At 39.9% G+C, this 72,089-nt stretch overlaps 1 protein-coding gene across 27 annotated transcripts; it reads right to left on the bottom strand.

The window, feature by feature from the left end:
* Positions 1–13,193: 13,193 nt before the first annotated feature.
* On the bottom strand, positions 13,194–64,163 carry STK33 (serine/threonine kinase 33). 27 transcript variants are annotated; one of them, XM_053391877.1, is made up of 18 exons: positions 63,563–63,767; positions 49,868–49,931; positions 46,884–46,971; positions 46,702–46,789; positions 44,340–44,390; positions 43,556–43,870; positions 39,541–39,663; positions 38,024–38,137; positions 36,692–36,796; positions 35,769–35,907; positions 34,487–34,575; positions 30,987–31,071; positions 29,173–29,248; positions 23,310–23,422; positions 22,945–23,030; positions 17,195–17,458; positions 16,521–16,604; positions 13,194–13,988 (listed from the first exon to the last, which is right to left on the bottom strand). In XM_053391877.1, exons 5-18 carry the CDS (start codon positions 44,379–44,381, stop codon positions 13,806–13,808), a joined length of 1,818 nt encoding a protein of 605 aa, XP_053247852.1. In that variant the 5' UTR covers positions 44,382–44,390; positions 46,702–46,789; positions 46,884–46,971; positions 49,868–49,931; positions 63,563–63,767; the 3' UTR covers positions 13,194–13,805. The 27 variants fall into 27 exon arrangements, with proteins under 27 accessions (XP_053247852.1, XP_053247844.1, XP_053247869.1 ...); XM_053391869.1 differs by lacking the exons at positions 46,884–46,971; positions 63,563–63,767 and adding an exon at positions 64,038–64,162; XM_053391894.1 differs by lacking the exons at positions 46,884–46,971; positions 63,563–63,767 and adding an exon at positions 64,038–64,162 and having other exon boundaries at positions 49,881–49,931.
* Between the last annotated feature and the right edge of the window lie 7,926 nt (positions 64,164–72,089).

Genomic DNA, 72,089 nt, shown 5'->3' with positions numbered 1-72,089 from the left:
ATTGGAAGATGATTATTCTAGCTCATGGCAAAATACACCTCAGCTCCATTTAGGACTCAACTGGCAGAACCATTAATCTTTTATCCCTCTGACCATCCTTAAATACCTACAGTGGCTTCCTAATTCACTCCTGGATCCAACGCAAGCACCTCATCCTTACTTTTAAAACCTCCACAGACTGACTCCCCCTTCTTTCTCCATTCCATTATCCTAAAACATCCCTGCCTATAAAATGTGCTGTCACTACATTTTGTTGTATGGCTAGGAGGCCACTTAAGCTAAGGGGAGGCGCAAATTCCCACTTGTCTGTCAGAGCTGTCTAGAAGGTTCCATACTGGGGTTTGTATATCACTACAGGCCATGAAGAACAGTGAAAATTGGTCTTTCACATGTGACTTAGGGTGAAGAAGAATAGAAATCTGGCAAACTGCTTGTACATTTATATATCATATGCTTGATCAAATGTGACCTCCAGCATATGGTGGCCAGTAGCTGTACTCTTCAGCTATATCTCTGTGCTCCACTGCTCGTAGGCTGATAGTGGGAGAGTAAAACTTTCTGAACCTGCTTTGTGTTTGTTCTTCAAAAATATCTTGAAGGGTTGCAGGCTAGAGTTTAGCCATGGGCAGCAATTTCCTGGTCAGTCATATGGATGGTTAAAGTATTTTTTTGTATGTTGGCCATTCCATCCTATTACATACTATGGGTCAGAAAGTCTATGTGGTATAAGCACATGTGATCATTATGTGAACACTCCACAGATGCTGAAAAATGAATTTCCTGTTGATTTATTTGATGTGGAGACATACTGTTGGAGATGGTGGAGAGCAAATAACTTTTCCTCAGCTAAGCCAGAAAAGTGGTCGTCTTTTGCATTACTGCATTCAGCCAGCCCAAGCTTAGAACTACAATTGCTTCAACCGTTAACCAAAACCTTTGAATAATAATTGTAAAGAGTATGAGAAATATGGGTATTTGTAGAAATTAATGTGATGCAGTTTCTCACACATACACACCCAATCCAGTAATTCAAAATAAGCTTCAGAAATCATTGTGCAGGAGCCTCTCTAATGAAACCTTGAGAGAACACAGATAATCTTTAGTTCAACAATTCAACTTTAGAGGTTTCTTTCCCTGCTCCTTTCAGATGTTTTCCCCAAGGTGTCTTTGCTAGAGAATAACTTTATGGTTAGACAAGTTCAAACACAACTTAAAGAAAATGTGTTTCATGTAATTTTTACAAGCTGAGGTTGGCACCTTACTGTTCTACAATGTCCCTAGCAGGTGAGGAAAAAAGTGAAAGGCAGAAGCGAAGAGAAATATTTAAGCTAAGCACTGAAGCAGTAATTCACAGAAAAGTTTAATTAATCTGCTAGTCTTTTTCCTGACACCTTCATCTTTTGACCTAGCCACACTTGCTTTTTAAGCTCTTGGTCATTTTCTGGTTTCTTAAATGATTCCCATCTCCTGTTATGTTCGGTAGTATTTTTCCAACCATATTCTTTGAAAGACCTACTTCTGCTTTCCTTTTCCCCCATGTAACACTTGTATTACTGCCAAGCAAGCTCCTGTATTAATTATAAACCAGATGTGCCCCACTGGATCATCACATGGCTCAAAATCAGAAGAGACCTTCCTTAGCCTTTGGCCTGGTTTGCACTTCATGGTAGACTAAACAAACTATGGCTTACTGGGCATACAGGCTCTTGGAGAAGCTCACAGATGCTTTGTCCCTCTTCGGTCATTTTTCCTTGTGTGCTACGCTGAGCTTAGAGTGCCATCTGAACCCAGGCTCCTGGTTAAGCTCTCTGCTCATGAAACATTAGCTGTAGCCAAAAGCATCAAATGAGCTAGAAAGTAGGCAAAAGAAGCAGGAAAGTTAACGCAGCGGTGGATGGGGCCACATGCCAGTGGGCATGGCAGGTAGCTGGATGGGATTTCACACATGCACACTTATAGGGAAGACATATGTGGTGAGCAAAGAGACAACCCTCCCGCTTCCATGCACTGCCCATCACAATCACGCTATCCTTAATTTGGTGGCTGGGGAGAGCACAATTCACATGGAGAGGCATCAGCACTGAGACAGAGGGAAATTTGGCAACAGGCGATGGCTTGGGCACTCACACAGTGACACTGAAGATCTTGAGGGGCTGCCCCCACGTGACTTATATGCTTGTGGTTTGAGCCACCTCATCAGGAATGGCTTCCTTGCATTGTAGGTATATATAAACACATAACTCCCTTAGGGTCCTTTGGAAATCCTAGCCTTTCAGTCATATAACTCCCTCCGCCCCCTCGAAAAACTCACCAGTGAAGGCACTGCATTGAAGTGTAATAAGACAGATCCAGTCCTTCCATTACACAGAGTACTCATCTCTCCATTATCAGCTCTAACATCTTTTATTCTTTGAGATGAAGGATGCCCTGTGTATTGGTGCCTTTGAATTTGATGGGATCTCTGCTCATTAAGAGCAATAAAACAGCCACTTCTTATCCATGAAATTATATTAAGTGACAGAAATACCCTTTCTTACTGATGTAAGCATATGGACTGCTGCATTTCCTCCCCATACTGTTAGCATCACCCATTAAGTGCATTAATATTGAATTAGAGGCCGTAGATCACTTTTCCATTCTTAATTAGTACTTAGATTTTCCTCTAATGAAAATACTAATTGATGTGATATTAAAACGAACTTTTTTCAGCACAGTTACAAATATTCTGAATGCAAAATAACCTAAAAGAGCAAATAATTTTATAAATGAGTTGTTTCCCCAGACAGAAGGTCCACCTATTACATGGACATTCACAATATATATGTAGTTGTTGAAAACATATAATGCACTCAAACCTACCCAATTACATTTTAATACCCACTAATCAGTCGGGGTTTTAGGATGAGATAAGAGTTCAGAACAGCAGTTTTTAGGCTTAATCTTTTCAATATTTTCTTTAAAACAACACCAGAAAATGGCAATTGGACAGCATTTACAGAGTAAAAAGGCTATCGTTTAAGGGTTGGGGAGCATCAATGGATACATCAGTCAGCAATGGAGAGAACTTTAGTCAGACTTGAACTGAGGTAGGTTCAAACTGCTGTTCAGCATCTCTCACCCGAATCAAATTCTCAAAGTTGCATTTAGGGTTAGATCACCTCACCATGTTCACTGTCCTGAACACAACAGAGTGAAGTGTAGATAACAAATGGGGTTGATAGATAAATGTACAATTACATTTGTCCATACCATGCTTGTACACTACACTGGCATATACAACGTTGCCCTCTCTACTGAACTTTTACTGAGGCAGACAATTACTTCAAGTCTACTCCAACTTTGGTGGAGGTTTTTAACAGCTCTTGCCCATCCCCTGGCAATTCTTGATGGATGAGGAAGCAGAACTGGAACCCTAGCATGCCTCTTACTCCACATTATCCACACAGGAAAGGAAAACTCTTCTGGGAAGAGCAATCGGTATGGGCCTACAGTGTACTGTATCTTTAGACAAAAACAACTGTATTGACTTATACCATCCCATAAACTAGAGTTGGCAACGTAAGTTCTGAAGGGGAGAGGACTGGCAAACCACATTAAGAGTAGAGAAGAGGGTGACAAAATAGGACTTTCCCCATTCCATATTGTCCTTAAAGGTATCTGAATCTTAATATAGGGTGATGTGTGGCCACTCAGCCCACATGATTCATTTTTAAATATCACAGCAGGTTATTTAAATTTTGTTTCCTATTTAAATTTTGTTCCATTTTTAAAAACATTTAAAATCATCGCTCGAGGTATTGAGCATAGAAAAAGCCAATCAACAGTTGCTGGAAACAGAAAGTAAATTACACCATTTGCCTGGATGCGGCTAAATTTTGGGATTGGTCCACAATTTTGTATGTAAGATATAGTAGTATTCTAATTTAAATAAAATGTGAATTGGAGTGGTATCAGTAGAGCAGTGTTTTGTTTTGTTTTTCCCTTTTCTTCATTGGGAATGGCCTCAGCTCCTAAGCAGGACTGAATACAAGTTAATTAAGATTGCTGTGGAGCAGTTCCCATGAGAGATGCTCACATATGGTAAGATGCAATGTGCAATTTTCTGTTTTCTGTCTTTCAGTCCCAAAATGCTATTTTCTGTTCAGAATTTGGATGGGATGATATTCCCTGCTATGTTTCTAATGCAAGTCAAATTTGATATCTCTGTAATCCAAGGAACTTTGAATTCACAAATGCTAAACTGAAACAGACAAGAATAGGGCATAAAGCAATGTTAGCAATGGCATCTTTTATAAAGCACGATGAGGCAATGATAAAAAGCAAGCCTTTGCTCCAGTAATTGTTTGAAGTATGTACCCCCTTAATAGAATGGAATTTGGAGGATACAGGTGGTGTGACAATATATCAGTTAAGTGTTAATGGGAATTGCATCCATGATAAATGTCTGTAAGCACATGGAATAAATACAGAGATTAGAACATGCCTATAAAGGCTAGTCTATCCTCTAAGGAAGGCATGTACAACTTCCAAGAGACTGTGATCTACTCCCACTATAAAAACAAACTGGCAGTGATCTACCCATTGGATTGACCAAAGTTGTTGAGCTTTTTGGGGGGGATCAAACAGGATCACACGATCGACCAGGAATACCCCACGATCGACCAGTAGATCGCGATTGACCTGATGGACATGCCTACTATAAGGGAAGTGATCAGGTTTGAGAGGGGAATGGACTCTAAGGTTTCCTGCTCTGTGTTTTAATTACTCTGTGGGGATTTACAAGGCTTACATTGTTGAGATTCTATACATTTTTCTGGAAGAAGGGTACTGAGTTCTTCTCCGTCTTGGATTGAAATCCAAGTCAGAGAAAAACCCAAAGGGATGAACTCACAGAATGCTCATGTTGCAATTAATGTGAGCATTACGAGTCTGTGAGGTTCATATTCCAAGTCAAGATGTATAAAGCTCAACCGCATCTCCCCAGCTAAGGGAGCACTTACATCACAGATGGGGTGGGGTGGGGGGTATAGGCAAAAAAGGAGTTAGAGCAGTACTGAATAAATGCAGGCTATCAGCTGTCAGAGGCTTGATTTAGAAAACCTATTTTTGTTGCCTGCCTGTGACTACAAAATGCAGGGGAACCATCTAGCAACTAGTAGCCCACAATGCATAAGTGTTTATCTTAGTAGGCCAGAAGTTGTGCAAGTCTGGTTTAAGGCTAAAAAGCATGGTGTCACAGAGGACTCTATTCTGAAGCAATCCACCCAGACAATATCGCTGTTACTCTGAAGCACCCTTGCCTATTTATCCTCTTGATATGTTGGACATTCCTTTAGAAGTTCCTATGTAAATAACTTTAAAGAACTGCGCATTGCATACCTTGCTCTTCTTTCAGCATTTTTAAACATAATCGCCTGCTGATGGCAAGCTTATTTTCATATGATTAGATTGTCAAATCAAATCTTATGTCCCTGAATCATCCTATTCTGGACTATTTAAAATGGTGCCAATTCCTGGGCTGCTGCCATCTTGATTTATACTAGGCATGCTCAGCACACCTTGAGAAATGTGTGTCAAATGATAATTGAAATGCAAACCAAAGAATACAAGCATAGAAATATAAGCTATGAAGATGTGCCCCTACGTTTCCAAAATCAAGACCTTGATCTGCAATATTCCATTCAGGTCAGCTTTCCATGCATTATATATGAAGGATATATAATATTAGGGCTACTGGTGGTCAAAAAAAGAGGTTTAAAGACTGTCTCAAGGCAAATTTTTAAAAATGTAGTATAAACACCGACAACTGGGAAACACTAGCCTGCGAGCACTTCTGTTGGAGAACAGCCTTTACCAAAGGTGTCATGAAGACACTCGAACTCAGAACGCAAGGGAGAAACGTGCTAAAAGGAAGGCACGCTTGGCAAATCCACGCCGTGATCAACTCCCACCCGGGAACCAATGTCCCCACTGTGGCAGGATGTGTGGGTCCAGAATTGGCCTCCACAGTCACTTACGGACTCATTGTTAAAACTGTGTTTATGGAAGACAATCTTACTCGACTGCAAGTGATCGCCAAAGAAGACGACGACGATTGGGGCTATTATCACCTCAGCCAAATTTAACTCCTATTAAGGCACAAAGCAAGCTAGAGAAACTAGGGCACTTGTCATAGTCAGCACCTTGAGCTGCTCCTAGAAATATCTCTACCTCTACCTGGAAGCCAATGGCAAACCCTGAGCAAAGGTGTTCTGGCACTGGCTTAAAGTTAGCCCAATGCACAGCCCACTGCAGCAGCCAAATCTGGAGGTTACAATAACAAACAAAGGACTTCTGGTGTACCAGAGACATCAATTAGGCACCTTTAAGATGTACTAACATTCACTGAAAAGGTAAGGAAGGAAAAGATTAAAGTCTTTTTGTCGCTTTGAAAAGGCTCATCCTGACCTTTCTTTACTCTAGTCATACAGAAGCCCATTTTCCCCCCATCGATCATATCAAAGAGAAGCAACCTTGTGCTACAGGGTTTGCTTTCCATCCCTCACCTGCACATCTCTTCTTTTTCTTTGATTGTGAAGAGCTATGTGCTCCTTCTTCTTTTTTCTTCAAAACCGTTCCAGTGCTGAGAACCTTCAACTACATCCCTGATGCATTCCCTACATTAGAGGGATAGGACTATAATTTAGTTTGGGACTAATTTGCTCATATCTCTTTATTATGATTAATTAGCAAACCAGATATATAAAAGAAAAGCCGCTTTAAAAAAAAAAGTTATCAATGGACTCCAAGCTTAGGAGGCCTTGAGGTTTTGCACACTGCTTTTCTAGTCCTTTAGCAGATTACAAACAATACAGATAAGCTGTGCTATTTCATAGCATCAACATGCAAGATAAATGCTTTTCCAGCAAACATTTTCATTAAGCTTCTGTTCTATTATATAGGAGTCTGGGATATTTATTCAAATACATTTTGCACGGCATGTGGTACTTTTTAATGGAATTTTAACAGGGAAGGGGGGAACTAGTAGAAATGTATTTTCCAAAGAGCATATTTATATCACAGATCCTGAAAGAAAGAAACCATCATGAAGGTCAATGTATATTTTAGACAGAAAAAAGAGTAAATGGGAATTTAATAAACATGACCTTTGATAAGGTGTTCTGTCCAGTTTTTGTATCTGAGTTGTCTTCGTTCAGTGCACAGACCATGCCACACAGCAGATACAAAGTTATTGCTACAGATAGGGAAAACTTCATGTCAAATGTTTTCGAGGAACTTCTGTGCTGGGAGTCCAGTACAGCTCAAAGTCGAAATCCCCAGTGACAATTCAACATTTTCTGGATAGGTAGCAACTGGACTCAACACTGCCATGCCAAAATGACTTATAATTTGGCTCAGAGACCCTTGGACACAACAGTCTAAGTACAAACCATTGATAAGGGGTATTAATTGTTTTGTCTCACTAAGTAATAAATAAATTCCTATTAGCAGTGGAGATGTTGGGAGCCAATCCTTACAAAAGGAATGAGAATCCTTATTTCTTGGGGTCGGAGGCAGTGGTCGAGAGACACTTTGACATTTTGAGCATGTGACAGTTAGCTCTTATTTGTCAAAAATAAGAAACATTTCCATAACCATGGCTATTTTTGTTTTCCTAAATGGAAAACACTACAATGGGAGAAAAATAAAAGGGAAAGAATGGAACTCCATGGAATGAGAACACGTGGGTGGTTTGCTGAATGCATACAAGCCAGGAAGCTACAACTGGTCTCAGCTTCCCAGCACATACAGTATACACAGTGGTGGCTTGTTGAGGCAGTTTGATGGAAGGTAATTCCATGCTTAGCAGTAATATAGAAGGATAAGTTACCTGGTGCTCTTAGCAGAGGATGTCATAAGGCAGCAGTGGAGACCTGGGAACGGTTTTGTTCAGCACCACGCAGGCACAAGCATGCAGCTGCTGAGTGGCTGGCAGTGCGCAGTATGGGCCACTGACATTATGCCCATCAGTGCATGGATTTGATGTAACAGTCCCATGCCTCCATTACCACCTTGCAAGGCCTTCCTCTTCCTGTCGCCATCAGTGTCCTGCAGCAGAAATGTATTACCTTGTAGTAAACTGCCTTCCAAACGGCTGCTGCATATATATTATATATGGAGGCGGCAAAACATGCATGTGCAATTGTCAGGGGATGCAATCTACGCATAACATGCATGAAAGCTTTTTCTTAAAATAGAAGTGCTTTTTGATCAGGAAAGGGGCAACAAGAGGTAAGGCAGATATTGAGTGCTGTTCTTGCTACATAGGACTATCCTTCTTTACCAGCAAACAGATGACATCCCCTAAGACACATCTTGCTTCATTACCTGCTGGTTTGCTCTCGAGTTATTTGCTCTTTCCAAGAAACTTCTGACCATGCTGTCCAGGTTCCAAGGATTAGCTTTAAAGAATTGTAGTCAGAGACTATGGCTAACTCTCAACTTCATTTTATATAGTCTAAAAGTGTTTAATGCAGATAGATGAGGCAGAAGGAGATGAGAAACAAATGCAGCCTTGAACTTCTCCTGACTGACTTTATTTTTTATTCAATGGTCATACAGAGCAGAAAGGCAAGGGCACTCAGACATGGACAATTGTGAAATATATCTGGTGCCAACACAGCCAAACCTATGTTGACATAAACAATCCCTTAGACCTTTGCAGAAACTTCCAGTAAAAATAAGGGTGGATACTATTCCATCCATCAAACATGAACATATAAATCATTAGATTTAGCTGTGGACCAGCACTTCAAAGTGGAAAAAATGTATATTTAAATTATCATTGAATGTCCTGAATTTGATGGAGCCAGTAAGGAAACTACTGTGGAAATAACTGAGCAGTAGATTTTAAACTCATATGGGCACACAGAATATTTAGATGTTATAATTTTAAGAAGCTAGGCAAATCCATGGTATCATACAAATCAGTTTCAGTTAAAACAAATTGACCTATAAAATTTGTTTATTAAATTTCTGTCCCACTTTGCTTCTCAAAGGAGCCCAGGCTAGCAAACACCAAAGTCATAGATCAAATGATAAATACAAACAACTAAAAAAAAAAGTAAATATTTCAAACCTTAAAAAAAATAAAAATAAACACATCTAAAAATATGCAAAGGAGTTACATGCTTTTGGAGTTGATAATTTTAAAGTTGCAAGGAAGCATTATTTGTCATCAAAGTTGTCCTGAAAGTTAATAATGAGGGACACAGATGCATCATGCCAGGGTGGGCATTCCACAAACAGGGAAGGGTCATTGAGAAAGCCCTGCCGTGGGTCAGTGCCAACCAGGGAGCATCCAGCAATGGCACCATCAATATAATCTCCCAGCTGATATTGAGGAAGACACTCTTTTAGGTATTTGGGCCCCAAGCCAATTAGGGCTTTGTACACAAGTACTGACTTCTTGAATTGGGCACAGTAGTTAGTTAGCGGCCAGTGCAACCACATTCTGCACTAGCTGCAGCCTCCAAACCATCTTCAAGGAGGGCCTCACATAGAGCACATTACTGTAGCCCAGGTAGTAGGTCACCAGAGCAGAGGACAGGCTATCCTGCTCCAGACATAGCTAGTGAACCAGCCTAACCTGGCCATAAGCATCCCTAGCAACAGAAACAACTTGAGACCTAGAGGAGTATATGGTTATCCCTGTGTTAGTAAAAGAACGGGTTAAGTAAGAGAATGATAGCCATATAAACAGTTATATTGGTGAGAGCAAATGGTGAGAGTTCACCAATAAAAGCTAGAATAGATTACTTCTTTTTCAGGAAAACCAATATTGACTTGCAGCTCTTTTGTTGTAAGACAGCTTTAATGTTTTCTACCTCATTTGCCTACTGAGGAACTCCTGATGCCTGCCACAAAACATTAATTCACTTCACTTCCTCCCAAATCCAAGGCAGTTATCGAAACCGATACTCCTGCAATGTACATATATAATGTTGTGAGCAGGTTCATGATGTCCAAAAGACACAATACCCCTCTACTCAGATGCCCATCCAGTTTTGGTAATGCTTTCTTTTCTTCTTCTGTGAAATGAATTTTCTTCTGTATCATATGCAAGCTTATGCAGCCTTTAAAAAAATGTTCTTCCCTTCTCCACAGCAATACCCCATTTCAAGAACCTTTGGGGAAAACAAAAATCCCCTCCTCTCTTATAATGCGAATCTCCCCTTCATTTCCGTTACTATAGGAGGTAATGTAAGTACAATGCAGAAAGAATGCCTTCTCTGAAGATGAAAGGAAAAGAAGTGGAGACATATCGTTTTCCCAGAAATATAGATCCTAGACCAGGACTGGTTAATTTTTGGCCCTCCAGATGTTGCTGTACTAAAACTCTCATCATCCCCAACCATCCCATACCCCACAGCCTCATCCATGAGAATTTTTTTCTGGTCTTTTTTCTGCAATGCCCACACTCAGAATGCTATTTTCCGCTTCTGAATCCTGGACTATCCCTATTGTTCTAAGTAAATCAGATCAAATTGATACCATTTTTTTGTTAAAAGCAGCTGTAACTACTTATCCAAATCCCAAGGATACAATTTAAGTGACAGGGTATGAAGGAATCTGTTAAGTATGTTACTTGCACAGAGCAAGAAAACAAGCACTGTATGAAATTTCCTCCATTTAAATTGAACGACAGCTGCTGTAACTTAAAGAAAACATTGGATAGCTCCTGTCCCTAGGATGGTAGCATGTAATAGAGGAGTAGAATGTAACCCTGCAGCTCTTGTATATCAAGTCACACAATATACACAACTATTCTGCATACCTTCCAAATTATGTTTTCACCAGTACAAATATGATATGCAGATAGAGTCAAAGCAAAACAAAATTATGGAGTAATTCTTAAATCTTCTTAGAAATGACATTGAAACAACACTGCTACTGTACCCTGGTGGAGCAAGAATAATGTGAACATTTCCACATATATCTTGCTGCTACTCATAAATGATAGTGTGCACCCAGCACGGAATCTAAACCATATATTAATAAAGTACAGTTTTACCTACTGATGTGATATGATACAATGCGAGGAAGCAGTGCAGAATGTACCAAATTCAGTCCTGAGACATAATTTTCTACTGACTCTGAGGAGTTTCTGGGGGGAGGGGGGGACCATCAACAGTCGTTTTAGCTTGGCATTTTCATGTATCTCATTTCTTTCTTGTGTGGCACCGAGCATGGGCAAGAAGTATGCATTCTACAAAATAAATACATTTGTAAAAGCCAGCCACTGCTGTTTCACTAACTAGGTTCAATACATCATTAGTAAAATTCTGCAGTGTAACAAAGCTAATACTTGTGAAAGTTACTTGCATGGCTCACAGGCCCCCTTTTTAAAACCTAAGTAGAAAGGTTCTCTGTTGTATCTCTAGATAACATGAATATTTGAAACATTCTTCAAGGTGATTGTATCTATCAAATTTTCATGTAGATAGGCTGAACAAATGAACTAGTATTGCATTTTTAAAGGATCAGACTGCTGTTGATTAAGGCCTTGTCAGACTGGGTACTTTCTTCCAGTTTTCCCAGTGGTGCAACTGACTACAAACTATACAAGCATTAGCATAGGCAAGCTGTCATTTTAATATAAAGCGCTCTAAGGTTTAGATACTTTTAAGGGGGCAAAGCTTCTTGAGTATATGGTGGTGTGGTGTTAACTTTTGCATCCCTACCCCATCCTTCCTCCCATAATTTCACAGCAGCACTAAGAGACAGTGACATTCCCAAGGATGCTCCATTAAGCTTCAAGGTAAATGGCGATTTGGCCCTGGATTTTCCAACTTCAAAACCAAGATACTAGCCACTATAAAAGCAGTGCACTGAAGAGGCTACCCAAAGTTTCATCATAACAAAGCAAAAGTTGTGAGGTAACGTGACTGACATATTTTCTTTTATTTAAAATTCTATATGTCCCTGGGTCCAGGGTACAAAAGAGCAAAGGGCACAGTATATGTCAGCCCCAGTCATTAAAATTCCATTTACAATAGTCAATGACTTATTTGAACACAAAATAGAATTGGCCTTAACGCTACATAGTCAGTTTGCAACTAAGCCAGTCCTGCGATCAGGTAGGATTGACCTGAGGCTGGCTAATGATGCCTTTGCAGCTCTAATAGAGCATGTCCTGGCATAGCCTACAAGCAATTATCTGACTAAAGGAAAATAACTGGTGCCAAGAGCTAATAGCCAACTAGATCTGGTCTTTTAGAACAAAAGGGACCTATTGCACCTCTGTCAGGAGACTCAGAAAGCTAGTTCGACTTTTTAAGATACTCTGACCATTTCGTATCAAACCAGAGAGGCTGTCAGATCCAGTATCTGGGACAAGGTTTTGCTGAAAATAGCCTGAATGTATTTTGGGGGGGGGGGTAATTTTTAAGACCAGCTAAATTAAGAGAAGTAGTTTAATGTAAATGGTTATAACATTTGTAACTTTACTAATACACATTAATAGTAAAATATTAAATTCTTCCCATGAAGGAAAGGTAAGACATCAAGATCTGAAGTAGAAAGAGGCAACCTCCTTATCACCCATGCATATTTGGGGAAAGTTTGGATGCATCCAACTATTTATCTGGACATATCGAATTATTTATCAAGTCATACAAATTAAATCTAAAATGATATTGTGAACATCTAAAATGCCATCATTGGCTTGAAAAGTCTGAGTGGCAGCGTGCCCACATTAAGTCACTTGCAGGTACCAGGAACTAGAAACCTCTGGGGAACCTGGGCCCTTGGAATTGCCCTGCATAATCATCTTGGGAAGGTGACAGAAGAAGAATGAAATCTGCTTCATTCACAGGCTTCACTGAAGTACCTGTTATTTCTGCATAAACTGAGGACCCACGGTTGCTTGCAATCATGGGAAGACCTACACTAAATTTTCCACTAAAGTTTGAAAAGAACCAAATGTTATATAAGCATATGAATGAGACCACTACACAAATATTTAGCCTGACAGTCTGAATAATTCACAGTGCAAAATGTGTCAAGTGTAAGCATTCAAGAATAAGCTAATGAAAGAACTTTAAGCAAAAAGAGCTTTATCTTTAAAAGAAAAGAATCATATTACAAAAATATGATTCTTCTGCGGCACAATCCATCCTTTCAAAAATGAAGATTAACTAGCATGTGAAAAATATTTTTCTAAGATCTGTTTTATTTGAACACACAAGAGTTTTAGCAGCAATATGAACCTCAGCAATTTTCATAATACCTAAAAATGTTTAAAGTATGTTTTCTAAACAAACTAAAGTGCCATAAAAATATCAGAAACAAAATCCGTTGACCTTGGTACACAAGTTATAATGCCTACAGGGTTATAAGCACAATCTACATACATACATACCACCGAGCCATTACATATTTTGGCTCCTTATTCCCGCACGCAACAAATGTTTGTGACAATACAAAGCAAATTTAGGAAAAACATAGAAAGTAGATTGAAAGAAACCAGTCGTTTGCCTGAACAATACAATAAATAAAAGACCGATTTTTACACAGTTCTGTGCTCTTGCTCTGAAAGTAATACGACCAGTGGATGCCCTCACATAGGTTAGGAATTCACACTGCTTCAGAACTTTTATCAGCACTACTGTGAAGCTAGAGCTCTCTTGATGATTATAGATCTCAGAACAACAAAAAAAGGCAAAAGAGTTCAGGCTACATTGGTCCTTTTTATAAAGCTGCCACATTTTGGCATCGGCACTAGTTACTTCGTAAGAACTTTGTTTTGAGTTGATGGATACCCCCTAAGATTTCTTTTTCGTTTTGAGTAGGCCACTAAGGGTAGTTGATTTTTGTGAACTTTTGCTTGGAGACCCATGACTCGGAGAAAAGGAAGACTTTTCCATTTCAGTTTTCTTCTCTTGGCTATCCTGCATCCGTTTCACAACCGATCCTGGAGACACCGACCCACTTCCACCACTCTGAATCTTAAAAACAAACAACACCAAAAACACAAATTAACACAGGATACATTTGATATCACATTTATTAATGGGAGGAAGAAACAGTCATGTGATGATGCCTGTTCAAATTGTAGTAGAAATTTCTGATTTCTGATCAGTTATACAATGTCATTAGGAAAGGACAACTTCGACTGGAGCTACGTTAGTTGCAATAAAGCAAATCAGATTTGACAGCATTCTTATTAATACATGGTGTTAGGAGTGGGAAGAATCCTCGTCTAACTACTCAGCAGAACCATATTCTGTAAGCTAAAAACCAATAGGCCAAAAAGCTCTCAGATGCTCAAAAAGTACCAGGAAGAGCACAGCAGTAATGAGTGTCTACTAAAGGGAGGAAAAGGAAAAGAGGTAAAGGAACAGTAATAGAATGACAGAACAAGCTGCAACAGACCCTGACTTTGTATTCCATCACAATCCAGTCCCAGACAGAAGGAACTATGCAATATTGCATCACCAAAGCGTCTACAATTCTATTGGGCCCATCTATTCCAACTCCCTCTTCTCACACTGACTAACCAAATGTCTATGGAAAGCCCACAAACAGGACCAGAATGTGACAGCACTCTCCGTATCTTTTTAAACCTCAGCAACTGGAATTCAGAAGCACACTGCCTCCAACACCGGAAGCAGAATACAACCATCATGGGTAGTAGCCACCAACAGCCCTATCCTTCATTAACTTGTCCAGTCTTTTAAAGCCATCCAAACTGATGGCTGCAACTACCTCTTCTGGGAATGAATTCCTTAGTTTAACTATACACTGTGTGAAGAAGTACAGTGGTACCTCGGGTTACATACGCTTCAGGTTACATACGCTTCAGGTTACAGACTCCGCTAATCCAGAAATAGTGCTTCAGGTTAAGAACTTTGCTTCAGGATAAGAACAGTTAGCTAAACTGGTGCTTCAGGTTAAGAACAGTTTCAGGTTAAGAACGGACCTGCGGAACAAATTAAGTACTTAACCCAAGGTAACACTGTACTTTCTTTTGTCTGTCCTGAATCTTCCAATGTTCAGCTTCACTGGGTGGTCTTGACTTTTAGTATTATGAGAGAGGCAGAAAAACTCCCTACCCACCTTCTCCACACAATGCATAATTCTATTCACCTCTATCATGTCCCCCGCATACTTGCCTTTTCCCCCTGAACTAAGAAGCCCTAAATGTTGGAAACTTTGATAGCTTTATCACATCTTTGCCCATGCTAGCAGACTTCCCTTCCTGATGACATCATCTATAGGACTGAAATGAACGCCATCTACTTTGCAAAGTATTTCTGTAGTGGCAAGAACTATGGCACCACAAAGACTGAAGCAAGGAAGGTTCTGAAGGCTAGCGTAATGAAAACTTCTGCACCAAGTTTACACACCAAGAACAATGAGAAAGCAGTTACCAATAAAAAAAAGACTATAAATCACACAAGTTGATATATGGAAGCTACTTAACTAAACCAACCTCTATAAATTACAAGAGAATCGGCTTAGTCAGAATCAAATCCTCTAAATGATTCAGAGCAGTTTTATTTAGCCTCTTGGTACACTGTTGGTTAAGATGCTGGGACTGCGTGAGACTGCCACTATGCTTGCTCCTAGACACCTAGGTATGAACCAGCATCCACTAATGGGAGCTCTACAGTGGTGCCCCGCAAGACGAACGCCTCGCAAGACGGAAAACCCGCTAGACGAAAGGGTTTTCCGTTTTGGAGGCACTTCGCAAAACGAATTTCCCTATGGGCTTCCTTCGCAAGACGAAAGCCCATAGGGAAATCTCCGGGACAGCGGGGAAGCGCAGCGCGTCTTCCCCACTGTCCTCGGACCACCTCCGAAGGCTGGCGGTGGGGCGGAGAGACCTCCTCCCGCCGCCAGCCTTCGGAAGGCTCCTCCGAAGGCTGGCGGTGGGGCGGAGAGACCTTCTCCCTGCGCCAGCCTTCGGATGGCTGTCCTGAAGACTTGCAGTGGGAGGAGGGTTTTCCTTCCCACCGCCAACATTCAGAATGCTGTTCTGAATGTTGGTGGTGGGGAGGAAAAACCCTCCTCCCACCGCAAGCCCCGGGGACAGAGGAGAAGCACTACATGCCTTCCCCTCTGTTCCCGTACCTGTCCTGAAGGCTTGCAGTGGGGAGAAAAGCCCTTCTCCCCACCGCCAGCCTGGCAAGCGGTCTCCATAGGAACGCATTAATTGATTTTCAATGCATTCCTATGGGAAACCGTGCTTCGCAAGACGAAAAACTCGCAAGAAGAAAAAACTTGCGGAACGAATTAATTTTGTCTTGCGAGGCACCACTGTACATGCAAGTGCCCCAATTCCCTTTTCTTATCGTGGAACTCAGGGCCTTGGCATGTAGACCATCTACTTAGAGGCACATTTAAAATGTGATCCCAGCCTGCTGCAAGCACAATACCAACTGCAGAAGCATCTAAAATACTTACATGGCAGCCCACACATAGCTGAAATGACCCTTCAGTTAAGAGAGAGCGGCCAATTTTATAAATATGCTTACGTTGGAAGCTGACTTGTTATATGAACTTTTCTTCCGCAATGTCCCATTTGGTAAAGTGTTGCTGTGGGTTTTTTTCTTATGAGTCTGAAAAAGAATACATGTTGTTCTGTAAAAAAGTAACTGTAAAAGTTCTGTAAAAAGTAACTATGATTCATAAACTTTGATTCTCCTTAACACAAACCTTGCCTTTACCAGCAATGCTCTATGCTATTATGTAGTTCAGGGGTGGGCAACCCAGTCAGATGGACAGGGTGGAGTAGTAGTAATAATAATAATAATAACAACAACAACAACAACAAAAATAATAATAATAATTTCAGCCTGATGGCTGCCCCTCTGTGAAAACTTCTGAGGACTACACACCAATGAGAGGCAGGGTCAGAGGCAAAAGTGTGCACAGGAACAAATGTGAATTTTACCTGTGAATTTTTAGGTGAGTTTCCATACAAAACTCACACACACTCTCTGTTTCCATCAGGGAAAGCAAGAAGCATTTATCAGAGTTTTAAGACACATTCCAGCCAAACAAAAACACTCAAGGAGGCTGCAAAGCAGGTCCAGTAGCATGTGTGGCCCAGGGAGAGTCAGGGCCAGACAGAGATTCCTAGAGAGACACTTTTGGTTCCTAGGACTGAGGTGCCCCATCCCTAAGATGGACTTAATCTTAGAAATACCAGGTTAACTTTTACTTGTTTTGTCGGCGTGGAGGATTTGCTGCTCCCACTCTCTGCTTCTGTTTCTATACTGGCCTCTAAGTTGCCATTGCTGCTAGTAAGTCTATCATGTTCTTCACGGATTTCTTGTTGTGAAGTTGATGATGCGCCATTCAGTTCAACTTCCAGAAGGTCTACTTCTCTGTTGTCTGTGCTGATGTCGTTATTCCACTTCTTCATCAATTCTAGGACATTACATGGCCTTGGGAAAATGTCTGTTTCACCCTAAAGAAATAATAAACCATTTATGTCCAGGCCTTTATTTCTGGAGGCCAAGCTGTTTCATTAATTCTTTTATTATAAAAGTCCAAAGAGAGAAAGCTCCTCTTTTTTAAAAAAAACAACAAACTGGTTTTCTCCCCACAAAACAAAATAATAATGAAGAGTTTTACATTGGGAATTATATTGTAGCACATGTGGATCCACTTCCTCTTCTTTTTGGCCAGAACATTCTAAAAACAGCTGATGCCATCTATACCTTATCCTAGGTGGCACCTTTTTTTGGTCCTCCTTACAACTACTTCTTGAGGTGGCAAGATGGAACACCTACCTGTAGGCAATTAAAAACAGCACTGGTGCACTTATTAGAAAGTCAATTGCTTTGGCAATCCCTCCGTACCTTCATTGATTTTCTATCACAAGTATGCAAGTCCAATAAAATCTGGAAATGATTTTGCCTGCCTGGTGGCAAGCTGTTTTCCCAAAAGCTCCACAAAGTTGTCAAGCACAAAGTCCTATTCACCTAGAAGTTTTAGAAGCATTTCTGACTAACAGGACAAATGTAACTATTTTTTTCATGGCACAGCAGCAACGAGTGTCTACTAAAGCCAGGCAAAGGAAAAGAGGTACAGTAAAAAAACAATACTAGAAAGACAAAACAAGCTGCAGTATATGGCATCAGATACTTTGATGCCCACAAATGCAGATTCTATGGAATCCTAAACATTTGGTTTTTTTAGACTTGAGCCAAAAATATGAAAAGAGGTTTGTGTGAACATATTTTTGCTCCTGTGTTCCTTCATAGTAATTTCTGTGGAGTGGAACCAAGAACAAGAGTGAAAACAGCTTCACTTATTTTTCTTCAGCAACCATTCAGAGTGAGGGGACTGCTTTATGACCTTATTCTGAATTAACTTTGTGACACTATCATTGTAACCAAATCCAATTGGGTATGTGGTTTAATGACATAAATATGGCTTATGGCTGGATCAAATAGGAAAGACCTAATATAGGTCTTTTAAAAACAGATTTCCTAAGCAACAACCTAGGCAACAAGCAATTATGATCATGGTGGAGAGAGGAGGACATACCCCTCCCACTTCAATTCCATGCCAAAAATGTTTCAGTAAAGAACTTGAGCAAGTTAGACCAAGGCTTGCATTGTGTTCTTATATATTAACTTACTTAGCTTTACAGACCCATTCTTGTATTTGTGTAATGCTCATTATGGACACATATCAATTTCCATAGAAATAAATGGATCTTAAATATATAAATAAGCACTATTTTTAGTGGATTTTCTCCCAATGGATTTCTTCACTTTTTTGAGTCTTTATAAGCTTTTGGTTCTGAAAGTCTCTAGGGGTATAATACCTGTCTATTTGAAACTAGCAGTTACCCCCCCCCCAACACACTGAGGGGAAAGGACTATAAACGTAAAAGCAGCCTTGTAGCTTTGTCTTCTCCGTATAATGTATCAGCATCAGCTTCTTTAAGACTGGAACAGGAAAGTCATGTGTGTGGGCCCACTTAAAGAAAGATTATGGGTTTGATCTGTTGTGGGGAAAATCTCCCCCATGGATGTTGAATCCAATAAATGCAAAGTGACTCACAGTGAAGATTCAGTATCTTTAAGAGATACAAGCATTCAACTTAATGCTTTAAGCAAGAAATACTTTGTTCTTTAAAAAAACCCAAGCACTATGTTTTTAAAAGTTTGCTTATATGTGTCTAAAAATAACATGTGTGAATCTTTTCCATTTAAATAAATGTATCATAAGGTTTTGACCATGCTATAAATCCATACATGACAATGGATCCATACATTCCAAGCAATATAACTAGATTTACACCTTCTTTTCCAACCGCAATACTATTTTGTCTTTATTAACAGTATATTTCAGTCTTTGCCTTCCTATGGTTTTGGCACAAGGTATGTGTGTGTGTGTTGTTTCTGAGTGGTGGAGGTTGGGATAAGATAGCCATGCACAGAGAGAATTAGTTCTACATGAATCAGGATAATGTATTCCCAGTCCTTCTAAATTTATAGAATGATTTTCAGATGTGGACTCCAATTTTGCAGGTGCAAATTTACATCTGTAATTAACTGTAGACAAATTGTTGTTGCAGACATCCAAATAACTACCTTATTTGCAAGCACATTCAGGTAATTAAATTTCTAAGTGCACCAAATCGCACCTACAAAATAAGAGGCTGAGTTGTGGCCTCAGGAAAAAAAGCACTATGTTTTAAAGAGCTACAAATACTTAAATAGCACATGAAATGGGGTGGTTGTGTTCTGACAGTTTTTAAGAAAGTGGAACCACTTAAGTTAATTGTCTGTATTGCCTCATTTGAGCACCTGTTGAGTTTAATTGGCTAGCATCTGGTGCTGATTGTGGGGAAAGTAGAGGATTACTAATTGGTTGCCTTTTAGATTGTTTCATTTTCTTTTGTCTTTCCTTCAAGCTTTTTATGTTCATATTTTAAGGGAGTGCATGTCAGTGAGATTCAAGGCATAGAAGGGAACAGTGTGCCCCTCCATCATATGGCACCCAACGTATGTCAGAAACACATTTTCCATTCTGTGATCTCTGCTAGACTCTGTTCTGAATGGCAGTACTCCCACACCACAGCTTCCGGACAAAAATAAAGGTTTGCTGGAGAAAATGTTCCAAAAGTAAGGCATCGTTTAAGAACCTTTTACAGTATTTGTGTGTGATGAAAAATAAATGAATATTCGCACAGAATGGTCAGTTAACTGGTGACTGATTTTTATTATTATTTTGTGAGGGATAGGCCATGCACTGGAGAACACACTTGTGTGATCAAAAAGGGCTAGTGGAGGGCAAAAGGAAGGAGAAGCAGCCTCAGTAGTTGAAAATGTAAGTGCTGAACTTATTCATGAATTGAAGAAATACCCACTAGTGACAAAACGTTCCATCATGTGCAGTATGGACCAACTTGCTGAACTGAGAAGCAGTGTGCTTAGTTTTACAAACTAGAAGACTATGCATTAGGAAGAGTGAAACTCAGATTACGCAGAAGCAAATACAAATATGAAATATTTGAGGCACTCGTGAAATGCACATTTACCCTAGTATCTCTAAACACTTTTGTGCATTAATATAACATGAGTTCTTACATAAATTTGGGAACTGAGGTGGGTGGGAGAAATTTAATTATAAACATCTAACAAACAAGACCTTCTGTCCATCTGTGGGCACAAGGGGAAAAAATCTAACAACCAATCCTATTGATAAATAAACAGCTGTTTATTTGGGTAAAGAGTATGAGAAAAGAACTATAGCAATTATGCAAAAATAATCCAGAAATAGATGCAACATAATTTCAGTTTGTTTGCAGCAGTGTATGGAGAAAAAAATAACACCGATAAAAGCTTTTAACCATTGATATCTCTGCTCCAAAGGATAACCAACCACAGATTTTTGAATTAACACTTTACATAAAATAGCAGCTATTAGAATTCTGTGATAATTCTGCCCAAATGCTGGTCATTTCAACAGCTATCCCTCTGTCAAATGCTCTGAAAGCTTAAGTGACTGCAAACCCTAAAGCTGTGTGCCATGCATGAAGTGCCTAACCCCCAAAGGTAGAAGGAAGGACAACTGGATATGGACAATCCAGATATGGGTGAAAATAGATTGCAACCTTATTGATACAGCAAGTATGTGCAGTTGGCTAGGCACAGGGCAAGGACTGGATAGCAGAGATCTCACCTTTTATACGAAGGCTGTGCCCCTAGCCCATCTGCTGGGGCCACCTCCTGTGGGTTGCCAGCATAACAGTCCTCAGCACGCTACGGGACAAGCATCTGAGTTCTAGCTGGCAACCTGAGACAAACAGTGAAAGGCCTGCCCTGCTCAAGCCAGGGCTGAGGGCTAAAACACCACCTCCAAGTCCCCACTATATTAATGGTCTTGCCCAATGCCTTATCCTGCTCAAGTTGTGACAGAGAAAACAAAAGATGAACACCTAACAATGTAAACAGCTCTTGCTGAGATGAAAGTGAAAACCTCACATTATGGGCCAATCAAGATATGAGCAAAATTCCTTTCCAGGAAACCAAACAAGTTCCCAGCAAATGTCTTCACTCCGAGGGAGGGAGGGTGCATGGTGAAGCCATGGACAAGAACAGACCGATTCCCAAAGTCAGGGCCTCCTTTTGAGACTAAGATAAGCCCTGCATCTTCCCCATAAGCCTTGTGATAGTGTAGAAGCTCCCAGGAATTTCTGCAAGACCTAGTTAGCCCCATACATGGACCCCACCTCCTGAAGATTCTGCCCAGTCTGCACACGGCGGCCCTGCCACAGGAAAGCAGAGAACTGTTAAGTTCTGGTAACACTAGGCTGTCCTATGTAAGACAGTAACCGGCATTCCATTATTAAACATCTCACTAACAAAGCTGATCTTGTTCTTCATGGGGGAGGGGAGCCTTAGGATGAAACCTTTGCTAGAAATGGACTGGAACAAATAGAAATGTGTAAAGTCTGGAAAAGTAATCAAAAGCGCATAACATCTTATTCATTTCTATATTATTGTTGTTTAAATAATTGCTTCCATTATTATCAGCGAACCTCTGTAATCATCAAAACTTCAGATATACTGGGAAAATAATATTTGTTTTGTAGGGTGTTCATACTGTAGTTTACCTATACTGCTTGCTTAAATGTGGATACAATTGCTTTGGGGAACAACCATCCATGCACTCCATTTAAATGAAGTTTGCAAGAGAAGTTCCCTGTGGATAGTGCCCTTGATTCTGCTTATGCTTTCAGTTAACAAAAATATATGCACATACCTCGGAGATATTGCAGGTTTGGTTCCAGACCACTGCAATAAAGCGAATATCATAATAAAGCAAGTCTCACTTTTTCTTTTTCTTTTTGTTTCCCAGTGCATACATAGAAAAGATATGTTTACACTATACTGTAGTCTATTAAGCCAGGCTTCCCTGGTTGCAGGGACAGAAGGGGGGGAAACCTAGTTCTAGCCCTAGCCAACTCCACTCCCGTGGCCAGAAAAGGACCATTCTCTGCAAGGCGTATTAAAGTGAAGCACAATAAAATGAAGTATGCATGTACACAGATGGAATATGCAACTCAGTGTCTGGATCAGAATTCTGACAATTGGAACTACACCAAGAAAGGTCATGAAGAGTTGGAGGGAGTAGAAGGAGAAATGTAGTAATTTTTGTTCCTGTTTACACAGTCTATAAAAGCCCTCACAGTGACTTGTGTCATTGTTTATATACTGGCAGATACACCAAATGCTGTAAGTACAATTTAGATGCATATAAGGCAAATGACGAATGTCTTACCATCTTACTTGTTGTAACATAGTAGAGCCTTCAGAAAAATTGGGATATGGCTATTATCTGAGGGAGGTGGGGGAGAAACATTTTCACAAATAAAAAGAAAAATAAGGCAAATATTTAGGATTTTTTTTATTTAAAAAAATAGCAACTTACTGTTATCCACTGGATGTGAAGCAATTCATTAGCAGTCATTCTGTGGGCAGGGTCTACTCTCAGAAGCAGCTCCAACACAGCTTTGGCTATAAAGAGAAAGACTCGTAAACCTCATTTCTGTTAGCTGCTAACAAACACATCTCCCAGTTGTCTCTGAGTGCTTTAATCCAGCAGAGTATTTTACCTCTAATGCTGTGAAGCTAATTCATGGCAACAGTTCTGTGAATTTTCTTTAGCATCAATTTTACATTTATGAGAAAACACAGTACTTAATGGTAATAAAAAGGTCAAAATATTGCAACAATTTGTTGAATTTCATGCTGGGGATGTTGTTGTTTGTTTTTATCATACAGTTGCCTACTTACCAGCCTTACTGACTGTATCCCAGATTGAATGTTTAAAATGAATATCTCCTTTCTTTATAAGTTCAAAAAGCTTTTCTTCAGAGCCTGCCATAAAAGGTGGATCACCACATAATCTGTTTTGCAGGAAGCAAAAAAGGAAGGCTGCTTTATATTCTGATTAGTACACATATATGTTTAAAAGATAGAAGCCACGTGAGGATTTGAGAGGTGGCTGCAAGTCTAGTCTAGATAGTATAAGCAAGCTGTTCTTCACATTTGCAATACATTCTTTTGGATAGGAGTTTAAGCCAGGTTATTATATCTCCACTGTTGCTTTTAAAACGAATGTACATTGTTGTTTTTTCTCTATATAAACATTCAAATTCTATATAACATTTTTGTTTTCTGAAACAAACAAAATCCAAATGATTTTGAAACCCCGGAGTTTTAAGACAGCTAGTTTAAGCTCCCAAACAAGATGACTCTTTGTCAGAAATGGCAAAACTTTCCACCAAAAACTCTGCTTCTCGGATTTTGACTGCTCAGCTCAGCTAGTCTCTTAAGACATATGATCTATATCTTTATGCTGTTGTTCTATCAAGCCTGTAGTCCTATAGACAGTTTCCTGCAAGTAAGTCCACCAAACTCAGTGACACTTGCTTTGATTAGACATGCATAGAATTGCACTGAACAAGACTTAAACACATTGTGCGTGCTATGTCGGCAGCACTGATTGTAAGGTCCAATTAGTCTAGAAATGATCTCATGCTCATTCGTAGGCAGTATTGTGGTGTGATTGCTGACTACTAGAAAAGAATGTTTGGCTACCTAACCTAGAAACATTTTGCTTATGATCCCTCTATTGAGCCCTGACATCAGTGGATGAAGCATTCCTCTCAATGTCTCATTAGTGGAACACCCACCCCACCCAGGGCTTACTGGGATTTCCCTCCTAAATTAATTGAGGCAATAGCAAAAAGTATTTATACCGGAGTGAACCTTTTAAATTTTCTTCTGTACCTACACATTTCTTCCTCACCCTTCCCCTCCTTCTCTCATATACTTGGCTTTGATGCATCTATCCTGGCTTGTTAAACCACTGTTTCCCATGATATCAGAACCAAGAAACGATGATTTAATCACTACTTACAATCCAAGATAATAAACCCCAGCAAATTCTTAGGCCAATAAACCATTAGCTTTTGGCCTCTGATCCAGGCTAGGAAATTCCTCATTGCAGCTTCTTGGTTGCAGTGCACAATATCCATAAAAAGAGCAAAGTATTGGCTAGAGGCAGAAGAGCAGGAAGGGAAATATCATACTGGTTCAAAAATAAGAGCAGCAGGAGAAGATTTGTCTCTGGAGCAACTGCAGGAAAACTTCCCCAAGCCAGTTCCAGAATACACAGTGGGACAACTATCAGAACAAATCCTCAAAACAAAAGAGGTGCTAATTCTGCAACTCTTGCTTAAAGAGGAAAGAAAGGGTGTCAGAAAATGTTCCTTGTGGATTTAAAAGAAATCTTGGGAAAGACTGCTTCCTGTTACGAACAGCAGGGAACGATCCATTGTGGAGTGGTAGGATGCCTCTGAATGCTAGTTAAACTAGATTCATAACCAGTGTTTTGAAGAAATCCTTGCTTAGAAATGGATTGGAGCTTGCTTTAAACTATGGCTCTTCCAATTTGATGAGTGGAAAAAGAAAATAAACAGTGGCAAATTCCTTTTCCTGGCTGTGCGAGAAGAAAAGAGTATATGAAACTGATGGTTAACTTAGGCGCCTTCCTGCCAGTCTCCTTCCCCACTGGGCTTCAAAAATTAATGTGAGCATTCTCACAAACAGCCAGGCCCTAGAATACCTGCCCAATGCCCTAGCTCCTGACAATTATGAAAAAGAAATTATACCAGGTGATCTCTAAAAAAATACTCATCATCACTAATTTAGAACTTGCACACATTACATTAAGTGTAACATGACAAAAAAGTGAACAGAAGCATGCGGTCAGATTCACCAAATGTAGGGAGCGTGTATTTTTTCTTTAATTTTAAGTCTGCTGTAGATTTAGAAAATGCTGTCACCTATCCTTGATGGATGCCTGCCACTCAAAATCAAAATGTAGAATCATTACCATCAGGTTTATTTCACTCTGCTATGAAATGCCATAAGTAAACATTTTAGCAATTTATTTTCAAATGACAGTTCTCACAAGTCTCATATATTTATTTGATGGATTTTTAACCCAGAATATCCTCAAAAACACAACAGACATGATATACAGTGGTACCTTGGTTCTTGAATGGCTTGGTTGACGAACAAATCAGCTTCCGAACACCAAAAACCTGGAAGTAAGTGTTCTGGTTTTTGAATGTTTTTCGGAAGCAGAACATCTGACACAGCTTCCGCTTGAGTGCAGGAAGCTCCTGCAGCCACTCAGAAGCTGTGCCTTGGTTTTTGAATGATTTCGGGAGTCGAACGAACTTCCAGAACGGATTAAGTTTGAGAACCAAGATACCACTGTATAAGCTAATAGGAGTAAAAGCAGGAAGGGGCTTACCATCGTTCTGGCCTTCAAGCAGCAACAGCATTGTTACATACTAGGACAGTGAAGGGGCAGGGCACAAGCAGAGCCATTCCTGGTGATGTGCCTAAATTACACAATGCGTCAGAGGCCTTGCAATGCCTCAGACGTGATTTCTGAGGCTCTGCAAGGCCTCGGACACAAATTTCAAGGCCCTGAGAGGTCTCGGACATGACTTCCAGTTCCTCCTGGAAGTTGCCTTAGAGGCCTCAGATGCAACCTCCAAGTCCGTGCAAGGCCTCCAATGCAACTTTTGGGCCTCACAAAGCACTGGAAGTAGCATCAGAGGCCTCACAGTGTGAATGCTGAGCACCCACACAAATAATATGGGGCCCTGGGTGCCAGTTGCTGCCAGTGACCCCAATACAAGCCTGTGGCAATGTACTTTTCCTACTTCCATTCTATTTTCTAGGCCTCTTTAATTTTGTATTCTGCCACACTCCTGTGGCAGCCATTTTGTGACTGGCATTCCCAGCACTCTGAAAATCAAAATGTGTTCCCTGGTCCAAAATGACTTGTGACCCGAGGGCTACATGATTATGTCACTGAGGTTAAATAAAGTCTATTGAGAATGTGACAGCACTTATTCCAGAATAAGTCACATAGATGATTCTGGGCAATCAAGGATCATACAGTGTATGGATATTTGGCCAATCAGCTTTGGCTACATGGTTATATCACTTGATGGCAAGCAAACCTAACTGAGGATAAAGAATTTGAAAATATTTCATAGGCATTAAAGAAAAATTAGTGTTATTTCAGCACTGTTGAAATTGTTCCAGAGAAACTGGGAGAATTTTTGCTTCAATCCTGTTTGGCAGCATAGCTGCTTTGTAAGATGCAGTGATAAAAATATTGGCCACATAAAATGCTACTATGCGCCTTGTGGTAGAACTTGTGGTCTACGAAACTAAGCCAAACACAGCCCACGAGGAGCTCAATAAAAACATAATTGCTTGTTGTTTTACTGGCCTATGCTAAAAGAGAAATGGCAAGCAAATTACAGATACATTCCATTAAAAGCATCACAGCAGCATTATTCTATTATACAAACACATCACATGCAAAATTCAACAAATCTGAACAAATGTATCAAATCTTAAGGCCTGGATTTCCTAGGTAGCTCAAGATCAAGCCAATTCTAACAGATAAGCACTTGTTAAGATAAGTCATGCCATCTGTACTTTTGTCATTGCTTTGGTTGCTAGAAGGTGAATGCAGACTCATTCAGCTACAGGGAACATCATGTAGCAATGGCAACATTAAGCATTCACTTAGACATCATGGCTCAAAAGTCCATCTAACAATAGTAGGGTGTGTTGCTTATGAAAACTGGATGAAAATTAAACACATATCTTATATATCTCTTGAATACCATTTGCAGCAATAAAAGGGGTGTGAAGTGGATTCTATTAATACTTAGGCAGTATGTTTGTGGGTTTTTTAACTGTCATTTGGATGAAGTGCGATATAATGTTGCATTGTTATAATACTATTGTGATTATAAAATGCTAATTTAAAATATTTATATGTTAATTAAAGTATAATGTCAGGAGTCCTGAGCTGTGACTACAATCAGCACAATTCACTGCTCTGTGTTTTTAACAAGGCCTGTGAATTGTGCAAATTGCAGAAACAGCATGGAATTCTTATTGGCCAATCAGGTATTTCAGTTACCCCAGCCCAATTTATAATGCATTCAGCTGTGCTATACTGTGCAAATGTGACTTCTTCAGTGGCAACATTAATACTGTAAAGTATGGCCATAAAACTGGTACTGCCTCAGCATTAAAAAGTTTGTAGAACACAGCTTGTGCCACAAATTAAAAGAAAGAAAAGCAATAAAGCTGTTTAATCTTTTTATGGTATGCAGAAAAGCTACACTGAAGGAGTTGAAGGAACAATAGGTGGGGGAGTGGTACGCCCCCTACTACATCAGCTTAAGGTAAGATGCATGTTCTTCCTCTGTTTGCACTTGTCCAGAACAGAGATGTTGTTGCTAGTTAACCTATCAGAGCCCAACACTGCTGGGAGCAGTTTGGTTACACAGGGTGAGGCGGGGGGTAGGAAGGTTTACTCCCGTTGTCATCTCATGTTTAGCCTGAAGTAGCACTTTTAGCCAAGAAGAGCTGATGGGAAAGTCTTTCTCTGCACATCAAAGGGGCTCTGGGTTGTATTTAGCACTGCGTAAGCTGAGTTCCCTGAAACACTAGGACTTTCCTTTCATTTTCTCAACCTGCGCACCCCCAAAATATGCTCCCGGGGGACCCCCCTCGACCCTCTGGGACAGATCTTGAGCGTGTGCGAGTGCTGCAGGAGAGATGAGAGAAGCGAGTTCACTTGAGCAAGCAAAAGTATGTTACACTAGTGGAACAGCAGGATTGGATACAATCCTCTGCCACAATTTCATGTTTCGTTTGCTTAGTTGAAAGGTTTCATTAAAGGAAAAATACTTTAAAACCCTGGATCCACATGCCGTGTGGGTTTTTTTCTTAATGTTTTTTTTAAATAATAATAATAATAATAATACATACATACATACATACAAAATTTCAGCTTTTGTTTGCTTAATCTGAGCATTTTCTCTTATGCACAAATAAATATAACAGAGTAAATTCATTACTCCCACAATCAAATGGAGGTTTTAGATTATTTTGAATTACTCTATTAAAACATATGAATAATTACAAGAACTGGAGAAGTAAAAACATTTACTGGTGTATCTGGAATAATTTGTTTCTCTTACTGTATTCTTCTATTATACGACATGTTGTACTCTTCAAATATAGTAAGTCATTAAAAATTTAAATTTAAATTTTTAAACAATGTCTAAATACACTGGACACCGTATATAAAATTGTGCAGTACAATGGGCAGACAGTGTAAGCAAATGCCTTGAGCAGTGGCAGCAATGGCAAATGGTTCCCAGTTCTGTCAAGTCTACACCAACAATGACAGAAAGAATGGACCACATTTTCATGAAACCTTATTTTTCATTAAAAAGATATTGTCAATAATAGCCTGACCCTTCACGCTGCCTAGACATGTACATTCTAAAGCTTTGATCCTAAGCACACCTATTTGAAAGAGTATCTAGAATTGAGGTTTAATTGTACCGAAAAGATTAACCAATCCTGTTAAAAAGGAGTCAAGAAAGACAACCTAAGCAATGAATAATTTCAGTTAGTATGCAGCCAAACCAAGTAACAACCCTTATTTATTTTTTAAAAAAGGGAAGATTAAATACAAAGTTACGTTCTTTAGGATGGATATTTTCATTTTATATAAATGTTACAAGCTACTTACAGCATATACATAATGACACCTATGCTCCAAACATCACACTGTTGGCTATAGTCATGTGCACTGATCACTTCTGGGGCTGCCAACCAAGCAGAAAGAATATTATTAATAATACAAAAAATTACTTTTAAAATGCTTAAAACAAAGCATGTGCTGATGAGATATACTTTATTCCTCCCCGAAGCAAAAAAGAAAAGCAGCAGATGTTGAGATTAATAATGTACAGCCCTTAACAATTCATGCTGATGTGTCCTCACTTTGATCATTTAGGAATGATGACATTGTGGCTAAGTAATTGCATTATTGGTTTTCTTTCCAGCTATAAATTGAGAAAATGTTGCTTATAAAATACTGATAGCAAATGCTTCATGACACCACATAAACACATTTCCATTTAGTAAACAAGTGTAGTGCATAAGGTTATATGCTGGATTTAAATACAGAAGGGGTTCTTTAAATATTCATTTAAGACAAATCTGAAAATGGGTAACACCAATTTAAAATATAAACATGCTTTTGGAAATAAAAAATGGCTTCAAATTATCTGTTTTATATATTTATACATGTCCTGTGACTGAAAAATGTACATAAAATTTTCTCACTAATCACTGGCTTGGCTCAGATGATCACATATCAGGTTACTAAATGGAGATATGCACAAACCTTTTCCCTGCACATTCTGCCCTTTCACAGCTCCCTTTCTGTTGGCCATGTTTAATCCAAAAAGTTTCTAATTAGCCAAAGTTCCCCATTTCTCCGAACCAGGAAATTACAGTCGCAAATTTCAAGTTTGTTTAAGAACCTACTTCTTCCAAAGTGGGTAACCACAGTATCTCAGTTAAGACAACACATGAAAAGACTTTCCAGTTTCATAGCTGCATAACATGAAGAGAGGAGTGAAGGGGCTGCATACACAAATAAAAAGCTTGAATGTGTTTGATTTCAATACACTTAAAACAATTGCTTAAGGGTAAAGTTAGCAGTGCCTAATGTACTGTCCTTTAGTACAAGGTTAGTTCTCTTTGTCTGCCAAGGACATTTCACCTCAGAGAAAAGGGCAAGGTAAATAGTCATGCATCAGTACTTCATCTGTTTTGACACTGAAGCAAGTTAACTTTAATTGTCTTAGTTTAGCATGTGTTACATAACCAACGGGCTGGCCTTCAAAACTTATTTAGTGTGTGTCACAGCTAGCAGAAAACATCCTTTTACTACATTCAGCTCTTGCTTTGAAGCTGTAAAGCAATTGCTAAGAGAGCATAAAATCTCATTTTGACATGCCATTATAATATCACAGCTATTGGATCAGTCTTGGTTTTAAACCAAGGGTCATAACAAGGCAGGAAACCTGATGTATGGTATCAAACCCAGGTCAACAACATAGCTTAAAATACAGAATGCAGAAGAGAAAAGCCAATTACAGAGAGGGTTGTCACACACAATACTGATTTCTAGATCAGAAAGTCACCATAACAAGCTGTATGCAGCTTCACAATGTCCTTGCCTGCTGAGCCAATGCAAATATAGTCATTTATATGAAACAAGTGGGGCCTTGCAACAAAATGTTGCAGTGTGGGGTGCATCTGTTTAGGGTTTGACACTTCCTGTCCTATTATTATTATTATTATTATTATTATTATTATTATGCCAAAGCAATGATGGGCAAAACGAAGACATTGTATATATACATCTAAACAAATGGAAACCACCTATTCACAGACTGTGGGCTACAAAATAAAGTTTTATTCCATTCAAATGCCAGTCTTTCATGTGATGAAACTAAATGGGAATACTACCATATGAAGCACTGAACTTACCCATGTAGATAGGAGTCCCACAGGTAGACTGGAACATGCTTTCGCTTCCTCCCATCTTTTGTACAGCTAAACCAAAATCAGTCACCTACAGGAAACAGAACTCAACTGTCTTGAAAATTCTCTGCTGGTATGTAGTTGCAACTCTTTTATTCCTCTGAAGAGCTCATTGTTCATTGCAAAACCACTTCAGAGAGACCTAACAGAATCTGACTAGATTTCCCAAATGATCTCCTATAACAGCACACCTAAAGAAGAGAAAGCTCTGCACCAGTCCTTCTATAAATATTCAGAGCCGAGTTTTAAACAACTTTAATACTTACACTGCAAATTGCACTAGCATTTGAGCATATGAAAAGTGATGAGCTTATTAATGAGATTCAAGCTAAGTGTGTGCTGCTATAGGGTCTGATCAAAGCACTTTAAAAAGCCGAATAATTTAGTTATGAGATCACTGGGGGACATAAATATGGGGAACAGCAACAAGAGGGAAAGAAGGCAGGAAGGAAGTCGGACAGGAAAGAATCAGGAGATAAATGATTTGCTGGGTGTTTGGGACACACTCTTCCTCTCCACATACAGAGGAGACTCCACAAGTGCACAGGATGGGGTGAAGCTGGGACAGACGCATCCATCCTTCTCAACTGCTATTCAACAGCAGCCTAATGCTGAATGCTACCTCAACTGCCAGAACACTATTATGTGAGGGCAGAGACTGGGGAAGAAGAAGAAGAAGCCCAGCCCAGTTTTGTATCCAGGAGCAGCTCACCAGGTGGAGTGGAGCAGCTATGCTAGCTTCCTGGCAGGTGGAATGCTGTTACTTAGGGAGGCATATGGAGACATGCGAGGCAGCGAGGATGTTGGCATGGCACTAGATCAGTTCTGCAGGTCTGTTTGCACCACATCAACCTTTCTGCCATCTCAGTCCTCCTGGTCAGGAGGCCAACGTTAGTGGCTCCCCTCCTTCTGGTGAGCCAATTCAGCTACTACCTCCCCCTACCTTCCTTGTTTTCCTGGGGTCTGACTTCACTAGTAGTACAAGCTCCACTGTGTATAGTGCTTATTCCTGCGCCTAGCAAGAGACACACATGTGCACTGGGTCCAGGATACTGCATAGGAGATGGATACTGCCTGGGGCTGTACTGCTGTGGCCTGCCACACTGCTGTGTGCCTGGCACACAGAGCAGTACTGTGTCAACAGAAATACACAAACATACCTGAGGAAAAGTTAATAACTACCTTGCTCCTCCCCTCTTTTAATGAATCCTGAGAGCATCTTGAAAAGCTAAGCTACAGAAAGTTTCAGAATATTTCACATTTTTCCACTGCACCATGAAGCATTTCCCTCCCACCTCTAAAACAGCTTTTGTTATTAGTAGAACAATAATTTCTTCATGCCATTTTTGTTCTTCCTTACAGAGGTTCTCTGTGTTAAAAAGTAACTTTTTCCTAGATAAATGACCAGTCCACACAAGGACCAGTCCACCAGCTGCTTCCTTGCACTTATTTGCAGTTGTTCGTGAGAGATCACAAGCAGAAATGTAGTAATATTATGTTCTTCCAAGGGGTCAGGAAGATATATGTGAGGTTTTTTTCTATTTTATCCTCACAACAACCCTAAAATATAGGTTTGCCTGCAATGGAGTGACTGACCAAAAGTCACCTGGTGTTCCTTATGGCTCAGTGGGGATTCAAACTCGGATGTTCCTGGTCCAAGTACAACATTCTATACACTCCCCCAAAATGCTGCCCTAAAAGGTAAACTAGTGGCTCAAGGGTATATTCAGCAGCTATTCCTGGGACTGGCAACTTCTAGAGCAACTGCTACCACTATCTGTATAACGCTAGAGCAGAAAACCATATCCATGGTAGGACTAGGAGGAAGAAAAATAAGGGACCAAACACAATAGAAATGAGTGAGTAAAAAAGAGAAATTGTATCAGTTAAACTATATGGCATAAAGATCCGTGAGGCTACCACCTCACTGAAGCTAAGCAGTTCTGGGTCTGGTTAGGGACTCGATGAGAGACCGCATGCATGGAGCCTTGAAAGGTGGAATAGAAATGTAAGTAAGTAAACAAATAAGTATACCAGAATATAGGACTTTTCCTGCCGAGCCCAACTGCTGGGATTCAGTTTCTGCTGGCCTAATCTACTAAGAAAGTATGGAAGGGATATTGGTAGTAGACAGAGACCCAAATGCAGGTGGGTAGCCATGCCTTGGCATTTCCCTATGGGTGGGACAGACCCTATTCCAGTACGCTGGTCTGGGGTGCTGAAAGCCTCAGGGCCTCTTAAGGATACCCCCCCACACACACACAATAGTCTTTGTGGGATACCAATGCTCACTGAGCCCAAAGACCACATTTAAAAGTCCAAAGCAAAATGTCAGTTGTGACAGCAATATGGCACTTATGGGCAACATTCAAAATTGGGAGAAACTACAAGGATGGTGAAGAAAACAAGGCATAGGATAGGAAGATCACAGAGCATAGTCCCAAAGCAGCCAAAACAAACACATTTTCTCTTTAGTCTTCCCAGGAAAAACAAACAAACAGAAGCTTGAATGTACCACATTGACACCAACACAGGGGAAGTAAGAGGCAGGGGAAACATGACTGTCCTCGCTATTCCTCTCCCTTCCAGTGCACAGCACAAACAACCCCCAGCTTGAGAATTATTGTGCATTTCTCCATGCAGCTACAAGCAAAAGTATGTTCAGAAGCAAACACATGAAGAGAAATGCCTGGTGGAATGTTCTTGTGAACTTGTGCAAAGAAAAGTTTGGATTCGCACAGAACACTCTAAGTAAAACACAATTTATCATAGTGTGCTGCTTTAGTTACTGCAGGTTGAACCTCTGTGCTTCGGTTCTATGTGTCAGCATGCACTTTTTATACAATCCTCACAGCCATTTTATAACAGCAATAAAATTTTTAAGTAAGGATAAAGTAATATATAATTTAGCAACCATCAAGTTCCAATTATTTCCACACAAATAAATGAGTGTAAGTTCTTGATACGTTTAATGCGTTTAGGTAGTAAATACTTATAATATCCAAAGTCTACAAAATAGAAAGTAGCTGATATGTAAAGCATCATATGTTTTTCAAAATTACTAAAATGTTTAAAACAAATTGGCAGTATGCATAATTCATACTAATTACAGCTCCCCAGCTCACTCTTGCTAATGGCTTGGAACTATATCCAAAAAGGTATAAGAATAACACAGTACACTTCTAAAAACATTTCTTTTTAAATGGCCTATAACTATACTACTCTTCGCTCAACAAGAACTTTCTTCAATGGCACTTGACTCCTACATTCTTGTCAATTGTTCTTATCTCAGACCTTTTATTTTTGGCTTGATTACACCATTATGTTTCAGTTCAAAAGCTACTAATAGGCATTTACTTGGAAACTTGACTTCTGATTCCTGGGTTTTAAAAAAACCACAGGCAAAAGTACTGCTTAAAGTAAAGTGTTGCAATTTCTGGGCTTACCTTTATATTTAATTTCATTTCATTTTCTTCGTCAATGTCACTGCTTTTAACTAAAATGTTTTCCAATTTCAGATCTCTGTGAACAATATCTGTCAAGATGGAGAACAAAAAGTAAGTGTTATTTATCAATTGCATTGAAAATATTCTGACATAAATGTTTTAAACCCTTTTGATTGAGTAATTTATGAGCTACACTTTTAGTGCATTTTATCCTACATTAGTGCACGTTGCAGACACCGTTTTCTTTTATAGAAAAAGTCTGGTCTGTACATTCCAAATCTGGATCAAACTTAGATCCGTTCTTCTAATAAAGGGGAAATAATAATTTTGAATAATATGATTTGTCATTTGATGCACTTTAAAAGCACCCATTTGTAAAATTAGCATATCAAAGGAAATCATCCAGCTAGCTTCCTGTGCTCAGAAGGACAAAGCATAAAGTTCACCAGAAGTAAAGATGAACAACTCTTTCTCATTTTGTCCCATTTCCCATTCACAGTTGTGCTCTCAGTTATTATCCATAATCAATACAAGTATTTCGTATTATATTTTTGTAAGAAAAAACACTGCAATGCTGCAGTTTAGCTGGCTGGCCAACTGCGGCACAATGGCAAAACAATACTCAGGCGAGGGTAGGGTGGGTTAGGTGAACTGTAAGGGGAGGGGGGCATGGGGTTTGAAGAGTGTGCAAGGGGAGGGGGTAACAACAACAACAACAACAACAACAACAACAACAACAACAACAACAACAACAACAACAACAACAACATTATTATTTATACCCAACAACAACAATAACAAAAACATTCTGCACTTATTAGATGAAAAAAGTTACTGCTGTAATGAGCGAAGAAAAATAATTAGAAAAAAATAGAAGAAAGTAATGGCATTTTAACTAGTAAATGAGCAACAAAAAATGTGTGTGTTAAAAGAATGTTGCTTTTCAGTTGATAGGGCCACAATTATACTATGAAACAAGTAAGAGATACAAAATTGTGATGATGAGATATAATAATCTATAAGAACGTAATAATCATCACATTACCTCTTTTAAAAACAAAAAAAAAATTTCCTTCCAGTAGCACCTTAAAGACCAACTAAGTTAGTTCTTGGTATGAGCTTTCGTGTGCATGCACACTTCTTCAGATACACAGATACGTGCATGCACACGAAAGCTCATACCAAGAAATAACTTAGTTGGTCTTTAAGGTGCTACTGGAAGGGAAAAAAATTTTTGTTTTGACTATGGCAGACCAACACGGCTACCTATCTGTAACATTACCTCTTTTGTGAAGATATGCTATTGCTGAGGCAAGACTCTGAATGATGTGCCGTGTCTCATTCTCTGTAAATTGACCTTTTCTTTGTAGAATCTCTCTAAGTTCTCCATCCTCACATAGCTCCAATACAAGGTACACACGCTAACATTAAGAAAAAAAAAATATAAATGTGTGTGTGTATAATATGAAAGAATTAATATGTATTTTCAATCTAAATGCCTCAAATATTTAGTTAAAAATAGAAAAAACATTTTTGTTTTAGAAAGATTGAAGAATTAATATTCTTCATATTTTTGAACAGCCAACTACAGTGGTACCTCGGAGGATGAATGGAATCTGTTCCAGAAGTCCATTCGACTTCCAAAACATTCAGAAGCCAAGGTGTGGCTTCTGATTGGCTGCAAAAAGCTCCTGCAGCCAATCGGAAGCCGTGGAAGCCCTGTTGGAAGTTTGGCTTCCAAAGAACATTTGCAAACCGGAACACTCACTTCCAGGTTTGCGGCGTTCAGGAGCCAAAACGTTTGACTTGCAAGGCATTTGGGACCCAAGGTACAACTGTATTCTTAAATGTTACAACATTCAAAAACTGAAAATATAAAGTGATATTGGTTATAAGTGCTTTTCAAAGAAGAGTCATTCAAGGTGAAAAATGCGGAAGTGGGAGGCAGGCGCTAAGGATCCTTTGCACCACTCACTTCCCTGATAAACAGCTTCTTCAAAGGTCTTTTACTCCTAGTGGGACTATATCAGAGCACCACTGGGTGGCTTGGGAGTTTCAGCACCCTCTCCCCCTCTATAAAGCCCCATTTCCACTTTATAGGAACTGAATGGCAACACAATTCTAACACAACCATCTGTCATCTCCACACATGGTTTGCACCTTTGGGTTAACTGCATTATAGGATTTCTGTTGATAATGTCTTACCTTGGGAGTCTCAAACACCTGTTCAAGATGTATTATATGCTCATGGTTTACTGTTTTTAGGATGCTCACTTCCCTTTCAAGTAGTTTTACTGCAGAACTCCCCGCCTTTAAGAGTGAGAGAAACACATTTCTTGCGGCAGCTTCAAAGTCAGGTTCCATAGCCTTAGTCCTGTCAAACACCCCTACCAGAACTTCATGAGACAAACACATAAAAAACTAAACCAAGCCAAGGTAGGCATGGTTGTTACATTCATAAGAGGAATGATAAAACTATCCCGATATTTGCAATAAGATACAGACAGGTAAGTGAAGAGAGAGCAAGAGGTATGGCACACATGAGTTGCAAGATACACAGAAAAATAAGCCTATAAACCATCTGAAACCATCAGAGGCACAAGGAGTACCAAGAATAAAAGGCTCTATATTACTCCAACTAGATGTTACTTGTCCTAATTTTTTTGAGACTTGTGGAAGAGACCAATATAATTTTTCTTTTTTTTAATGTATTCAATAAAATCCCACCGACTCACAGGCCTTTTTATGTATGGTATTTTAATGGATATGTAGTTTTTACCTGCTCTTTTAAATACATTAGAACTAGTGTTATTTTGTTTTTAATTGGACTTAGCTCACCCTGGAACTGTATGTTGAGGTGTGGGATAAAAGTGCTCCAAATACATACATAAATAAATATCCCCATGCAGCCTTGACCCTCTGCTCAGGCTTGAAATGCCAACAAGTACAGACAGGAGGCTGAATTGAGATATGGAAGGAATGTGCAAGCCTTCCATTCCCCTAATGGCCTAGTGATGTGCCACAGCCTTCTCACCAAGAAGGAAAGAGGAGGGTAGAAATAGGAGTCTCTTGTGCCCGATAGCATTCCCTCTGTGGTTGGGTGATGAACCGGTGCAGGATAGGATCATGCACTACGTAACTCAATAATTACAAAAATGATTCTGCAATTATTTATCCAAATACGATTCCTGGAATTAAAATATTCAGAACATACTAGGCAGTTCAAAACCACTTATTTCATTTGAACCATTTGTTTGAAAATGGTAGCATTATTATTATTATTATTATTATTATTATTATTATTATTTGTATATCACCCTTTATCCATAGGTCTCAGAGTTGTTCACGATATTATGTCTCATGCTTTCTGAGAAATGAAAGTTGAAGAAAACTGATGACAGCATGAAAATCAACATATTCACCATTTGCAATGTGAATTTGGGGCACATAAATGTATTGTGGTGATTAATTTGTAATAAATAATATTATCATTGTCTGAAAAATAAAAACTTATTCTCCAATACAATTAAAGCCTACCTTTTCCCGGTTCACTTTCTTGATTGCCCACTTCATGCCTGTTTCTTTGTCTGTTACTTCAATCACCACACCAAAGCTGCCTTGTCCTAATTTCCTTCCAAATGAATAAATTTGCTGCAGTAATAATAATAAGAAGAAGAAGAATAAAATTAACAAGTCGAATGTTACAGAGGAACACCCAGTAAGGACTCATCCAGACTTGGTCTTGCCCCACCACTTTCCCCTAGGGAAACCCAATCTTTACTGCTGAATTGGACCAAATGCCAGCTGGGCTTTCTGCGGATTGACATTTGCTGTGATTCATTGGTAAAGAGCAGGTTTTCTCAGGGAAATCTGTGGGACAAGGGCAAAATCGCTCAGACTTTCTAGACACAGGTTCACCTGTGCTTTCTAGGCACAGGTAAAGTGAAAGTGTGGATGGGCCCCTAAGTTATGTCAATAGTCAAATATATGAGAAAAACATCCTCAAGACTGATGAATTTCACTAAATATTCAAATCCTTATTACTGAGAAAAACTGAGTTTTGCAGGACATCAAAAAACCAGATTGTGATGACGGGGGCAGTGGGCTGACAGCAATGGAGTGTGCTTTGCACTTGAAAAAGAAGGCACTCACAAAAGAAATGTTCTAGGATGCTTTCGGGAAGATATACGGGTCTTCCATTTTATACCGTGGGGCGAAAGAATCCTAACTTTACATACATGCTGATGGTGACTGATCAGGAAAGGGATATTGGGGGTGTGGTGGATAGGATAATGAAAATATCAGCCTAATTTGCATGCCAGGGGATCATTAGGAAAGAATAAAAAACTAACCTGCCCATATCATAATACTTTATACAAATATATGGTGTGGCTGCACGTGGGTTACAGCGCACAGTTTTGGCCACCACCGATTGCAAAGAATATTGTAGAACTGGAAAAGTTGCACACGAGGCCATTATGCGTCATCACTATGGTGGCTGAGCTGTGCCTCTGAGCTCTCTATTCTCCTACTTTCAATGCCCGCTGGGTTCTGGGAGAGGGGAGATCTGGAATGCTTCCTAAAGACACTGAGTCCGTCAGCTGTCTCTCCCCTGGTGGTCCTCTTCCTCCTCCTCCTGTCGCATTATTTCCCAGCTTTCCCCCTCATCTGCCTCTGAGCTGTGACCTCCCTCAAACCTCTGTTGTAATTCTGAACTGTCTCCTCCTTCTCTGGAAGGGTCTGGCTGGGGAGGCGGTCTCCACCATTCCTCCTCTGCCCAGTCTCTGACATCCAGCCTGATGAAGAGTGTTGAGAAACTTGAAAGCTTGCTTTTGACATTGGGATTGCTGCATTACAGAGGGTTGGACTTTATGACCCTTTGGATCCCAATCTGCAGTTCTGTGATTCTATGATATTATGTCAGTCAGGATGGTCCTTATACAGGCATTACCACTCTCCCACCCATGGACCAACGCAGCTATTTACACAGCTATTTTTGCCATCTTCTAATTAAAAATTGTACCAAAAGTCTGGAGGAATGCACAGCTACGAACCTGAATTGCTGCTCCATCTTCTATTCGCGTGTGAGGAACTTTGAAATCTGTATTACTGCCACGAATGCCTGGGGTGGTAATGAGCATTTTCCTCTGAGAGTCTGTTAGTTCTGACTTTGGCATCTTTAGGGACATAAAAAGAGAAGCATGAAATTAAAATACAAACCATTGTTTTAAAAGGCTATATGCTATTTTATGTACCTTCCGGCACATGCAGTAAGTTATATGTAAGTTATTACAAGAAAACGAGAAAATATATGAAGTGGGACAAGACCTAGAAAAGGTGAACTTATTGGATTTCAAAACAACAGATCGCAAAACAATCAAAATGTATGATGGAGCAGGAGGCAGCCAATGTAGTAGCTGTTGTTGAACTTCAACTCACCTCAGCCCCATCCAGTATGGCCAATTGTAATGGATAGTGGGAACTGAAGTCCAGTAACACTTGGAAGTCACCACATTGGCTAACCCTGTGTCGGAGTATGAATAAGTGGAAAGAAAGAGAGTCTAAAGACACCTTATATAAAAATATGTATTCCTTTTTCCTTTCTGATGCATTTGATCTATTTCAACAAGGAGTTCCAACGTAATTTAAGCTTGCATTGCTTTTTTATGTTCAACTTCAGTTCTAGGAAATGCTTGCTGAAAAGCAAGTCTCACTCACAGAATCCAGATTCTGCAGCATGTCTCCCAATAAGCCTCTCTATTTCCTTGTTTTCTACAAGAGGACTAGTATGTCTAGGCAGCAGGTGAGCAGTTACCCCCATGTACCACCAGCTGAAAGAGCAAAAGCCACCCTGAACAGCACCATCCTGCATTGATAGCTGATAACACACCAGCTATGGTCCGAAAAGGGTTCATTCCCTAAGGGTGATGCACATGCTTCGCAGGGGAAGGTCCATGGCTCAGTGGTGGAGCATATGCTTTTCATGTCAAAGGTTCCGGGTTCCATCCCTGGTATTTTTAGGGAGGGCTGGGAAGGATCCCTGCCTGAAACCCAGAGAGGCATTGCTAGCCAGTGTCAAGAATATTGAGCTAGATGGACTGAAGGTCTGGCTTGTTAAAAGTCAGTTTCCTATGTTCTATGTACTTATAGTCAATCCAAAACCCCATATTCAATACAAGTCTCAAGACTGGGAAGAAACTTAATCTGAGTCCTGGAGAAGCTACTGCTAATCACAGTAAAGAGACAGTACTGAGCTAGATGAACTAATAATCCAATTTTTGTTTTTTTATTCCAAAATATTTATATAGCAGTATGGTACCCTCAAACCAGAAATAGCCAAATCAATGCACAATAAAACTTTTTTTCATAAAGCAGGTTCATATATTCATATTCTAATAGAAACATAGAATTGTAGAGTTGGAAGGGACCGTGTTAAAATAAAATAAGGCAATCTGATTCACTCTGTACCTATATAAGCCAACCAAGCAGAAGAGCCTAATGGCTGCTTTAAAAAATCCTTTTTAAACTGATACCGGACAATATATATAAGGAATTCCACTAAATAAACAGTAGTGGAAATGTATTTGTATTTACATATTTACAACTGTAAATGCTACTGGTGTTAGACAGCCTGAATAAAGAATCTAGAATTACTAGGGTTTTTAAAAATTCCTAATGCCTGATACTTTTTTTTTTTTATCAAGCAGAGTAAAAGATTATTCTTTTTGTGTGAATCAGCCAACTGGGATACGCTATCAAAAAATGACACTGCATTAAGTGCTTGCATTAAGTTAATCAATTAGATACTAAATTAATGAAGTAGCTGATGTTGGAAAAAAGACAAGTAAATGTATAACTAAGAGAATAAAATGATGCTAAAATTATTTGTGCTAATATAATATCCATCTTACACTAAAAAAGTAAAGAAATCTATAACAATAATGGATTTCATATATGGCAATTCTAAAGTTAGTGGTCATGCTTTTCAAAACATCCTATGCATTCTACTGACCATTCGAGATGTAAAACTCAGTTGCCAATAGTAAAATGAAGTAATTCTTTTTTATTATACTATATGACATAAAGAGTATAATCATAGGTTACTATATTATCTTTTTATATCAGATGTAAATCACTCATGGTATGTTCAAACAAAGTTTATTTGAGATTGTTCAAAGTTTGCATCCCGCTTTTTAAAAGCACTACTTTAAGGAGGCCAATTTGTGTTAATTGACCAAATTATGGGTAATCCTCTGGAGTTTCAATCTTAAGTGCTTTCCCATCCCATTTGTTTTGAATGTATATTTATTTCAGGGGATTTTTTTGCAACAAAAGCTTTTAAAGATTTGTGCTGTACAAGTTTCAAATACTTGTGTTCTCAAATAAATGCAGTACACAGCACTGGACTGAAAACAAAAGAAAATGTCCTTTGTACATATTTTCTATAAAAAGCATCAGGGGAATAATAGAAATTTAGGTCAATCACCACTTCTGCTTAATTTCTCCACACAATTATTGTAACTTTTGAAAATTGTGAGATTAAATCTGAGCTATTATTTCAAAGAAAATCAAATGATTCAACATATCTACATTCTCAACATCAGCTGAAACTGATCTAATGATGTCACCCCAGTTGTTGCAAGGGTGACTTGTTTCATCTCTCTGATGTCACTGCTCAAAGCGCCATGCCTATTAGGTTTTAAAAGAGGAAGGTTAGGGAGCTTGCGTTTCAGAGGCAGGGGACCGGCAGAAAGGGCTTCTGGGAATAGTGGATGCTTTTTCTGACGCCCTCAAATTGGCCTGAGCAGGGTGTGGGAGGGATCAGAGAATAAGTCAGTCTAAGGCAGCCTTTCTCAACCTGTGGGTCCCCAGATGTTGTTCAACTACAATTCCCATCACCCCTAGCTAACAAGCACAGAGCTCAGGGATGATAGGAGTTGTAGTCCAACAACATCTGGGGATCCACAGGTTGAGAACCGCTGGTCTAAGGCAAGTTCTGGACAGCTCACTCATCCTTAGCAGTCACCAGAACACTTCTAGGTTTTCCTCTGTGGAGCTACCAGACAGGCTCCTGCACCTTTGCAAGATGACAGGCAGGCAGCTGCTTAAACAGGTAAAGGCATATCCAACATGTAGAAGCAGCCATGGTGAGCATAACACCTGCAACTCTTCTGCCTGCTGTTATGCAGTTTTCAATGGCAACGAACCGCCGCTGGGACAAAAGACTGGCAATCCCACCTGCCTTTGTTTCAGACGCTATTCCATCTGCCATGCCGTTCAATAAAAAGATTTCATACAGCTGCCATTGCTTTGTTACTGGGAGTTAGCGGATAGGGATCTCTTCTCCCATCCTAGTTCAATCTCACTTCAGGATGAGAGTCTTAACAAGGAGGGCTGCCAATGCTTTTTCTACTACTGGGATTTAAGTTCAGTGAGCCCTCCATTCAAAGTGGGCAGCCTCTCGGAACCCACAAGTGAAACAGGTACAGCTGCCACTGTAAAGGAGTCCATCAACTGGCAGGGGGAGGGGGAGGAACAAGGCGTATATGATCAATAACTTAGCAGAGCTAGCCGGCCAAGAAAAACAGCACAGGAAGATGGAGCAGAGGTCCATTAAGAAACAAGTAATTTGCCCATCCAGCACCCAACTGGCTTGGTCAGCACTTTGTCAGGTGTGTCTGCACAAGTTTAAGCTTCCTATCCCTGTCTGAGTATAAGCCTAGGACTTTCTCCAGGCAAGACTTCTACTGTTTCATAGGGCTAGAGTTTCTTATGTGTCCTATTTGGTCCTGCCACATATGGTTGGAATTGTACATGGTCACCCGGAGGGTGGCAAATGCTCCGTGTCTTCTGCCTGTTTCTGTGGCTGAGTGGGTAAGCAGCTTTCCTGGAGGGGAGTGCTTTATAGGTTTGAATCCTGACATTTTCCTATTTTGCCTGACGTTACTATCACTGGCCAGATTTCACAAAGGCATTTCACAAAAGGGGAAGTTATCTGAACATACACTGGGGTGGTGGAAGGATGGTGGAACAAGAAGAAAATAAAATCTTTGAAGTTAGTATTCTTACATTTGCTAAATAAGATGTTTGTTTCTTTGACAAGGTGTCTTCAGGATCCGAACATTCACTCACTGAAGTAGTTGGTGACTCTGAGGTCTCTACTACAGCTTGTTCAGGGCTCATGGTGCCATTATTGCAACGGGGGCAAAAAAGCACAACATTGCTTGGCTCAAATGATGTGCAACACTCTGTGCATTTTGCAGTTGTATTTTCCTGACTGAGATCAGCCATCTGTTTGGTCGTGTAGATCCTGCTGTACAAATTAAACAGTAGCACAAAGATTGGCACCTCAGTGTCCACTGTTGAAGGAAGCAAAACAAAAAGCTGAGAAAAGGAATTGGAAGGTCACAGTTAGTGGACTGGTGGTATTAAAATGTGTTATGACTAGCAATGGCTTCAAGCAATAACAGTACTGTAATACAGACTTCTGATCTCTCTCGATCTCTCTATACACACGTGTGTGTGTACACAAACACACACACACACACATTTTTAAACAGCGTTTCTGTGCGCTGCTCTGGTTTCGCCAGAAGCGGCTTAGTCTTGCTGACCACATGACCCGGAAAAACTGTCTGCAGACAAACGTCGGCTCCCTTGGCCAGTAAAGCGAGATGAGCGCCGCAACCCCAGAGTCGTTCACAACTGGACTTAACTGTCAGGGGTCCTTTACCTTTTTTAAGCAGGGGAAATTATTTATCTTGATGATTTCAGCTTACAAAAATGGAATATATAATAGTACATTTTTTTATGTTGTAATATTAGAAGGAATATTATGTACAACCTAAAATCTTACCTCAAAAAGTGAGGACCATGTTGAAATAGGTAGCACTGTCATGGAAGGGAGCTGGAGTAAGAATGGATAGAAAGAAAGCACTGAAATCTACAGACTAAGTTCAATCTGCCTACTATTCATAAACTAAAAAACACCCCCCCAAAAAAAAAACCATACAGAAACAGCATGCTAGAATGTTCTGTTGTTTGTTATTAGTTACTTTATCATTCTGGGCTGGATTCAACTAACTGGACTTCCCCTAGCATAACAAGGTTTTCCCTCCTGTCTTGCCTCCTGCACCTGCACCCCAAATTGGCTCAGTGGGAATGGGAAAACCCCCAGAAACGTTCATAGAGGAGAGAGGCGGGGTTGTTCGGTGCTTGTGCTGACAGAACATTTGTAAAAGCACAACACTGAATTCTTCCCTGTTTATATTCTCAGCTGTAGAATAAAAATTGAAAACATAAAACAAAACCTATTATGCTAGAGAGGTAAATGTGTATTCAGCTAGCTTGAATGAATTGACAGGGCTTCAGGTATTTGGTAGGATGTTGGACTAGATAAGCCTTTGGATCCTATCTTATTGCTTGATCCTTAAAAGAAGAATACTTAATTTAAGCCAGTGTGTGTCAGACCTTAAAACAATTCCATCCCCCCTTAAAGCCTTTGCTCTCTAATGTTCTTTATATTCCTCACTGGGTACATTCCCCCAGATCCAGCAACTTCTGAGATATGTCTACTCCACCTCTGAGATTGCTACCTGCCAACCTATCTACGATGGTGGTGGCACAGCCATCTTATGCCACTTCAACTGTGAAATGTGTAGGCTGGGGCCAATACAAACATAATCAAGATAGCTCTGATCTGTGTCATTGCCGAGCTGCCCCCTGCAGTCCCCATTGCCACTTGGAGCTCTGGATTCCATGCCAGAAGCACACCAGGGCAGCATAATTAATATGGCAGAATGGTGAGTTTGGGCATGCAGTCCAGAGCTCCAGTCAAAGCTGCCCCCTCAGCCCTGTTGGCTGCTGCCATGGGCATGCCAGGAATCAGATGGGCCCAGCATCTCACATGTTGGCAGCGGGTTTAACATGGGTTTTGCTCATCTCTAAAAATTAATGAGCTGTGCTTGTTCCAATGTTTGCTACCAGACTATATGAAAAGGGTTTTAAATTTTGACTTTAAATATATGACAGGAAAGACCAACTGGAAAGCCCGGGACCAAATCATTTTACAGCACCTCTACAGCCCAACCAAATTCTAAGCATGGTGTCATGAAGGGTTAGTCTACAGTTTCAGCTGTAATGAAAAGGAAAACAGATTCCATTCCCAAGAAATAGTGACTCCACACATACTCTCTCTTTTGGATTTTGTATGTAATGTCCTGGCTAAACCTTGAGCACATGGGTTCTATAATTGTCATACCCTAAGTATTGCACTGCACCTACTTTATTATGGAGCTTGACTACTCATGAGAAAGTCGGTTGCTAGTTAATAGACACTTCCTACCACCAGGTGATTAGGAGAATGGCATGGTCCCCAACAATGCAGAAGTCAGCCATCCCTGACATAAAGCAGCATATCGATGAGCTTAATGGTCAACCATGCAATGTGCAAGTGTGATTTACCCACCACATGGATACTGAAGAATAATTAACCTAAAGAATCTCTTGTACGCTTTTTGTGTTAGCCAAGCATATCAAATTTATAGCTAGCTTCCTAATCTCTTTTTATGCAGAGAGCCAGAGTACATTTTAAAGCATTCCTAAAATATCAAAGAAGAACAGAAGTTATCTAAACAAATGCAGGATAAATAATTATAATCCCTTCTGGACAGACCAAAGCTCAAAGCAAAAGGTGTGTAAAGTGAAACAGGTGAAACAGACCCTTTAAATTTTGACCAGAATGCTATAGGAAGCTCAAGTGCAATGCTGCCATGTTATTAAAGTCTAAAACCAATAGCTAGATAATTAAACAAAAAACAAAACAATATTATGTAACTGTATCCAAACATTTCATCTCCGCTTAACAAACACAAAACTTTTATTACTTCCAACTCTACAATTCTATTATTATCCTTTTATGTTTCTAAGAGTACATACACAAGCAATAAGCACAACTGGGTCTGCCATCTCACCTATGTACTTTGTGATGTGTCGCATTCAAACATTTGAAGGTGCTAACTCAAGTTTATCAATATTTCAGTCATGCCATTATAGATCAAAATAAATCACTGTCAAAATTGTCTAAATGGAAATAGGTTACATTTGCTTAACCACATTATATATGCCTAGTTGCATCTCAAAGCAAATATACATGAGGTAAATGCTTCCCTGCTACTATTTTATTTTAATTTTTGTACTGCCAAAGTGTATCAACTCACTGAGTTATTATTCTAGTTACTCTGCTGAAGGTCACTGTGAAGTTTTCTTCCCAATAAAATCAAATTTTGCACCATGGCAATACAGACTCTGTAAGAAGAAACCAAAAGATTTTTTTGAATAGCAAAACATGAACTTGTATAAATTTGCACAACCTTAGCCATGTTTCCTGCAAAGAGTTTACCTTGTGGGTGGAATTTGGAGGTTCGGATTGGGATCAGGATGATGCAGACTGCGGAGGGACAGGGAAGGTACTGAAATTCTGGAGGTACCTTGGAAAGAGAAGCCATAAAGGGGGGAAGCATCTCTGGCAGCATATTTGGGGCAAGTGAGAAAACCAGAAAATGATTTGCAAGATCTTAAGTCTGTTTTCCCCATCAAATACTTTCAAGGTTTGCAATGAATATGAACAATAGGTGCTTGATCTTCTGGGGCAGTGACAGCCACTGAGTTAGAGGCTGCTGAATCCCGTTGTTCCCTGTAGTTCCTACACACTGGCACAAATCTGTTCTGGAGAGCTGGCGGAAGGCTTTTCAGAAGACAATTTACAGGGCAATATCCAAGTAGATTTTTCCTTCAACATAAAAAATTCCCACTTACACACCAGAACTCCCTCCTCCCTGTGCATGAGAACCCCACATCCTCCTCAAATTTGATGTAGAGAGTAGGAAAAAACCACAGAACAGATTTAGGGGCCATGAAGGGGGAAGAGAGGGGGTGAAATCCTTTTGTTTATGGAATTAGTTCGTTTCATACCACCTACAAAATCCTGACAAACTGAAACGTTCTATAGTGAAGTAAGAACTTAATAGCTCCATTTATAAAGTGAAAAATTAATGGAAAAGCAAAGTCAATAAAACATACTGTTAATACTCTTTCATTTAAGCTCCTGCAAAGCAAAATTTAGCAGAATTTGAAACAGTTTCCTGCTCAAAGGATAATTATCAAACTGCTTTCTACTCCTCTTTTATTTATAGTATTGATGTATTGAATGATGTGTTATGGTAGTTGGAAAGATTTTATGTTTTGAAAGGCAGTACATATATAAATCCCCAAAATAAATAAATAATAAAACTGTAAAGAGCATGTAAGTTTTAGTGGTTGAACATGTTTGGGAACCAGTAGACATGCTCAGAAGTGTTAGGATTAACTGGAAAATACCTTTAATAAACTAAAAAGAAAAAAGAAAATGCACTTTTAGCATAGCAGTGTTGAAGTACAAAATATGATGGATAAAAAATGAAAAAGTGAACAAGAACTCAGGCTGACTAGGAAGAAAAAGTAAAACAGCATGTACATTTGAGCACTGCAATGACCTTGAATACTCATCACAAAATGGAGGCAAATATCTGACAATTTTAGCAGGTGGTCAGAGGGAAAGACTATTTGAATAGCTTCCAGAAAAAGAAAATCCGACCATATTTTCTTTCACCTAGTGATGTTCCAGTACCTTATAGTGGATAATATTTTTCTTAAATGAACAGAATTCTGTGCTTATATGATATAAATTCTGGAGTAATCCTACTGAAGCCAATACCGTTACTCTAAGTTTAAAAAATCTGGTTCAGTGTGATTAAAATCAATAGAGCGCATCGTTTGATGATACTACTTCTCAAGAAAAGGCTATAAGCTTCAGGCATGCTATTATTTGATTACACAATTTCATTGACAGGTTGAAAGGCTTAAAAGGCAACTGAGATATGTGGAGGATTTCATTTTCGCAGGAAGAGGATTCATTTCCTCATTTGAAAGGACATCACCATGTCATTTCCTCAAAGTTTTTTTTTTAAAAATCTGTCCTTTGTTGTAAGACACTTGACAAGAAAATTCCTTTTCTAATCTCAAAAAAGCAGATTTCTTGCCAGTTATGATTGGATTTTTTTTCAACAGTGCACAGCATCGTTTTAAAAATATGAATTATAACTCTGATATTGTTCTATGAATGTATTTGTGGGAAGTTTTTATTTTATGCATTTGTTTATTTTTCTCCATCCTCTCTGGGTCAATTTATGTTTCTGTTGTTGAGTCTTCCAAGGGGCATGGGTCTACCGATAGTGTTCCATACTTGATATCAACACCTTGCATCCTTCAGCAGGGCAAAATTTAAAGCAAAGTAAGTAAATGATCTTGTTTCTGGTAGAATGACTGATGACAGGACAGGAATATACAAACAAGGGAATTCTCCAACCTGTCATATATATGAAGCTTACTGCCTACATAACTTGTTTTCACAGGTCCACAACTGTCTATATCATGTATGAAATGAGGCAGTCACTAGATCCTACAAAACGTACTTTCAAGAGAAGTCACAGCCTACACCTAAACAAAGATAAGAATTATTATTTTTTTACAAAAAAAAGACACTCCATCAGCATTTGGGGCTACCCTGCCACATAGTATGATTACCCTCCAAGGCCTTTTGCTTTTCTTCCAGACATAGCTGTCATATCACCAACTCCAGCGAAATCCCCATCTAGGTCAGCAAACTACTGCTTCCATAAAAACAAGTCTGGACTGCTTTACGGAGTTAGTGCACTAGAGTCTAACAACAGAGAACAGTGTAAGAAACATCTTCCCCACTGAGAGGGAATGATGTGCAGTCTAACTCTTGCTATAGTAACATTACAGCCTAGATGTTCCTTGCTTATCTGACTGACTTACACTCCATTCTGGTCACCTAATATCTGATTCTTTGAACTGACTGATATTAAACCTGAAAGAAGCACTGTAGTTATCGCCTTCTTGTTCTTCATTGATACATGACTGGCCCATTAATACCTGCCAGCCAAAAAATATTATCTCCCCAACTACTGCATAGCTTCATGGTAGCTGTTCATCTTTCTTACTTCTGCCTACTTATTATCTGGACTGACTAAGTAACTGCTTAGCCTAAATGTGACGAGTTAGTGAGTGTGCAACATTGCAGTGCAATGCATACTGTAGACATGCAGTGTGGTAAGTACTGTCTTTTATCATATTTCAGTAACTACTATGAGTGGTACGTGGTAGAACTCTGCTGCTTTGTGATAGGTGTATAGCACTGCAGCGTAAGAAATACGTTTAGATGCATGTATGTGTTTTTTTCTAAAAGAGAAACCTATTGTGTGTTTCTACAAACCTAGCATTTGAAAATGAAATTGATTATTAACAAAAAATAATAATTCTTACCTGATACACTCACATTTGATTGGTCGCACGAAACACCACTGTAACTTCAAAATGTTCCCATTCCCTATATTTAAAAAAGGAATGAATATTTTACTTGCTATTTATACTTGCTGCTCCAAAATAATAAGCCTAGAAAGTATACCGGGGGGGGGCGATCAACCTTACATCAGAGCAGCACAAGTCTAATCAGGTTTTCAGCGGCTGGAAACCAAGGTTTTATAATCAGTGGGGCATAACTGGAAGTGAAAAAAAATCCATAAGCAGAGACCCAAGGAGAGTGGGGGCAAATTAATGTTTAATTGCACATGAGAGCATCCTATTGTCAAGGACAACAAGGGCCAAGTCTGTACAAGTAAAGGTAATTATTTAACTAGTCAAGCCGCTAACTACTGCTTCATACTGCTATGAACACTAATCTCACACACAGACATATAACACAGCTGGAACTGAAAAAACATTATTAGCCAAGGAGAAAAATAAAACACATAAGGTGGCTTCATCAGATATTTAGTATTATCCATATTACTGAGTGTAGCTACCACGCATACCTAGGTGTTACATACAGTTTATCTAAAATATTGTAATTATTTAAAATAAATTATTTAATAATTTTTCAAATATATCATTTTTTTCCACATTATCTTCTTTTTTTAACAAAAATGCTTGCTTAATTACCAACATATATTCACCATACATTAAAGGGGAAGATACTAAGAAAAACAAGTGAAAATAAATATATAGATGCTTAACTGGACTAATTGGATGCTCTCTCTGTGTGGTAAATACATCATAGGACATGATAATTTACTTTAAAATATGACCGTCATATTGGTCTTCTAGATTGGTTTTCATAGATTATGCTGATAACATCATGATGTTCTTACTGTAAAGAAGTTTTGAACAAGTTTACTTAAAGATTTGCTTTACCCCATAAATGCCCACTCAATAAATAAAAAAAACATGAAGTACATTTAACACTGCCCTTTCTCATGGTAAATATTATATATAAAAGCACCCTGGGTCAGTATATGCCTATTTAATTACCTCCACAAAGTTATATACTATACTAACAAGGGGCCAGGGAGGCGCGAAAGTGTGGTCCTCTGTTGCATTGGAAGCCTCTTTCTTTCTTTCTTTCTTTCTTTCTTTCTTTCTTTCTTTCTTTCATTCATTATACCAGCTCCTGGTTGGCAAAACTGAGAGGCTTAAGGATTGGGCCTTTGGGAGGAGGATCCATGGGACGTAGCCTCTGCCACCCCACCTCAAAACAAACTAATTGTTTCTATCCTTTCAGCTGTCTACCATCAGAATAAGAACCACCAACAGTAGCTTTCTGCCCACTTTGGTGGAGCTGGGACAAAAGCCAGTGGAAAAACCTCTACACACCAACCTAACTCCCTCCATCAGGGAGTAAGGATTGCAGCCTACGTCTGTGAGGTATATTTCACATACCTATTTTATATATTCCAGAGAGACGCTAGTATACGCTGTATGGAAAGTATGTTCCCTGTTCAAATCCACTATACTGCATTCTCTATTCAATCGCTATTAAAATCTCTTATACGTTGCTGTAAGGCTGTAGCCTTTTACTTTCCAAAAAAATAATTACATAAGAAAAGGAAAGATTGCCACAAATTATTAAAATCGTATAATTCAGCATGACTGCTCACCACCATCAGTTGTCGCCAATTTTTGTTCACTTTTTATTGTGTTGAATATTAATTCAAATATGGTATTACATACACTAATGAAAGGACAAATGCTTCTTATCTACTCCCTCTGTGCAGGACTGTTAAAGCCATCTTTTGTATCTTGCCTTAGTAATAAAATGCTGATTTATAGTGTTTGCTTTATCTGTTGAAGTAAGATAATGGAGGAGCTATTGCCCAAGTAGATTTTCATTTCATCTGGCGTAAGATACAAATCCCCACCTTCACATATCTTGAACCTGCTACTCCTAAAACATAGGTATAGGAATAATGCACTCCAGTGAACAAAGAAAAAAAGTATCAAGAAAAACCTGCTTGCTATCAAAGCAAACACTGCTACTGTTATGTGATTCACAAAAATAATTTCTCAGAAACTCAACAGCTCTTAAAATCTAAGACAGAAACCAAATACAGACTGTACACTTAGGTCACCTGCCAATGCTCTTCTTTGAACATCCCACTGATGCAAGTAAGGCAGGTGGAAACTAGAGAGAGGGCACTTTTGGTTGTGGTACTCCTCTCCCAGAAATACTCACCTGGCACGTATTATGCTATCTTTTTTGTGCCAGGTCTTTTATTCTCCCTGGGTTTGTTTGTTTTTTACCAAAAAAAGACTTTTACAAAAACTTTATTGTTTTTATTATATCCAGTTTGTGAGGCTGCACAAGCATACAAACTTCGGGAGAAGAGCTTGTAGCCACTTTGCCCATCTCTGGTCCTTTTTAGCTCCTCTGCCATACTAAGCTAGGACAAGGTTTGGCTTAGCGGGTTGTACAAACCAATGTTACTTTATTATTGATTTTCTTAAAAAAAAAATAAAGAATAGGTTTGCAATGCTGTTTTTAATCCTGTAAACTTCCCACAATCTTAAGATGAAGGGCTTTATAGAACCCTAATGATGATAATATCAATAATAATAATCACGAAATAAAATAGGAGGGGTGGCAATCTCGCTTTTGTTAACCCCATCCCTGAAAATCACATACTCAATTCAAAGGGCAAAAGCGGAATTCCTCAACTGCAGTTGCATCATAGCAGTCTAACTGTAGACACCCTCATCACATACTATGGCCAGGGTTTACAGACAGCTCCTATATTTACATACTTAGTGCAGTTTCATGTACACTCCATGCCTCTCTGCTTCCTGCCTCCTCCACATCTGCACCCACACTCCTCAATCTGACCACTGCATCTTCAGCCTTAAGTACTATGATCCAGAGCATGCATGCATGATCCAATTCCAGCAACTGCAGCAGATTTAAATCCACATTTTGGGGAAATCCACAGATAACGGTTTTCAATAGCAGGTGTCAAATTATCTGTGCTCCTCATACATGACATACTCATCCAGGAAGTCTACCCTCCTAATTTGAGAAATATTCTCAGACAGCAGCAGACTTTGGTACACAAAGTCCAGCCTAAAAAGAAACCCAAAAGTTTCCTAGCACCTTATCAATGAACTAATTTATAACAATGATAGTTTTTGTACACAACAACCTTCCTCATCAGATAATGACATAGGCAGAGCTGGTGTTGGAGACAAATAACTGCATGGATACATGGATTTGGAATCAGCAGAAGAAACTGCACCACTCCATCATGCTAACAAGCTGGAATTAATGATATATATTCAAGTCAAAGGCTAAAACAAACTGAACAATACTCATCTCGAAAAAATGGAATGTACTACAGACTTTCTATTTTGTGTGCCTATGTAAGACAAGGAAGCTAATATTTCTTTGGGGGAGAAAGTTGAAGAAAACAGCACCCTCTAAAAGAGTATGTAAATCATGTAGATATCTAGTGTGAAAAATCCTCTATACTGCACTGTGTTATTCTCTCCTCAAAGGGAAATAAATCAAAGCTATTATCTTTGTAGTTTTATCGGGAATAAAGAAGGCAGACTGCTGACCTTTTTTATCCTCTGAACTTCAACAAAATTGTTTAACATTTATTTACAAGTCTGTCATATGATAAAGACAATACCTTCAATGAAGCTTCACTCAAAGACCAAGGGTGATATAGCTTATAGTTTAACGCAACATTGCTGCAAGCAGAAAATTAAATGCTGAAAGGTACAAACTTGATAAGAAGTTTTTTAAAGGGGTTTTTTTTTAGGTGAACTTGGGAACTTATGCTCAAGGAAAAGTGCAGCTATAATAAAGATCAAGTGCTGAAGCATAAACTACAGTTGTCTAGTTTAGCTACCTGGAAGGTGCTTCAACCCTGAAATTAAAAACTTTAGTATAAACTAGTACATTTTTTAAAAATTGGGAAATGACTTTAAAAACCTAGAGGACTAACTTTCAATGTTTGCAATATTTTATGATCAGAACCAAATTAAAAGTCCCAAATACGTCTGTGTTTTCATTAATAAAGTTACCTAGCACTGTAGTTATTTGTTTTTTCCACAAGGTGGCACTTTTGTACTGTCATGAAAGGCTTGGTGATCTCTTTAATCAAGCCACATTCCTTCATCCTTTCCAAATCCATTTATACTTTGTGGCGTAAGAGAATGGGGAGTCTGTATGCTGTATGGTTTGGCATTAAACAATGGATTTTCAGCAAACCCCTGTCTCCAAAGACTCCTATACGTCTCGCTGTTCTCTTAAGTTCCATTGCGGCCTGTATTCCTCAGCTGATATTATTATTCATTTATTATTTAGTTATTTCAAAACCACACTTTCATAGAAAATAAAACAAGGCATTGAACAGCTTATAAACACAGTACTGCAATAATAACAGTAAAAATGCCAATGGCATATCAATGAAAAATGGTCAGTAAAAAAAACTGTATTTAAAGGCCTGTCTGAACAACACATTTTTTAAAAGAGATCTATAAGATAGCAGAGGTGATGCCTGCCAAACTTCTAGGAGTTCCACAGGGCAGGAACTGCCAAACTAAAAGCTTGGCCCCTGGTAAAAGCCAGAGGGCATTGAGGGGGCACCAAGAACTATCCCGTTTATGACCTTGAATCACATTCAACAAAACAGAATTAGGAAGGTGCCCATGCACACACTAGGAGTACAGTGGTACCTCGGGTTACATACGCTTCAGGTTACAGACTCCGCTAACCCAGAAATAGTACCTCAGGTTAAGAACTTTGCTTCAGGATGAGAACAGAAATCATGCTCCGGCGGCACAGCGGGAGGCCCCATTAGCTAAAGTGGTACTTCAGGTTAAGAAAAGTTTCAGGTTAAGAACAGACCTCCAGAACGAATTAAGTTCTTAACCTGAGGTACCACTGTATACACATTCTCTCACTCATGCACACACATTCCTAGAGCGCACACTCTCACATGCACACACACATGCAAGCATACAGACCACACATACTGCATTGATCCCCATCTCAGTGCAGGCTGAAAGACAAACCAGGTGCCCCAGGCTCCTTCAGGAGGAAAGTGGGACAAGAAAAGGAGGGAGGGAAGGGAGGGGTTGATGGACCACTAACAAAACTTCACAGAACTTATGCGGCCATGGATTCACCATAAACGTAAACCTCTCTTCTTTGTAGCTTCTGTGACAAAACATCTTCTAAACAATTTAACATACTCCTCAGGCAGTGTAAACTTGTTTCTCTCCTATGCAGGTCTGAGGGGGTTCTGCAATCCTATTTTAGTCTCCTCAGGAATAAATTATCCCACAAATAGTTACATTTATTAACGGAGCCTAAGAAAAAGTGAGTAACCACTGTGTGTACTTTTATCTACATGAAAAATAATTATTTTAAAAATCCCATTCTTAGCACTTCCTGCACTGTGCTCTTCTGTCTTGGCACTATTGCAAATTTTTGCATGCTACTTGTAAAGATCCCCCCCTGCACCCCCTTAAAGTGCTTTTCCTGGGCTTTCTTCTCTGCTGCTCTTGCATGAGGAATTTCCCCTTTTTAAAATGGTTGCAGCTACATCTGGTGTTTTATGGAGCAGCGCTTACATCCTCTACCCTGCCTCTGTGCCTAGCATATGAAAGCAAAGTTCTGCTGTGGGGGGGAGGGGGGACTTACTTTGCAAAAATTCAGCAGGCTTGTAAATATCTGGACTTATTTTCAAGGCTGGTTTAGCACCTGACATCTTGTGAAGCAGGGCCAGATTAAGACCTTTGGAGGTCCTAGGCACTTGGTGCCCCCATATTTATCTAATTCAAAATTTTATTTTTTTGAAATGAAACAAAACCTACAGAAAGATGGAAAGTAATGTTTATTTTTGTATACTTCCACTTTATTCATATTTGAAAAAAAATTCTACTTTTTCTCATTGCAAAGTCTTTGATCAGATCCTTAGAACAAATCTTACATAAGACATATTCCTCCATACTTAGTAGAGATAATAAGGCATCCAGCCTACCTCGTTGCATAGTTGTTCTGTTGGGATTTTTAATATACTTCAACTGAGAAAATGAACACTCAGCTGAGCAATTTGTGACCATTAATGCTAAAAATCTGGCAATGAATCTGTGGTGCCCCCTTCCCTTGATACCCTAAGCAAGTGCTTATTTTGCTTAATGGTTAATCCAGCCCTGGGTGGAAGTATTAAGTGATTTCCTTAATTCTGTCATTTGTTTTTTCCACCAGATGGCACCTTAGTACGATACAGTATCTGCTTTGTATAGTCACATTCAATTGGCATTTGTTTTTCAGTACACTGTTTTGCATTTTAGCGGAGAAATATTAATGTGGTTTACACTTCAGAGTCACCTAAGTGTTCCATTCAAAGATTATGTGAAAGAAAATGTTTCTTATCTATAGCTATCCTCAGCACAATATGCATATATATTAAATATACAGATGTTATGTGCAATTTGATCTCTCTAAATCATCAGGAAATTACCTCCTTCATCATGGATGTTGGGAGGTACACATTGCAAAATAGGTATGCGGGATAACTGCACAACAAAATTGCACTAGCCCTTCTCGTTCTACTTTTGAATACATTTAAATTACCGTATTTTTCACCCTATAGGACGCACCGTCCCATAAGGCGCACCTAGTTTTTTTGGGGGGGGAATAAAGGGGAAAAAATTATTTTTCCCCCAGGCGCCGGGCTGGGGCGGGGGAGGCGCGAGCTTCCCCCGACCCCAGCCCCCAAACAGGCAGCTCTCTGCAAGCCGTGGGAGCCGAGCGCTGGCTCCCGCTGCTTGCTGAGAGGTCCGCGAAGCCTGGACGCGCTGATCTCAGCGCGCACAGGCTTCGGCATGCAGACAACTCATCACAAGCAGCGGGAGCGCTCCCGCTGCTTGCGGAGAGGTCCATGAAGCCTGGACGCGCTGATCTCAGCGCGCGCAGGCTTCGGCATGCAGGCAACTCTCCGCAAGCAGTGGGAGTGCTCCCGCTGCTTGCGGAGAGGTCCACGAAGCCTGGAGAGCGAGAGGGGTTGGTGCGCACCGACCCCTCTCGCTCTCCAGACTTCAGCGAAAGCCTGCATTCGCCCCATAGGACGCACACACATTTCCCCTTCATTTTTGGAGAGGAAAAGGTGCGTCCTATAGGGCGAAAAATACGGTAAGTGATGCAGCTCTTCCCTTTCAGTTAATTTCCAGAGAGGGGATAATGGCAGTACATCATTTGAATCTCAGTTGTATCCCATTAACCAAAATAACCTTTCTCCTTTTTGGTAAAATGCTTCCAAGCTCAAACCTACTGCATCCCACGACTCCCATTTGTGACACAGCTGACAAAAAAGAGATTGACAGCAATGATTTGCAATTTTTGTAAAAAAAATCCAGTTGCATGGGCTGGCACCAATATAGATGGGTCCCTGCTGAATGGCAGCCCTTTCTACCAATTTCTGATCTATTTTGCATACTACTGCCCTGACAAACTCTGCTGCAATATCCTACCAGCATCTTAGTTATCAATCCATACTACCTTGTTGCATTAGCTCATACCCCAAGTGCGATATCCTGGTTGTTATATTGCACAATTTTTTTGTGAACTGATTCTACTTTGTTGACACAGAAGCTCGAAAGATCCGGACATAAATAACGCCATCACCATACAATCTGACCACAACAAAGCATGTACTGTATTCAGATAAAGGTGTAAAAGATCCTAAACAAGAGATTGCCCTTAAGATAAAGGGATAGAAATATTAACTGTGAAATTGTGAAATTGAGTCATTGTGATCATCTCCACGTTCATATTAACAAACTGCAGATAAAATCTTGTCGAGAAAGCCCCATTGTTAAATGGAAACCACAAAAGTTCACATAACAAAGAAGTTTGCTGTGCTCATGTTTACTGCAGGCCTTGGCTAGTTGCTAGGAGCACTGCTTTCAGTGGGATTTTTGCATTCTTGTCTAGTTCACTTCCTCAAGTGCTTGAACATTCCCATAATAAAATTGCTTTTAGACTGCCCTGTTCAACACACTACAGAGAACCCAATTCTGTCCAAGTCAGTGTAATGCAGGGGTGTCAAACTCAAATTCATCGGGGGGCCGCATCAGCAGTTTGGTCACCCTCAAAGGGCTGGTTGTTCAGGCAGCCGTTGGATCTGTCACATCACAGGATGGCATGCGCTGAATATAAAAACAAGTGGAGGTTTCCTGAATGCATGTAAAGTGGAGGTTTCCTGTGTAGAACGGCCGGCGCCGCTAGAGGGCAGACGTTCTCTGGCTTGTAGGGTGCCACGCATGCGCTGAAGAGGCGGCTTTCTTGTGTCAAAAAAAAAAAGCGAGAATAAAAGGTGAAGGCTGGCGGCCGGCGGCGGCTACACAGGCCACATGACGAGGTCTGGCGGGCCGGATTCGGCCCGCGGGCCTTGTGTTTGACACCCGTGGTGTAATGTATCCCTGTTTACATCATATTGTAAATGTAACATTCTTTGGAGAAAGTTAGAAGGCTCTTATATCATATCTATGGTCTGGATATGCAGTCTGTACAACATAAAGATATGATTGTACAGGTGTGCAATTCCCCATTGGATACACTCCAACATTTCTCCAATGAAAATAGGAATATTCTAACATACATAAGCTAGACTCATACAGGCTTTCTCATAATGGGAACGAGGGGGGAACCTTTTTTTTTTTTTTGTAGCCTCCCCACCACATTAATAAATATTGACATAAGTAACTAAGGGAGCATATGATAGAAATCTACAAAATCATGCACAGTGTAGAGAAGGTGGGCTGGGGAGAAAGTATAGCACTTTCCTCTCTTTTCCATACCAGAACTCCATCCAATGAAATTAAATTACAGAGGATTCTGTATTACAGTATTGCAGGTAGATTCTGTTTTACAGGTAGATCCAATAGGACTGTTCTTGTGTTAAGGGTGAAGGGTTGCAGCTGCAACAGTATAGAGAATGTCAGCTAAGCAGGAGGTTCCAAGCTAGAAAATATGATAAAGTTATGCACAGGGAGGACTAAGTGTCAAGGAGTACAATTAGCAAGTTTTTTCTAGGAGCAGCTCGTGAACCTAAGTAGTGCCAATTCAGTGGGGTAGCATTTATGTTAATGTTGCAAACGGACAAAATTGTGCTACACTAAACTTACTGGTTTCACAGGGTAAAGAAAACCAGCTCCTATCCCCTTTTTGTATTTTTTTCTGGACAAGACGGCTGGCTTCTTCTCTCTCCTGCCTTACAAAAAACTACTACTCCCACCATTCCTTCCTAATGTGTTTTAGCAAATTAATGATTTGTGAATCCTTGATTTAAAGCATCTATTTTACAGGCTGCCGTGAACATTCTTGAGGAGAGTGAATATGACTATCTATTGAAAATTAGATAACATAATTAGTTACTCATTTAGAAGCAGAGAGAAAATGAGTCTATTGCCCTTGTGTCTTATGGCCCAGTAACCATAAGATGGCTTTTATTTCAACAACACAGAAGGGATTTTAAGAATTATATTCATATAATTGAATACATTCATAGCATAAGGGTGATCTAATCAAATTTAATAAAGTAGCTGAAAATTCTGTCAGAAATCATGTAATGTAGGAAACAAGGGTCAAGACTGTGCCTATGATGGGGAGTAAGCCTTGTTAGCACTTCTGGAGACGTATCACAGTGTGCTGTTTTATAACAAGTGGCTGTATTTTTTTCAGAAGCTATAGTTTGGTCTACAATAATAAAAACTAGTAATTACCACCAACACTAGTGGTAATAAACTTCTAGTGTTCATTTCCATTAAATAAATGATTAGAAGAATCAGTGGTGCAGCTGCCCACTAAATATGGTGAGGATGCAGCCAAATATGGTGAGGTGCAGCCAAGTTGTTTTGGTTTTCTCATAATCATCCTCCCTTGCTATTGTGGACACTTAAGAACTTCAATTTAATTTTGCCAAAATGTTTTACTATCTTTTTACCATCACAGCTCTGTAAAGTAGATCATTGTGCAACTTGAGCAAAACAACAACAAAAACAATACTACTACCTTAACAGCTAATAAATTTATTATGGCCTAAGGTTTTAGGGACTAAAATACACAGGATCAGATGTCTCATTTTTTGTAATCCATCCATGCTTAAGGAATAATACATTTTGCTAGCCTCTAAAGTGCTACTTCACTACAGTTTCATTTCTGCTGTAAGCCATGGCTAGTTGTATAACATTTCTGAACAAATCAGATAAAAGCAGCAAGATGGTTCCATGTAAATGGTGAATAGCTTGGGAGACAAGAACTCAGAATATTAAAAACCCCACAGAACTCAGAATATTAAAAGCCAGGGGGCTAAGCAGCAGTCTCCCAGCAACTTCTTCTGAAAGTTGCTCTCCAGATAGGAATGTAACCACTTCACAGCAGAGTCTCTAATTCCCAGCTCAATCAGCCAATCCAGCATGGTCTATGGCAGGGGTTGCAAACCTGGTCCCTACCGCCCAGTAGTGGGCATTTCAGGATTCTGGGTGGGTGGTAGGGGGTTCTACGGCACAAGCTGAATCCTCCCTCCATCGATCACTGGTGGGTGATAAGGAAATTTTACCATCAAGAAAGATGCATTAGTGGGCAGTAGGTATAAAAAGGTTGACTACCCCTGGTCTAGGGACGCGGGTGGCTGCTGTGGTCTAAATCACTGAGCCTTGGGCTTACCGATCAAAAGGTCAGCGGTTCGAATCCCTGTGACAGAGTGAGCTCTCGTTGCTCGGTCCCAGCTCCTGCCAACCTAGCAGTTCGAAAGCGTGCCCAAAAGTGCAAGTAGATTAATAGGTACCGCTCCAGCGGGAAGGTAAACAGCGTTTCCGTGCGCTGCTCTGGTTCACCAGAAGCGGCTTAGTCATACTGGCCACATGACCCGGAAAAACTGTCTGCGGAGCGGACAAATGCCGGCTCCCTCAGCCTGTAAAGCAAGATGAGCACCGCAACCCCAGTCGTTCGCGACTGGACTTAACTGTCAGGGGTCCCTTTACCTTTACCTTTACCCCTGGTTTCGGAAACCAAAAGCCACTGCGAGTGGCAAAAAAAATAGTAAAGTCACACTATTCTCTGGTCTCCCAACCAGATAACATACCAGGGTAACCAAGGCTGTTTTAGTGATGGAAATGGACCATAATGAGATTGAAATGGATCTAGATAAGTAGCCTCATCAAAGAATGCTAGATAGCAACTTGCCCAGTAAAAATCTTTTCTTGACTTTTGTATCCTACAGATGTGCACATAGCTATAAACCACCAGAGGGAGCATGAACATAAGAATGAAAAAGTAACAGCCAGAGACGTATGGAAATCTTACACCAGGAATGGCGAGCATGTGGCCCTCTAGATATTGTTGGACTGCAACTCCCATCATACCTAACCATTAGCCATGCTGGTTACAGCTGGTGGGAATTGGAGTCCAACAACATCTGGTGAGCCATAGGGTCCCAGTTCCTGTCTTAAACTGTAACCAAAGAGGTGTAGATGGTATAGTAGAAAGAACTTTCTAAAACATATGTCAACCTTAAAAGCAGCCATTGCTTCATCTGGGTTTGGAATGCTAAGCAGTATAAAATTTACATTGCATTTCAGATGTTTTCTCTCTATGCTATATTTTTGCATAAAGTTTATGTCACACGCTGTGCTCATTGTATACAAACAGCATACAAAAAGCTCTAAATCAATTTAGGTCTCATATGAGAAAACACTTTAAGGCTGCTGTCCTAAGCATAATTACATGAAAGTAAGACCTACTGAACTGTGTGGGACTTACTTCTGATTAAACATGCTTAACTGGTGGGATAGTTTTTCTTGATTCAGAGAATTCTGTAAAAGCTACAGAGACAACATTCCAATTTGAATTGTATAACAGTAACAAAACAATAATATACAAAAGTGCAGTAATATTTCTGCAGAGAACTGTGAGTTTATGAAAAAGATTTTCTAATTTGCCTTATGGCACCAGGACTGCTTAGTCCAGGAAACAAGAAGGTTTTGAAATAACGTATTTCCTTAAAATTATGTACTCCCAAAAAAAGAATAAAAGGCCTGGAAAAATCCAAGACTGTTGGCAGACTGAAAGCCTAATCATTGCTGCCACCTAGGAATCTGATTCTTTCTCTAACTCTGAAGGACAAGATAAAGTAGCAGGCGTCTATTCATTTGACAGGCACCACATTGGGAAGGAAAGTCATTAGGAACTTTAGAGCAAGGTGTCTATTGTTCCCTAACATCTGAATCAGGAGATATGAAAGCTCTGAATATATGAAAGCTCATATGAACATATGGAAGCTCTGGATCAGTATCTGAAAGGGCCAATAAACTGTTGATTCCTGGAAAGATGGAGTCTCTTTGGATAGGTACTTTCTGTGTGCAGGAGATGGGCAACTTATCAGTTGCAAGATAAGAAAGAAAAGGTGCATAGCTTGGGGATACTCCTCAACACATCTCTGTCACTAGAGTGTCAAGTGTCCTCTGTGGCTAGGAGTGCCTTTTACCTACTCTGCCTATTTCACCAGCTATAGCTATTCCTGGAAAGGAACAGCCTGGCCACTGTAGTGCATTCATTGTTGATCTCAAGGCTGGATTACTGCACTCTGTGTGGGGCTTCCTTAAGGCCTGGATCAGAAGCTTTCGCTGGTGAGGAATGTGGCACTCAGACTGTTGATGGGGGCACACTGCCAAGATCATGTGGCATTTTTGTTAAAACATCTGCACTGGCTGCATATCTACGACCAACCAGGTTCAAAGCCACTGTATTAATTTTAAAAGCCTTAAACATCTTATGTCCAGGGTACCTTAAGGACCACCTAAACCCTTCTACCCTGGCTTGATCACTGAGCATCATTAGTCTTCCCCAGAGTTGGCAAGGCTCACCTGACAGCAACAAGAAACTGAGCCTTTGGTGTCATCAACCCTGTCCTGTGGAATGCTCTGCCAACAGAGATTCAGCAGGCACCCCCTATTTCAGCCTGCAGAAAACCTTTCTCTGCTACCAAGCTTACACAGGCAATTAAGAATACATCTGATTTTAATTTTTAATGCACTTTTATTCTGTGCAGCTACTATTGCTGTAAACCGCTTGGAGATGGCTTACGCTATAGCAGTGTCTAAGTACTTTTATAAATAAATCAAATGAATAAATAACACATGCATTTAAAGCTGCAACATCACTGCCAGAGGATATGTACCTCTCCTCCGTCCTCCACAAGCCTGCCTACCCCGCGTATATATTCATGCAACGCCTTAGATCGATTTATTAAACTATAATAGCAGAGTAAGCTGCCTCCAGCCTCTACGTTGCTTTTGCTGCTGCAGCCTAACCCGGCCGGCCCCTGTGAGAGCGGATAACACGGCAGACTCTCCGAATAAGTGACTTGTGAGGGACCCCAAAGGAAGCTAGCTGACAAAAACACAAGCAGGTTCCTCCTTCAGCCGGCAGCCCCGAAAAGCGCCCACAAGCGGCGAAGATGCTGCGCTCCCCTCCCTGGAAGCGGCCGCTCCGGGCGCCCAAATGCAGCCGGCATCCTCTTCGTCGTCATGGCAACCGGACAACTTGCAGCCTCCCTCCCTGGCTCCCTCCCTCCTTCCCCCTCTCGCCCCTCGCTTCGCAGCGGCAAACACACACACCTCACCGACCCCGCTGCCCTGCCGTGGCGGCGGCGATGGCGGCTTTTTCCCGCCTCTCGGTCCCCGGCCGGCTCTTCAGCCCCTTCGCGCATGCAGAAACTTTTCTCCACAGCCGCCCAGCCTGGGCACCGCGGGTAGTACAGGGGCCTCGCAGGGACAAAGTAGCGCAGAGCGCGGAGACGTTCCTCCCTGCAACCCCCTCCCCCCGCCCTCCTCAGAGGCCGCCCGGCCCCACCTCAGGGAGGAGGAGGAGGAGGAGGAAGGGGCGATGGGACTTTCCTGTCTCCCCCTCGCTTTTCTCTCGGTACCAGAAGGGCGGGCGTTACCTCAGCAGACCGGCGCTCTGAGAGAACTTGGTCTTCGCTTTGAAAAAAGTTACATTTTAAAAACCGGCTGCAGCCGCCGCTCTGCCCCACCATTCCAGCCTCTAAGGAAACTTAGCAGGGCAATCTGGGAAGTAAATCGCATTGAATACCGTGGATCTTTCCCCTCAGAAAAGCGTGCATAGGCTGGGAGTCTCTCAGCTCCCTACGAAACTTGTCCGTTGGGATTGTCCTCTTTCTGATTTCGTGAGGCTCACTTGGCTCCGCGGTTTTTATTGCTGCTGCTGCTGCCGTGGATGCGCTTTCGCGTATAAAGAGTGGTGTGCTCAAGACATGGCCCCTGGCGCAGAAGAACCAGGAAGCAGGAAAGAGCCAGTTGCACCGAGTACCATAATGTGCAATTCCTGCATCTTCTAGTTCCTCACTTAGCAAGACTGCTTTGTAAAGTTTCAAATGCCTTGCAAGGACATACAGTATAAGCCGCAGACTGCCCCCCGGCGCAGGAATGTTGGAAACAAGAGGGTTGAAGGAGCTTAGGCCGAGGTGGGGGGCGCCCAGCCCAAGATACTTCGGTATCTGCAGGGGGGACAACCCCACTAGCTCCCACACCTCAGTGCAGCTTGCACAGGAGAACAACAGAATTGTAGAGTTGGAAGGGATCATGAGGGTCATCTAGTCCAACCCCCTGCAATGCAGGAATGTTTCACCCAGTGTGGGGCTCAAACCCATGATCCTGGAATTAAGAGTCTCATTGCTCTACTGAATGAGCTCAGATTATTGTGTCCTGTAAATCAAATGTCCCACTCTGATGCCACCTTTTAACAGCGCCCAAAATATGCCTGCTGAGGCACCCTCCTCATCTTGCCTCACAACAGGATCACTTCTGAGCTTTTTAAACAACTTCTAACTGTGTGGCCCTACATTATCTCTTTATTGTAGCAGGAAAGCCCTCAACTGACACCAACAGCGCAATATACAATTTGCATAAGGGAAAGTACAATCTTGCTATGAGGAATGCGTGCTCTTTGCAACTCCTTACCTATTATTATGCAATCCTTATGTCAGGAGTTCCTAAACCGTGGTCCATAGACCACAAGTGGTCTGCAAGTTTCATTCATGTGGTCCACAGTGTGTCTATCAATTTGTGGTTGAAATCAATAGACATCAATCACATCAAATATTCATGTTGATTTTAATTGTATTTTAATTGCTTTTATTTCTTAGTTTGTGTTTTTTGTATTACAGTTTCAATGTTATGGACACACAAGGTAATAAGACATAAAAGAAGCAGTAAAATACAACTAAAATTGTACAGCATCTAGCACAGCACATTACAACTACTACAACAGTCAGGAAAATCATCAAGTGGTCTGTCAAGACCCTCAACAATTTTCAAGTGATCCATGTGGGAAAAAGTTATGTCGAATAGAAGGATGTTGTCACTGAAAATTTATATGTGCAGAAATAACATGTGATACAGTCCTTTCTCAACTGTAGCAGGGTCCAACTGCAAGTGCATTCCTTGCACATTTGGATCATGAGTAAATCAGGTAGATGACTCATCTTATTGACGTTAGCTTTTCATGTATAGAAAGGGAAACATTCAAACACAGTCTGAAGTAGTTACATAGATACACAATCTCCCAAGGAAGAGGTAACAATTAGCATGGGGGAGGTAGGTGTGCATACACATTCCATCTTTTAGGTGGTGTCACCTGTGCTAAACGTTCTGGTGTATCATTTGGTCTAACAGAGATGAACAAAATTTTATTGTGCTTGACACTGAAAAATTGTCCATCGTTCAGGGGCAGCCAGGAGCATATCCTTGAAGAATGCAACCTGTATTTATTTACTAATACAAAATAGCATTACCGTAAGCACTGAACAATGGGCTGTGGTACAGTGACCTTTTCCAAGGTCCAAACTATTGTGAGCCACAGTTGCAGGTTAAATAAATGATATTTACCTTAGATAAATGAAATGGTCAAGACAAATTCCTGTTGTAAGTAAGTACTACAATAAACAAAATTGTGTTTACCAGTGCTAGCTATAGTAACAATCCTGATTACATCATAATCTTTACACAGCAATTCTATATGTGTCAGAAGTTAGCTAATTATGGTGCCAGGTGTATCTCTGTGGAGAAGGAATTCCACAAACTAGGAGCTGCCAGAAGGAATGCCCTTTCCCAGGCCACCACCAACAGAACTTCTGAGGGCAGTGGAACTACAAAGAGGGACCGATCTGCCAATTTTAACATCCAAGAGGTCTGTGGGGAAAGAGACAGTCTTTCACATATTTGTGGCCTGAGTCATTTAGGGTTTTATACACTAACTTAAGCATATTGAATTGGGCCCAGAAATTAATAGGCAGCCAATGCAGCTGTTTTAAAGCCAGGATTATATGAGAACTAAATGGAAATCCAGCCAATAATCTGTCCACTGCACTTTGGACAACTGAAAATTCAGAGCTGTTTTCAAGGGCACCTATTATCCAATCTGGAAGTTACCAGACCATGGAGTATTATGGGCAAGTAAGCTCTGTCCCAAAGTGGCCATGTTAGCAAACCAGTGTTAGCAAGAAATAGACTCTCCTAGCCACTAAGGGCACTTGAGCCTCAAGGAACCATATTGAATCCAGAGTATACCCAAGCTATGATCCGGCTCCTTTCAGGGAAGTGGCACCCCATCCTCAACAAGCTGTCTTCCCACCTCTTGGACTCAAGAACTTGGAACACGTAACACCTCTGTCCTTCCAGGATTCAACTTTTTGGCCCTCATGCAGCCCATAACTCCCTCCTGGCACCTGTCTAGCACCTCAACTATCACTCCTAATTCAGATGGGACTGAAAGGTAGAGTGCTATCCTTATACTCGTGACACTTCACTCCGAATCATTTGACGACAGCTCCCAGTAGTTTCATATAGTTGTTAAATAGCATGGGGAACAAGATGGAACTCTCTGCAACACCACAGCAAACCTCCTATACTAACATATTTGGGCTGCAATCCAAAGAGATGATACCAAGCACATGACAGAGAACTATGCATGCAACTGAAGTTTTACTTGCTGCTTCAACCGCAGCAGTTCCTACTATCAAAGGGCTAAGTGACTGATCACATTTTAAAGCGACTTGTTCCTTCAGCAATTGCAAGAAGTTCTCTCCAGCATCCATATTTCACATCTTCAGATCACAGCCAAGGCAATTACCGTATGTTCTTGCTTCTTGACAGTGCATATGCTGGATAAATACATTTTAAAAATCTCTCATTGTAATGTTTAAATACTAACCCCATTACAAGTATAGTTAAAAAGAATGCATGGTGGTTTTTATGCTATATTAATATCATTCTTTATGCAGTCTTGTTGACCTAGTATCACAAGCTAGTTGATTTATCAACTCCTGGTTTCTCCCAGAGTTATTTTTTTAAATGTGATTTATTACATGTAACTAATATGCTAATTCATATATAGTACATGTAGCATAGAGTAGCCAATGATGGGTCTTTAAAGAAAGTGATGTACACTCAAGGAACACACACACACACATATGTATTAAAAACTCCCTTTCCCTTCTTTGTGCATATAAGGTATGGTTCTAGTGGTGGCGGCCCCTACTACTAAGTAAGGTTTATCTGTTCCAGCCTCCACATTGAAAACTTGAGTGTATGTGAAGTATTTGGTACTCCCAGTGTGATGCTGTGACTGTTCCAAGTTTGGTTTGCTTTTTACCTGGAACCATATGAATACATGGCTATGCTGATGTAGGATTTTACTCTGATGCATTTTGAAATGTTGTCGCTGCTTACTCTTTTATTACTCTCTTTCACAATGTGATTTATATGTTGTTAGCTTTGTGCACTGATAGGTTTTATCTAAACCACTAACATTTGTTTTCATGAATATGATTCCCCATTCGAGAAGCAGTAAAACCACTTGGTACATCATCTCATAGCAACACTTGCTGCTATTTACTCTTGGCAGAAGAGAATAGGTGCCTTTGAGACTCAGGCTTACATAATGCAGCTAAAACGGCAGGCTTTCATTTTTGGACATCTAACTCACATTTCCCTTGAGTAAATGTCTCTGCAAATATAGATGCAAATATTTTAACTGGATTTAAATAAAATACATATACAGTACCTAATAAAACACAGCTACTGCTGCAGTTTTCTAGGGTTTTTTTATTTCATACCCCGCCCCCTTTCTATAATATCACACTCAAGGCAGTATGCAAACAGAAATAGAAAAAGAAATCACACAAGATTAAACCAATCCTAGCAATAAAACAAAACAAACAGTAAACGCAGCATTATAAAAATTCTTAGCAACAGGAAGCTAAAACATAATCAGAGGGTCTCTTACTATGGCACGCTTGCCAAACTAAAACAGAACCTTTTTAAAATTAGGCAAAGTGAGGACTAAGTTAACCTTTCCCAGCATAGTAAATATTCTGTAGTTTACAGGCCACTACTGAAAAGAACTCCCTCTCTCTCGCCGACTCCTTCTACACTTCTCTTGGTAAAGAGACAGTGCAGAAACTGATCATGAATTTCAAGTAGGTTCATGGGCGGGGGGAATAATTCCTGAGAAGCACCATTATAGTAAAAGCAGTTCTGAAGTGTGTCAATTCCTAAACTAAGAATAAGGATTACTGTTATTCAGAACCCCTATGAATTAGCATATAAAATGAAATGGGTACAGAGCACCTTTCACTATGGTACTGCACATATACAAAAAGTAAAACACGAAAACAGCTTAGGAACTGTAAAACAATGGTACCTGATATTTTTAAGGGTGGTAAGTTATCAAAGCTTTTGTGTCCTGTTTTGATGTACTGTACAGGAGAATGGTGCTAAATGTTTACATGGCCAGGGTAGTTTAATATCAAAAGTTAACTGCTATAGAACTGCCAATTCACTTTTGTAGGACAACTGAATAACCCCTGGTGTTATTTCAGAAGGGGTGATAAATTTCCCAGTTCTAAAATAATTACTGCCACCTGCTGAAGCAGCAAATAGTAGTTTGTGGATGGGAAAGTAATAAAAATGGGTGGGTGGGGGGAGCTGTGCTGCTTCATTGTTGGTGGATTTTGATAAGGGTCCTCTTGGGAATTCAGAGAAAACCTTTTGACTGTGATAGGAATTTTATGGTCTTAGATATATGGTAATGTTCATAACTGCACATACATAGATCAACACAGGAAGACCAACCTGGAACCATTTTGATTCCTAACTGACCAAATCCGTTCTCTGCAAGGTTAAACTGGAAAAGCCTCCCCATTGTCTCTTTCCTCACAAATCCTGTCTCAAGGATATGTCTGTTTGAATAAGGTGTGAGCCTGTGACCTGGCCCAGGAAATAAGTATTTTACCACTACAAAAGAATGGCCAGGCTCCCCAGGAAATCCAATCAAGTAACTTGCCAGACAGGAGATAAACTGTGACAGGAGAAAAACAACATTTAAATTTCTGTGATGTAGGTGGGATGTATCTGAGGGGTGGTCTTAGGTTACACCCTTTCTGTGATGTATGCATAATGTTTCTGGGGGTGGTCTTGATCTACAGGATGGGAATTTCAAAAGTCTTTATAAGCCCTTGCACAGCAATTTTGGGGGTCCTCCTTTCCTGTGTGTGAGGGGAGCACCCTGTTGCAACAGATCAATAAAGATCAAGCTTACTAGCTGCTTTGCTTCTCAGTATTCTCTGGTTGGCCTCTGTTATTTTCTCCTACCAATAGGGAACCTATGTAAGGACTCTATATGGGCTCTTGGATACCCCATAAGGGAAAAGGGCATATTTTTTATTTTACAACAGACTAAAGGATTTTTAAAAGCTCACAATTTTTAAATAAAAAAAATCTCAAATTTAATTATTGGTTTTTCTACCCAAGTTGATGCAGACTTCAGTGTAATAATAGGACTATTTCTGTCTTAGAAACAAACATTATAGCTGAATTACAAAACAAACATTGCATTTGGCCTACGTGAACTGTGTCCTTGAGTATACATGACCCAGCATGCCCTACAGGGCATACTGGAAGTTTCCGTTGCTGCAGAACACAACAGCCTGCCTCATAAAAAGAGTAAGTCCTAACAGGCAAGCTACCAAAATATGTTTCAGTATCTGCACTGGATTCCTATTATCCACCAGGGCATAATTCTAGGTATTGACTGACTTTGACTTTAAAATGTCTAATGGTGCAATCCTATTCACACTTACCTGGCAGTAAATTGCTGGGTCTTACTTTTGAGAAGATATATATAGGATTACACCATAACGCCTGAGTCTTAAATACGCTTACGAAAGATACTCAGTGCTCTCCTCCTCTGCAACTAATTACTATCTCTTACAGCTGATAGGCACACCATTTTAGCATTTCCACCCTGTAACATTATTTAGACAGCATGGATAAGAAGCATTTTTTGTGAATGTTCTACACTAATTTTATTCACATCTGTTCAAAACTGTGGTACAACAGATAAAAGTGTTGGGCATGGAACAGGGAACTGAGGTCCAAATTCAGCAATGAAGCTTTAGTGGATGATGTGAACCAGTTACTCTATTTTAAACCAATCTACTTCATATGATTCCTTGAGGATAAAAGGGGATTACCCAAATATTAACATTTTAACAAATGTGAAAAACTAATAAAGACATGCTGCCAAACACCAAACATATTTTAAATAAGTTATATTACTACTATTTGTAAAACTGGTGGTGGTGGTATTCATTATATTTTTTAATAAATCTGTTCTGTGTATGCATGATTAATATTTGTACTGGGTGTTTTTTTTAAAGGAGTACTTTTTCATTCTTTGAATGAGTTAGATATGAATGATAGCCAAGGGACACAGGCAAGGAAATAATTTAGACTCAACGGTTTAAATTCTTTTTTCAATGTTTCCTTTATTTATTTTTTTCAATGATTGTTTTATTATACAATAAGAAAAGAGACAACTTGGATGCTTATAGCTAAAAACTGGAAAGGCAGAAAAATTCCATCAGTGAAAGATTGGCAAATTAAATTTTGTGAATACATAAATCTGGCAAGACTCACAGCTTACATAAGGGGACAATCGGACCAGAAATTATTAAAAGAATGGGGTTGTGCTAAAGACTATATGAAAAAACATTGTTCTGGAGTTAGTATATTGGTATGTAATGAATGATGCTTTACAGGGTTAAAGAATAAGAAAAATGGTGTAAAAAAGCACAAAGATGGAAGTAATGTAATTAGACACAACAATACAGTAAGAGTAAATTTTTTGAGGTCTTAGAACAAAGGAAGGAAGTCAATTTGTGTTTATGTACGTAATGATATGGTTTTGTTCTGTAGATGTGTGCTTTTTTGTTTTTGTTTAGTTTAGTTTCGTTTCCTTTGCTTTCCCCCCCCCCTTTTCCTTTTCTGTTTTTTTTCTGTATGTTCCCGGGATTTTTGTCTGGATAGTATTATTTTGGATTCAATGTTTGTAATTTTTGTTATGATTCTGCATTGAAAATAAAAAAACTCAAAAAAAAGAAAGAAAAGAGACAACTTTTTTCTACAGCATTTATTTTGAGCCATATTAACATTGAAAACAGAAAAAAATATTCAGGTGCAGCTAGTAATTCTATAAACTCTCGCTTAACGTGTTCTCTATTATAACAACCATGGATACCATATTCAAGAAATTCATATAGACTGAAAAACTCTCTTCATTTACAGCAAATCTAGTATAACTGGAAACTCACTACTCTTTGGGGGAGTTAAAATGACTCTCCTTTTAAAAAGTCAGAGGAAAACCAGGACATCTAAGAAGACCACCCCACCCCACCTGCAATCACACCTGATCCCAACTAGCAGTATAGCAATTGGGATTGGGAATGAGGCTAAAGAGAGACTGCAGGGGATGTATTATGGATGAGGCTTCACAGAGTGTTGTGTGTGGCACAGTGGGTCAGTGCATCTTGCTGTTAACCAGAAGGTTAGTGGTTCGAACCCACCCATGGACAGCTGTGGGCAGGATTCCTGCATCGCAGGGGCTTGGACTAGATGAGCCTCAGGGTCCCTTCCAACTCTTATGATTCAAAGAAGACATGAGGGTGGAGAGCTTGAGGCATTATACTGAGTGAAACAACTGTATCTCAGCTTCTGCTATGATTTGTCTGCAAGGGATTCCTTCACATTTTAAATTTTACTGCTCAAGTGGGAGGGTGAAAAAAGG

The sequence above is a fragment of the Podarcis raffonei genome, chromosome 1 (assembly GCF_027172205.1).
Source record: "Podarcis raffonei isolate rPodRaf1 chromosome 1, rPodRaf1.pri, whole genome shotgun sequence".
NCBI lineage: Eukaryota > Metazoa > Chordata > Lepidosauria > Squamata > Lacertidae > Podarcis > Podarcis raffonei.
The sequence above is the reverse complement of the archived record's forward strand: the minus strand, read 5'-3'. Positions and strand labels throughout refer to the sequence as shown.

What these genes read in the sequence shown, in the direction of transcription:
- STK33 (XM_053391932.1), bottom strand. Translation starts at nt 44,381, where the DNA reads ATGACAGTGCTACCTATTTCAACATGGTCCTCACTTTTTGAG. An exon ending in TGGGACTCCTATCTACATGG is followed by an intron (nt 29,249 to 30,986) that starts GTAAGTTCAGTG and finishes CTTGGTTGGCAG; the next exon opens with CCCCAGAAGTGATCAGTGCA. An exon ending in TTCACATCCAGTGGATAACA is followed by an intron (nt 17,459 to 22,944) that starts GTAAGTTGCTAT and finishes TTATTTCTTTAG; the next exon opens with GGTGAAACAGACATTTTCCC.